Below are 72,089 nucleotides of genomic sequence, written 5' to 3' on the forward strand. Positions count from 1 at the left end.
ACTAGGCTTTCGAAGACCTTAGATGGGCAGGGCAGGATGGATATAGGTCTGTAACAGTTTGGGTCCAGGGTTTCTCCCCCTTTGAAGAAGGGGTTGACTGCGGCAGCTTTCCAATCCTTGGGGATCTCAGACGATATGAAAGAGATGTTGAACAGGCTGGTAATAGGGGTTGCGACAATGGCGGCGTATAGTTTCAGAAATAGAGGGTCCAGATTGTCAAGCCCAGCTGATTTGTACGGGTCCAGTTTTTGCAGCTCTTTCAGAACATCTACTATCTGGATTTGGGTAAAGGAGAAGCTGGGGTGGCTTGGGCGAGTAGCTGCGGGGGGGGGCGGAGCTGTTGGCCGAGGTTGGAGTAGCCAGGAGGAAGGCATGGCCAGATGTTGAGAAATGCTTGTTAAAGTTTTCGATAATCATGGATTTATCGGTGGTGACCGTGTTACCTAGCCTCGGTGCAGTGGGCAGCTGGGAGGGGGTGCTATTGTTCTCCATGGACTTTACAGTGTCCCAGAACTTTTTGGAGTTAGAGCTACAGGATGCAAATTTCTTCTTGAAGAAGCTGGCCTTTGCTTTCCTGACTGACTGCGTGTATTGGTTCCTGACTTCCCTGAACAGTTACATATCGCGGGGAATATTCGATGCAGTCCGCCACAGGATGTTTTTGTGCTGGTCGAGGGCAGTCAGGTCTGGAGTGAACCAAGGGCTATATCTGTTCTTAGTTCTGCATTTTTTGAACGGAGCATGATTATCTAAGATGGTGAGGAAGTTACTTTCAAAGAATGACCAGGCATCCTGGTATTGAAGCAACATCTCAAGACATCAGTCAGGAAGATAAAGCTTGGTTGCAAATGGGTCTTTCAAATGGACAATGACCCCAAGCATACTTCCAAAGTTTTGGCTTTGGACAACAAAGTCAAGGTATTGGAGTGGCCATCACAAAGCCCTGACCTCAATCCTATAGAACATTTGTGGGCAGAACTGAAAAAGCATGTGTGAGCAAGGAGGCCTACAAAACCTGATTCAGTTACACCAGCACTGCCAGGAGGAATGGGCCAAAATTCACCCAACTTATTGTGGGAAGCTTGTGGAAGGCTACCCGAAGTGTTTGACCCAAGTTAAACTATTTAAAGGCAATGCTACCAAATACTAATTGAGTGTATGTCAACTTCTGACCCACTGGGAATGTGATAAAATAAATAAAAGCTGAAATAAATCATTCTCTCTACTATTATTCTGACATTTCACATTCTTAAAATAAAGTGGTGATCCTAACTGACCTAAGACAGGGAATTTTTACTATGATTAAATGTCAGGGGAAAAAAAACTGAGTTTAAATGTATTTGGCTAAGGTGTATGTAAACTTCCGACTTCAACTGTACATATCCTAACCAGAAGCCATGGATTACAGGCAACATCCTCACTAAGCTAAAGGCTCGAAACTTGTAAGAAATCTCGCTAAGCCCTCCGATGAAGGACTAAGATCGAATCCTACTACACCAGATCTAATGCTCGTCGGATGTGGCAGGGCTTGCAAACTACAGTATCACAGATTACAAAGAGAAACCCAGCCACGAGCTGACCAGTTACACGAGCCCACCAGACAAGTTAAATTCCTTCTATGCTCGTTTTGAGGCAAGCAACACTAAAACATGCATGAGAGCACCAGGCGTTCTGAATGACTGTGATCACGCTCTTTGTACCTGATGGGAGTAAGACCTTTAAACAGGTTAACATTCACAAAGCCTCAGGGCCAGAAGGATTACCAGGATCCGTACTCAGAGCATTCACTGGCCAGCTGGCAAGTGTTTTCACTGACATTTTCAAACTCTACATGACCCAATCTGTAATACCTACATGTTTCAAGCAGAACACCATAATCCCTGTGCCCAGGAACACCAAGTTAACCTGCCTAAATGACTGCCCACCCATAGCATTCACATCTGTAGCCATGACATTCTTTGAAAGGTTGTTCATGTCTCACGTCAACATCATCATCCCAGAAACCCTGGACCAACTCCAATTCGCATGACACCCTAACAGATCCACAGACAATGCAATCTCTACTGCACTCCACACTGACCTTTCCCACCTGGGCGAAAGGAACACATGTGAGAATGCTGTTCATTGACTACAGCTCATCGTTCAACACCATAGTGCCCTCCAAGCTCATCACTAAGCTAAGGACTCTGGGACTGAACACCTCTCTCTGCTACTGGATCCTCGACTTCCTGACAGGCCGCCCCCAGGTGCTGAGGGTAGACAACAACACATCTGCCACGCTGATCCTCAACACCGGGTCCCCTCAGGGTTGCGTGCTTATTCCCCTCCTGTACTCCCTGTTCACCCACGACTGCATGGCTACACACAACTCCAACACCATCATTAAGGTTGCAGACGACACGGCAGTGGTAGGCCTGATCACCAATGACGATGAGACAGCCTATAGGGAGGAGGTCAGAGACCTGTCAGTGTGGTGTCAGGACAACAACCTCTCCTTCAACATGAGCAAGACAAAGGAGCTGATCGTGGACTACAGGAAAAGGAGGGCCAAAAACATCTCCATTCACATTGATGTGGCTGTAGTGGAGCTGGTTGAGAGCTTCAAGTTCCTTGGTGTCCACATCACTTGGGACATATCAGGGTCCAAACACACCAACACAGTCGTGAGGAGGGTACAAAAATGCCTTCTCCCCCTCAGGAGGCTGAAAAGATTTGGCATGGGACCTCAGATCCTCAAAAGGTTTTACAGCTGCACCATCGAGAGCATCCTGAGTGGTTGCAACACCGCTTGGTATGGCAACTGCTCAGCATCTGACATTAAGGCGCTAGAAAGGGTAGTACATACGTCCCAGTACATCACTGGGGCCGAGCTCCCTGCCATCGAAGACCTCTATACCAGGCGGTGTCGGAGGAAGGCCCTAAAAATGTTCAAAGACTCCATTCAACCCAAGTCATAGACTGTTCTCTCTGCTACTGCATGGCAAGTGGTACCAGAACGCAAAATGGATTCACATACACTATATTTGCAAACGTATGTGGACACCCCTTCAAATTAGTGCATTCGGCCATTTCAGCCACACCCGTTGCTGACAGGTGTACAGAATAGAGCGCACAGCCATGCAATCTCCATAGACAAACATTGGTAGTAGAATGTCTTTACTGAAGAGATCAGGGACTGTCAACATGGCACCATTATAGGATGCCACCTTTCCAACAAGTCAGTTCGTCAAATTTCTACCCTGCTAAAGCGGTCAACTGTAAGTGCTGTTATGGTGAAGTGGAAACGTTTAGGAGCAACAACTGCTCAGCTGTGAAGTGGTAGGCCACACAAGCTCACAGAACGGGACCACCGTGTGCTGAAGAGCGTAGCGTGTAAGAATTGCCTGTCCTCAGTTGCACTCACTGCCGAGTTCCAAACTACCTCTGGAAGCAACTTCAGCACAAGTAATGTTTGTCTGGCTTCATGAAATGGGTTTCCATGGCCGAGCAGCCGCACACAAGTCTAAGATCACCATGCGCAATGCCAAGCATCGCTGGAGTGGTGTAAAGCTCACAGCAATTGGACTCTGGAGCAGTTGAAATGTGTTCTCTGGAGTGATGAATCATGCTTCACCAACTGGCAGCCCGATGGACAAATTTGGGTTTGGCGGATACCAGGAAAACTCTACCTGCCCGAATGCCTCTAGTGCCAACTGTAAAGTTTGGTGGATGAGGATTAATGGTCTGGGATGCTTTTTGTGATTCGGGCTAGACCACTTAGTTCTAGTGAAGGAAATCTTAACTCTATAGCATACAATGACATTCTAGACAATTCTGTGCTTCTAACTTTGTGGCACCAAAGGTCATTTCCTGTTTCAGCATGACAATGCTCCCATGCACAAAGCGAGGTCCATACAGAAATGGTTTGCAAAGATTGTTGTGGAAGAACTTGACTGACCTCAACCCCATTGAAACCCTTTGAAAGGCCGTCATTGAAAATAAGAATTTGTTCTTAACTGACTTGCCTAGTTAAATAAAGGTAAAACAATATAAAACATATTTTATAAAATGAATTAGAACTTAGGCCTAATCGCCCAACATCAGTGCCCGACCTCACCAATACTCTTGTGGCTGAATGAAAGCAAGTCCCCGCAGCAATGTTCCAACATCTAGTTGAAAGCCTTCCCAGAAAAGTGGAGGCTCTTATAGCAGCAAATGGGGACAAACTCCATATTAATACCCATGAATTTGGAATGAGATGTTTGATGAGCAGGTGTCCACATACTTTCCACATACTGTATTATAGGTTTTATACTGAGAGAGAGAGAGAGTGCCAATCAAATCAAATAGATTGAAGATCTTACAACTAGACAAAAAGGAAATGTTAATTTAAGATTACAACATTGAAACACAGACACATTACAGATAGATTGTGTAATGTAGACACTGGGAGAAGCAGGTGGTAAGCAACATGGACCGATACAACATAGGAAAAGTGTCTAGATATGAACAACAGAAACAATACTGTCTGGGGAAAGAACCTAAGGGAGTGCCACATTATGGGGAGGTAATGAGTGAGGTAATGGAGTCCAGCCGTGCCTAATGATGAAGAGCAGGTGCGTGTAATGATGGATCCCAGGACCGGTGGTTAGTAAACCAGCAGGGGAGGGGCGGGAGTAGATGTGACACTTTGTGATATGTGATTAATCAACTTTGACACAGTTCATTTTGAATAATGGTTTAACAATCAAACACTTCACTTTAAAGAATCTACACTTCATCACTTAAAAATGTACAAATAACATAACTCATATGTAAAGATTAGACATCTTAGTCTAAACAACATTAGATAATTGAGTAGTTATTTCAGGTGAACAAAAAAAAATCATACCAGTGGTGGCCAACCTTGCTCCACTGATTCTTGATCTACTCGGTGAACAGACTTCTATTCTAGCCCAGGAATAGCACACTTGATTATCAACTCATTATATTTGATCAGTTGAATCAGCAGTGTTAATGCTGGGCTTAAACAGAACCCTGCACACCCAGCAGACCTCCAGCAGGGTTGGCCTGATCAAATTGTAATTAGTGTATACATTGTGTGATGTTGAACTGTATTTATACATTTGCTAACATAGGTAGCCCTACACATACAGTATAACCCATGACATATAAGATATTACAGGGTTCTTTTTTATTTGACTTTTGTTCAACAAGGCAAGTCAGTTAAGAACAAACTCTTATTTTCAATGATGGCTTAGGAACAGTGGGTTAACTGCCTTATTCAGAGGCAAAATTACAGGTTTTTACCTTGTCAGCTCATGGATTTGATCTTGCAACCTTTTCGTTACTAGTCCAACACTACCTGCCCCAAAGAATGTAAGTGAGGTGCTGCGCCACCTTGTGGACTGGCTGCCCTGCTAAGTAAAAAAAACATGTACAAATTGTACAAATACATTTATATATATACTGTATATAAACTCAGCAAAAAAAGAAACAACCCTTTTTCAGGACCCTGTCTTTCAAAGATAATTAACAAAAATCCAAATAACTTCACAGATCTTCATTGTAAAGGGTTTAAACATTGTTTCCCACCCATAAACAATTAATGAACATGCACCTGTGGAACGGTCGTTAAGACACTAACAGCATACAGATGGTATGCTGTAAGTTATGAAAACTTAGGACACTAAAGACGCCTTTCTACTGACTCTGAAAAACACCAAAATAAATATGCCCAGGGACCCTGCTCAAAGGGACCCTGGGTGGCAGGTAGCACAGCGGTTGGAGCATTGAACTAGTAACCGAACGGTTGCAAGATTGAATCCCCGAGCTGACAAGGTAGAAATCTGTCATTCTGCCCCTGAACATCACATCTGAACATCACACCTGCGGGACAGGTACAGGATGGCAACAACAACTGCCTGAGTTACACCAGGAATGCACAATCCCTCCATCAGTGCTCAGATTGTCCGCAATAGGCCGAGAGAGGCTGGACTGAGGGCTTGTAGGCCTGTTGTAAGGCAGGTCCTCACCAGACATCACCGGCCACAATGTCACCTATGGGCACGAACCCACCGTTGCTGGACTAGACAGGACTGGCAAAAAGTGTTCTTCACTTACGAGTTGTGGTTTTGGGGTGATGGTCAGATTCGCGTTTTTTTCGAAGGAATGAGCATTACACTGAGGCCTGTACACTGGGGCGGGATCGATTTGGAGGTGGAGGGTCCGTCATGGTCTGGGGCGGTGTGTCACAGCATCAACGGACTGAGCTTGTTGTCACTGCTAACGCTTTGAGCTACAGGGAAGACATCCTCCTTCCTCATGTGCTACCCTTTCTGCAGGCTCATCCTGACGTGACCCTTCCAGCATGACAATGCCACCAGCCATACTGCTCGTTCTGTGTGAATTCCTGCAAGACAGGAATGTCAGTGTTCTGCCATGGCCAGTGAAGAGCCTGGATCTCAATCCCATTGAGCACGTCTGGGACCTGTTGGATCGGAGGGTGAGGGCTAGGGCCATTCCCCCCAGAAATGTCCGGGTACTTGCAGGTGCCTTGGTGAAAGAGTGGGGTAACATCTCACAGCAAGAACTGGCCAATCTGGTGCAGTCCATGAGGAGGAGATGCACTGCAGTACTTAATTCAGCTGGTGGCCACACCAGATACTGACTGTTACTTTTGATTTTGACCCCCCTTTGTTCAGGGACACATTATTCCATTTCTGTTAGTCACATGTCTGTGGAACTTGTTCATTTTATGTCTCAGTTGTTGAATCTTGTTTTTTTAATTTTTATTTACAATGGTTGCATCAAGATACAGTAGCTAGCTAATAGCAAGTTAGCAAGCTGATTAGATTTACTTCATTTAGCTAAACAGTGTGTAAAGTTAGCTAGATATAGCTGTTGTTCTATGTTTTATTACATAGAAAAATGTTTTTTAACAATTGTGTTGTTTTTTTGTATTTACTTATTTGAATAGGTTCTCCCACTGCCTCCATGTTTTTGGGTGACTATTTTGACTTGACTATTTTTGGTGGTAGCATAGCACAGCCAGCATACATGTGGATGAATGGAGACAAGGAAAAAAGTATGTTAGTCACCGAAGCAGTTTAGGACGTGTTGTGACGTTTGACTTACCAGCGTAATCCACTTTCAATTTCAGTAAATATGAATCGCAGACTGTTGGCCACACATGATAACTTGAAAACTAGCACCTGAAACTAGCATAGGCAACAACTACCCGGACGCAAAACAGTGTCGCACATAACACACAGCACTCCTTCTACAGGTGTGTGGGGGGAGGGTTCGTGAAATGTAACATCCAATCCAAATGTCAACCGTTTTTCTAATACAACATTCTCCAGATCTCCAAGGGAGGCATGACAACGATGTGATTTTGGAGGTATGGCAACGCGAGACTAGTGAAACTGCCAAGTCCATTTGCGATATTATAACAACAAAGAAGTTTCTTCCAACTATGAACACAGTTTTTTTCCCTCAGACATCATTGCAATAGAACAGCAGACAAAAACAATAACAAAGGCGCTGGGTCAAACAGTGGCACTGTTCTCCCCTTTACGGATTTCAGCTTTAAGGCATCTAGAAGTGCAAGTGATATAACGGCAAATATTAATTGACACGCTGTAATATCAATTGTTAATTTTTGTCTTCCCAATTGGTTGTTTACAGTCGTGTACCATCACTGCAACTCCCGTACAGACTCAGGAGAGGCGCACTGCTTCTTGACACATTGCTCGCTTAACCCAGAAGGCAGTCGCACCAATGTGTCAGAGGAAACACTGTACACCTGGCGATCGTGTCAGAGTGCATTGCGCATTGTGCCCGGCCCGCCACAGGAGTTGCTAGTGCTTGACAAGAACATCCCTGCCGGCCAAACCCTCCCCTAACCCGGACGATGCAGGGCCAATTGTGCGCCGCCCCATGGGTCTCCCAGTCACGGCCGGGTGCGACAGGATCTCTAGTGGCACAGCTAGCACTGCAATGCAGTGCCTTAGACCACTGCGCCACTCAGGAGGCCCTGTAATATCAATTTGACCAATCCCATGTAAGATACAGTAAAATTCTGGGCAGCCCCTTTACATTATATGATCTATATGTACAGTACTTTCATTACAAACGTCAAGTTGAACTATATATTTGCTAGCCTGGGTGCCAGTGTGTTCCAGTGTGTTTCTCATGCCAAACATTGTTTAGCTTGACAATGACAATGGAGTAGCAAAAGCACAAACAGATCTGGGACCAGGCTATATATTTGCAGTTAAACCGACTAAACCTGTAGACAGAGCAGTAATGTTGTTGTTTAATGCCAAAATACTGAGGGTTAAAGGGTAAGTTCACTAATCTATTAGTGAGGACTAAAGGAATAGTCCACTGAAATGTCAAATTGTGTGATGACATTCCTGATCATTAGGGAGGATAAAATACATTAGAAGGATATTTTGCATGAGCAAATGGCAGTGAGTAGTGTGCAAATTAACCATAATATTTCAAATAGATGGGAAGGTTCATTATCCTATGTGAGTTTCAAATACTTCAACTCTGGACTGATCGCATGCATCAGCTGCCTCATGTATTATGCAGGGTGAAATAATATTCCCCTTATAATGCACATCTTTGCAGAAAAGTTTCTAATTTAATTGCAATGAGTTTTAGTTTTATTTATTTTTCAGATCTGTGCTCTTTCGTGCTACAAAAATGACGCACATTATCTTCAACCTGACAATTGTCAACTGAATTGCAAAACTTTATAATAGCATAAATTATTTATAGCATAAACTAAATAGTGTTCATACTACTACACATTATTATTTAATATTTGTAAACATAACATTATAACATTACAATTCATAAACTTGCATAACATTTATAATAATTTATTATGCGTTCATAAGAATTTGTGAACACGAATTAGCATTTATAATCGCTTCCCAGTATTCATTAATGTTATTATATATAGGTACCAATAATGTACTATTACTTGGGGATTTCTTGGATGGATGTTCGACCAGTAGTGCCTTTAGTTTTGATTCTTTAATTAACAATTTCACATCATGGCCTACCTTAAACCTCTACAGGATCGGTGGGTCCGCCGCGGGACGGTTGAGCTAATGCAGGCTAATGTGGTTAGCATGAGGTTGTAAGTAACAAGAACATTTCCCAGGACATACGGTAGATATATCTGATATTGGCAGAAAGCTTAAATTCTTGTTAATCTAACTGCAATGTCCAATTTACAGTAGCTATTACAGTGAAAGAATACCATGCTATTGTTTGAGGAGAGTGCACAGTTATGATCTTGAAAATTTATTCATAAACCAATTAGGCTCGTTTGGGCAGTCTTGATACAACATTTTGAGCAGAAATGCAATAGTTCATTGGATCAGTCTAACACTTTGCACTACAGTTCTAGTGGACTTCTAGTGGACAAAATCTAAATTGTAACTGGGCTGGCATAATACATTATGGCCTTTCTCATGCATTTCAAGGATAATGGTGCAAAAAGAAAAGAAAAAAATTATATGTATTATATATTTTACCAGATCTAATGTTTTATATTCACCAACATTAATTTAACATTTCAACATCCTTCAACGTGTTTCCTTTCAAATGGTATCAATAATATGTATATCTTTGCTTCAGGTCCTGAGCTACATGCAGTTAGAGTTGGGTATGTCATTTTGGTAGAAAACTGAAAAAAGGGGGCGAATCCTGAAGAGGTTTTAACATATACTTTCTGATCTCTTCTCTGTAGGTCATTGAAAGTCCCTTGATCACCATGCTTCACCATGTTGGACATTTTAGATGCATGGGGTAAAAAAGAAGAAGTGTCACAAACCATTATTTGCATTGTTTGTTTCTATGTTTTGTTTGGTCAGGGTGTGATATGAGTGGGCATTCTATGTTGCATGTCTAGTTAGTCTGTTTCTATGTGTTTTGGCCTGATATGGTTCTCAATCAGTGGCAGGTGTTTGTTGTTGTCTCTGATTGGGAAACATATTTAGGTAGCCTGTTTTGTATTGTGGTTTGTGGGATATTGTCTATGTTATGTTGCACGTTAGCACAGTGTTCATTAGCAGTCACGTTCGTTTGTTGTTTTGTTAGTTTGTTCAGTGTACTTCGCGTTTTTTCGGCATCCATTAAACTATGCATTCACACCACGCTGCACTTTGGTCTCCTCACTATGACGATCGTGACAGAATAACCCACTGGACCAAGCACCGTGGTAACGGCCAGCAGCAGCAGCGGCAAAGAACACAGGACTCATGGACATGGGAGGAGATTTCGGACAGCGAATGGCCCTGGGAACAGCCAGGGGAATATCGCCGCCCCAAAGCAGAGCTGGAGGCAGTGAAAGCAGAGAGGCGCCGGTATGAGAAGGCAGCACGGCAGCGTGGCTGGAAGCCCGAGAGGCAGCCCCAAAAATGTATTAGGGGCGGCACACGGGGAGTGTGGTGAAGCCAGGTAGGAGACCTGCGCCAACTTCCCGTGCTTACCGGAGAGAGAGAGGGACCGGGCAGGCACCGTGTTATTACTGTGGAGCGCACAGTCTCCCCAGTGCGTGTGCATAGCCCGGTGCGCTACATTCCAGCTCCTCGTATCGGCCGGGCTAGTGTGGGCATCGAGCCAGGTGCCATGAAGCCGGCCTTACGCATCTGGTCTCCAGTGCGTCTCCTCGGGCCGGCGTACATGGCACCAGCCTTACGCATGGTGTCCCCGGTTCGCCAGCACAGCCCAGTGCGGGCTATTCCACCTCGCCGCACTGGCCTGGCTACCGGGAGCATCCAACCAGGTAAGGTTGGGCAGGCTCGGTGCTCAAGAGCACCAGTGCGCCTGCACGGTCCGGTCTATCCAGTGCCACCTCCACGCACCAGCCCTCTGGTGGCAGCCTCCCCGCACCAGCCTGTCTCTCCGTCTCATCCCTACTGGTGCTCCCGCCTGTCCAGCACCGCCAGAGTCTCCCGTCTGTCCTGAGCCGCCAGAGTCTCCCGTCTGTCCTGAGCCGCCAGAGTCTCCCGTCTGTCCTGAGCCGCCAGAGTCTCCCGTCTGTCCTGAGCCGCCAGAGTCTCCCGTCTGTCCTGAGCCGTTAGAGCCGCCAGTCTGTCCTGAACCGCTAGAGCCGCCAGTCTGTCCTGAGCCGCTAGAGCCGCCAGTCTGTCCTGAGCCGTCAGTCAGCCAGGAGCTGCCAGAGCCATCGGTCAGCCAGGAGCTGCCAGAGCCGTCAGCCAGGAGCTGCCAGAGCCATCAGTCAGCCAGGACCTGCCAGAGCCGTCAGTCAGCCAGGACCTGCCAGAGCCGTCAGTCACCCAGGACCTGCCAGAGCCGTCAGTCACCCAGGACCTGCCAGAGCCGTCAGCCAGCCAGGACCTGCCAGAGCCGTCAGTCAGCCAGGAGCCGCCAGAGCCGTCTGTCAGCCAGGACCTGCCAGAGCCGCCGGCCAGTCAGGAACCGCCAGAGCCGTCTGTCAGCCAGGAGCCGCCAGAGCCGTCAGCCAGCCAGGAGCCGCAAGAGCCGTCGGCCAGCCAGGAGCCGCCAGAGCTGTCGGCCAGCCAGGAGCTGCCAGAGCCACCAGCCAGGAGCTGCCAGAGCTGTCAGCCATTCCAGAGCTGCTCCTCAGTCCAGAGGCGCTCCTCAGCCCAGTGGGGCCTTTAATTAGGGTCTTAGACCCAAGAACGGAGGGGAGGGTCGCCACTCTAAAGAGGCCCTTGAAGAGGGAAATGACTATGGTGGAGTGGGGTCCACGTCCCGCGCCAGAGCCGCCACCGCGGCCAGATGCCTACCCAGACCCTCCCCTATAGGTTTAGGTTTTGCGACCGGAGTCCGGAGACCTTAGAGGGGGGGTACTGTCACACTCTGACCATTATTTGTGTTGTTTGTTTCTGTGTTTTGTTTGGTCAGGGTGTGATATGAGTGGGCATTCTATGTTGCATGTCTAGTTAGTCTGTTTCTATGTGTTTTGCCTGATATGGTTCTCAATCAGTGGCAGGTGTTTGTCGTTGTCTCTGATTGGGAATCATATTTAGGTAGCCTTTTTTGTATTGTGGTTTGTGGGTTATGGTCTATGTTGTGTTGCACGTTAGCACAGTGTTCATTAGCAGTCATGTTGTTTTGTTAGTTTGTTCAGTGTACTTCGTGTTTTTTCGTCATCCATTAAACTATGCATTCACACCACGCTGCGCTTTGGTCTCCTCACTACGACGATCGTGACAAGAAGCTTGATACACGGTGGATATCCATGGTCTCCTGACACTTATTAATGCATGACCTCTTACATCACAACATCCTTATAAATAACAACAAAACCCCAAGTCCTTTATAAGGCAGACATGAATCTGGGATGTTTGGTCAAATGTAAGTTACACAGAAGGTAAGTGAACACAATATTTTACATGCTGATGCTTTGATGCTTCATTGCAATGCCAGTGAATGTTTGCTTTAGTAGAGCAATACGTTCTGAAGAGTAGGGCAGTACTTTCTCACTATAGGGATTTGTCAGTTAAGTTCAGTTTTTTAATTATCATGATGTAATGGTTGACGCATTATTTACTATGTATTTGCTATATATCGTTTTTACAAAATTAAAGCAATTTAGGAACAGTAAAAGGTGAGTATGTGGATTAGCATAACATCGTACGGATTTGTTGTTTGTTGTAGAATAGCTACTTTTACTTAACATGGCATAGTTGGTGTGGCAATTATTTCCAGATCTGATACTTATCTAACATTTTCAAGAATCAAAAAGACACTGAATCAGTTTAATTAAGACAGTTTACAGAATCTTCCTAGTTTTATTGCTTTTTTGGCTAGCTGTGGCCTCACATTTAACAAAGGACTGCTAAAAATCAAGGCTTCTTCTTGTGTCATTTAAGGGAAAGATACTATATATATTTTTTTTAAATGTTACTTTTACCAGATGAGAACAGTTACACTTATTTACAATGACAACCAAAAATGTTGACTTACTGTAGACAAAAATGTTTGGCTGCAATTTGTTTGAAATGTGCTCCAATTTCTCCATTAAGAAAATGAACTCTACAGCCAGCCTGTTGGACATGAACTTCACATCCCAGATGTCAGTTGGAGGTGGTGGCTATCCTAAAGACAGCTTTAGCACCGCCTTGACCAAGAACATTGTGGCCATTCTGGTGTGGCTGGCCCTAAGTTTTATCAACGGAAGTATGGTCCACACCTTCCTCAAGCATAACTTTTTCTATGAGGACCCGCGCTACATCATGTTCATCTATATGGTCATAAATGACGCCCTGCAGCTCACCCTGGTCACGGCACTGTACGTGGTCAGCTACATTTTCTTCAAGATCCATGCTTCCGTGTGCTGCCTGCTGGTGATGACTGCCGTTTTGACCACACGCTCCACCCCTCTCATATTAGCCGGTATGGCCGTGGAGCGCTACCTGTCTATCTGTTTCCCCTTACACTATGGGCACACATGCACGGTGTCACGCACCATTGCCCTCATCGTGGTCATCCTGTTCTTAACGGTGGCCGTGCCTCTCACTGACCTCCTGGTCACACTCATCAAGGAGCCCCTGGGCTTCTTTCGCACCTCCATCTTCTGCGATCACTCCTTCATCTTCCGGGACCGCTCCATCTACTACAAGAACGCTGTGTTTGACAGCATCTATTTTTCCTTTGTGACGCTCACGCTGCTCTACACTTATTGTAAGATCATGCTAACGGCACATGCTGCCTCCACGGACCTGGTGTCCATAAAGAGGGCAAGGAATACAGTGCTACTCCACGGGGTGCAGCTGCTGCTGTGCATGCTGGCTTTTGTAGTCCCCTCTCTGCAAGCAGCCCTCATCGCTCTCTTCCCACAGTTTGTCCTGGAGATCCGTTACATCTTTTTCCTGCTGGTCTACATCATCCCACGATTCCTCAGCCCCATGATCTACGGTTTCAGGGACGAGAAGTTCCGCAAATACTGGGCAAGGTACCTGACGTGTCGTAGGAACAATATATCTAGATTGTGGCCAGCTATGAAAGTGAATCTCAAGTTCAGGTGATAGGAACATTTTGCTTGAATTCTGGGAAAATAGGTAGAATATGAAGTATGGCATGTGATGGGTGAAAAATGTGGCGGTCCTTGTCAGTGACATACGGTTGTAGTCGGAAGTTTACATACACTTAGGTTGGAGTCATTAAAACACGTTTTTCAACCACTCCACACATTTCTTGTTAACAAACTATAGTTTTGGCAAGTTGGTTAGGACATCTACTTTGTGCATGACACAAGTAATTTTTAAACAATTGTTTACAGAGAAAGTATTTAACTTATAATTCACTGTATCACAATTCCAGTGGGTCAGAAGTTTACATACACTAAGTTGACTGTGCCTTTAAACAGCTTGGAAAATTCCAGAAAATTATATCATGACTTTAGAAGCTTCTGATAGGCTAATTGATATAATTTGAGTCAATTGGAGGTGTACCTGTGGATGTATTTCAAGGTCTACCTTCAAACTCATTGCCTCTTTGCTTGACATCATGGGAAAATCAGCCAAGACCTGAGAAAAAAATTGTAGACCTCCACAAGTCTGGTTCATCCTTGGGAGCAATTTCCAAACACCTGAAGGTACCACATTCATCTGTACAAACAATAGTACGCAAGTATAAACACCATGGCACTACGCAGTCATCATTACCGCTCAGGAAGGAGTCGCGTTCTGTCTCCTAGAGCAAAGGACCTTGTGAAGATCTTGTGAAGATGCTGGAGGAAACAGGTACAAACGTATCTATATCCACAGTAAAACGAGTCCTATATCGACATAACCTGAAAGGCCGATCAGCAAGGAAGATGCCACTGCTCCAAAACCGCCATAAAAAAGACAGACTATGGTTTACAACTGCACATGGGGACAAAGATCACACTTTTTGGAGAAATGTACACTGGTCTGATGAAACAAAAATGGAACTGTTTGGCCATAATGACCATCGTTATGTTTGGAAGAAAAAGGGGGAGGCTTGTAAAGCCAAAGAACAACATCCCAACCATGAAGCACGGAGGTGGCAGCATCATGTTGTGGGGGTGATTTGCTGCAGGAGGGACTGGTGCACTTCACAAAATAGATGGCATCACGAGGGCGGAAAATTACGTGGATATTTTGAAGCAACATCTCAAAACATCAGTCAGGAAGATAAACCTTGGTCGCAAATGGGTCTTCCAAATGGACAATGACCCCAAGCATAATTCCAGTGGTGGCTAAATGGCTTAAGGACAACAAAGTCAAGGTATTGGAATGGCCATCACAAAGCCCTGACCTCAAACCTATAGAACATTTGTGGGCAGAACTGAAAAAGTGTGTGCGAGCAAGGAGGCCTATAAACCTGACTCAGCTACACCAGCTCTGTCAGGAGGAATGGGCCAAAATTCACCCAACTTGTTGTGGGAAGCTTTGGGAAGGCTACCCGAAACCCTTGACCCAAGTTAAACCATTTAAAGGCAATGCTACCAAATACTAATTGAGTGTATGTAAACTTGTGACCTACTGAGAATGTGATGAAAGGAATAAAATATTAAATAAATCATTCTCTCTACTATTATTCTGACATTTCACATTCTTAAAATAAAGTGGTGATCTTAACTGACTTAAGACAGGGAATTTTTACCAGGATTAAATATGGCTACGGTGTATGTAAACTTCCTACTTCAACTGTATATGCCCCACTTGACAACACTGAATATTATGTTGTAAATTGTCATTATGTTTTTATACTGTAACATAATGCTGTTTGCTAGAAAAACACGTTCAATGACTCAATGACTCATTCCTACAGGGTGTAAATCAAATAAGAACTGTGTGTGTGTGTGTGTGTGTGTGTGTGTGTGTGTGTGTGTGTGTGTGTGTGTGTGTGTGTGTGTGTGTGTGTGTGTGTGTGTGTGTGTGCGTGCGTGCGTGCGTGCGTGCGTGCGTGTGTGTGTGTACGTGCGTGCGTGTAACCACTCAAATTCATAGACGGACCTATAGATCCAACGAAATCGGCATGATAACCGGAAGGAGTAAAAGGCATAAGAGACATTTCCTTGCATTCCAGTGGACATATCAACTACCCCTGGATTCTTGAGAATGTTTACATTCTGCCCAACCCCGGTTCCCGGAGAGCTACCTTTTTGTAGATTTTCGCTTCAACCCAAATCTAGCACACCTTATTCTAATAATTTAATTGGTTGATAAACTGAATAGAACAGGTTTGGGCAGCCCTGGTGTAGTACAACTGTGTTACCCTACCATAACCTAAAATGTAAGTTTACTACAACATTCTTTATGTTTTCATTGTCATTGAGTCTTTATTAATAAACCATGTAAAGCTTTGAAATATAATGCTAATCCTTTACCATTGTTTGTACAGATCCAGTTAATCAAATTTGGTTCAATACCATGGAACAGTGTCACGGAACAATGTAATGTCATTCATCCATAAAGAAATAAAACCACTGCATTCCTTCCTAGTGACAACAAGCCACTATTAAAGGCAGCTTACTGTGATCAGGGCTGCAGGTCTTTTTGTTTCTTCATGTACAGTTTACTAACAACCAGGACCTACTAATTTATGTGATGCCTGTATAACAAATCAGATTAAATCACACAAGCATTAACATTTTATATTTTTTTAAAGGGTCAGATAATTCTATCATTATATTACTGCTAAGTAATTAACCTGTTTTTATCATCCCCTTTCCAGTCTTTAGGGTTTGCCTTTTGGTGTATGATATCATACATAAAGTAACTCTGTATATAAAGTAGCACTCTCTGTCTCATCTGTGTTATTCCAGGACAGTGAAAGAAAAGAGTTCTCTGTTTTTCAAGAACAAAGTAAATGCTCTTCAGAACAGACTTTTCTGTGTTGTAGAAGCTACACTTAGGTCTTATCAATGCACAATGTTATGCAATATTACATAGTTAATGTGATTTGATGACATTGCTAAAAAAGTGTTAGAAAGATATATAAACGCTGCACCGATGCTTAATGCCAAATTATTAAGGATTAAAAGGAAAGTTCACAAAAATGTCAAATTGTATGACACTTTCCAGCCATGTATTTAAACTATTGAAATGAACAACAGCCGAGTGGATCACTTAAATGACTCTTTCATCAAAAACTTCATAACATCTGCCCTGTAGGCATAATCATCAACTACATTAATGTAACTTTCGTGTTTAATGTAACTTTCGTGTGTACTTTCTTCAAAAGTCATATATTCTACAGGGTTCCTGGGGTAAATTCTATACATTCTCTGATTTGGGAGCTAAATGAATGAACAAGCTGTTTCGATTCCCAATGTCCACCAAAAAGTGCCGTTCAAAAAGAGCTGTTTGTTCGGATACGACCCATCACTACCCTACCGTATTAATCTTGTTCGAAATTTACAGTAGGGAGATGGCAGGGGGATGAATTTCTTGTTCAGAACGTGTGGTTGATCCTCAGGTATTTACATTCCCATTTCAGTTATCCTTTCCTTGTATGGTTCCCCAACCCCATGGAAAGTTTGCCCACTAATTGAGCAAGCAATTTCAACTATTTTGTACTGATGGGTATAAAAGGAAAAGGGGATACCTAGTCAGTTGTACAACTGAAATATGTTTTCTGCATTTAAGCAAACCCCTCTGAATCAGAAGGCTGCCTTAAACAACCTCCACATCTTCAGCACCTAGGGAACAGAGGGTTAACTGCCTTGCTCAGGAGCAGAACAACAGAGGTTTACCTTGTCAACTCAGGGATACGATCCAGCAACCTTTCGGTTACTGGCACAACGCTCTAACCACTAGGGTACCTCACTGCACATTAGGAAATACAACTTTATACTCTATGTGCTCATTAATATATTTGCATTCCACTGCACAACCTCCCACACACTTAAATCTGTCTTGTGCACCAAACATGATGGAAGAATACCTCTAGACACAATTTCCTAAAGAGTATTTCATTTTTTATGTAACACTTTACAACAACGTTTCATACGGCATTCTAATAGTGCTTATAGTGCTTTATGAGTGCAGTTAGATGCATTATAATGCATTATGGATAGCTCATAAGGCGTTATACATGCGATTATAATGCATTATGTAAAGGGTACTCATCGGAAGTGTTACCAATATTTCAAATAAGTTTAATACTATCATGCCAAGTCTTCTAAGCTGTCTATCCTCATTCATCCCGGTCATCTACAAGACACTGCTAGGCAAAGTCCCGCCTTATCTCTGCTCGCTGGTCACCATAGCTGCACCCACCCGTAGCACGCGCTCCAGCAGGTATATCTCACTTGTCACCCCTAATGCCAATTCCTCCTTTGGCCGCCTCGCCTTCCAGTTCTCTGCTGCCAATGACTGGAACGAACTACAAAAATCTGTGAAACTGGAAACACTTATCTCCCTCACTAGCTTTAAGCACCAGCTGTCAGAGCAGCTCACAGATCACTGCACCTGTACATAGCCCATCTATAAATAGCCCAAACAACTACCTCTTCCCCTACTGTATTTATTTATTTATTTATTTAGCTCCTTTGCACCCCAGTATTTCTACTTTGCACACTCATCTACTGTCAAATCTACCATTCCAGTGTTTTAATTCCTATATTGTATTTACTTCGCAACCATGGCCTATTTAATTGCCTTTACCTCCCTTATCTCACCTCATTTGCTCACATTGTATATAGACTTATTTTTCTACTGTATTATTGACTGTATGTTTGTTTTACTCCATGTGTAACTCTGTGTTGTTATATGTGTCGAACTGCTTTGCTTTATCTTAGCCAGGTCGCAGTTGTAAATGAGAACTTGTTCTCAACTTGCCTACCTGGTTAAATATATGTGATATGTGATATATATGTGATATATATATATATATATTTAAATTCAATTCCCCAGCCCTATCCCTCAGTTTACCAAGCAAAGGGGCGCATTGGGCTGTTGAAAAGACTGACTTTGGCTGTAATGATCATGCACCATCCCCTCCCGCTCTACTGACTCCTCACTCCCCAATCGATTACATCATCTCACTTAGATGTGTCAAAATGCATCTATATAAACCAGTAGCTTCGCCTCACAAATTTACTGGCTAGTCAGACAGGCATTGTGTGGTAAGTTTTACAGCCTTTCTCATCATGTGGACGCTGATTACAGATGGAGACTAGGGATTCAAAAATCTTACTTGCAACTCTCCGAAACAACATAGGCCCATAGGCCAACGGATTACTTCTTAACAATTTTAAATGGAATTATCACGAATCATTCCAATTGATGAAATATGAGATGAGATGACAGCAATGATAATAATTATAATTTCTTAGTGAGTACATTAGATGAATGTGTGTTGTGCAGGTTTTAGTTGTAACCTGATAATTAATGTGACTAACCAGGTTTCCATCCAACCTTTTTATTCGAGTAAAGTCTGATAAAATTTCAAGACAGGCCTGATGGAAACATCAAATTTGTCGGTAAACTTTCCAAATGTCGACAAAACAAAATCAGTTAGATAAAGTGGGATCTTTTTGTGTCTGTAAAATAAATTATGTGAGAAATTACAATGGAAATGCCATCATGAGCAAATACTGATATAATAACCATTATATCAAAGTAATCTTGGAGTCACGAGATATAGTGTGGTACTTCCACTACCACGCGGGAAAGAACGCAGTTTATTAGGCTACAGATGAAATACATTTTATGATGAACTCCACAAGGTGGTGAAAGTGCATACAGTGATTAATGCACCTTTGCAATAATTTGAGGGTCTTATTCTGGATACATGATGATCAATGCTTGGCTGCCTTAATAATCTTTGTCCATAATAATCTAATCATGTAGGCTATCCTACCCTCACTGTATATGCCAGCTCCTGGCTAGTGCGTATGTGCCAAGACCAGAGTGGGTACATCGCAAAACATGGGAACAAAACCATCAGTAGAGTTGAAAATGTGATGGAAACTTGTGTTCTTTATTTTTATGTGCACTACGTCACCACAAACAGCCTTTTATCCGCAACAGGTGCATTTGATGGAAATCTGTCACCAACTGGATGGAAACCTAGCTACTGACAAGAATATTACAACAACTTTTCTCCTATTAGTGTTACAATGACTTGATGACAAGCAGAAACTCAAAATGACATGTACACTATAATTCCGCACTAATACCATACTTTAAGCTAGCTAGGTGTGTTAATTTGTAGTCATAGCCAGCTCAGTCCCAAGAAAAACAGTAAGGCTCATTGTTACCTTTTTCATTGTACAGTATATCAAGTTTAAGCTATCCCTGTAATCATATCTCTGCTTATGGGGATTGTCTGAAACTCTGAATAATATTTGTTTTTCTTTGTCAGGTACTGTCTAAGTACTTCTTGAATAATCAACGAGTAATGAACTTCACCAAAGGCCGAAATCAATTCAACATTGCTTTCATGAACAACTGAATGATGAACAACAGCAGAGCAATGGATAACTTCAATGACGCTTTCATTAAAAACTTCACAACAATTGCCCTGGGTGTAATCATCAACTACATCAATGGAACCTTTGTGTATATTTTCTTCAAGAATCATATCTTCTACAGTGACCCGAGGTATATTCTATACATTCACCTGGTGATCAACGACATGATTATGCTGTCTTTTGCAGTGATGCTACAGGTTATAACATATGCGCTTCCATATGGCCTGAATATGTTTGTTTGCTGTATGATGCTTGTAATCACAAGCACAACCAACAGAAACAGTCCATTGAACTTAGCAGGCATGGCCATAGAGCGCTACATTGCTGTCTGTAAGCCCCTGCATCATATTCAGATCTGTACAGTGCGTAGGACCTACATCCTCATCTGCCTCGTCTGGAGTGTGGCAGTCATCCCTGCACTCAGTGACATCATCATTGTGCTAGCTACTAAACCATTCACAATTTTTTCCACAGGCGTTCTATGTTATAACAATGCTGTTTATGGTTCCCCATATCATGAGGCTACATCCACGGCGGTCCATATTGTTAACCTGTCATTTGTATTTCTGACATTGTTCGTAACTTATTTTAAGGTCCTTTTTGCTGCAAAAGCTGCCATAACAGACCCAGCGTCGGCTCGAAAGGCTCGTAACACAATATTGTTACATGGGGTTCAGCTTCTGTTCTGCATGCTGGGGTATATCACGCCCCTAACCAATATGATTCTCTTGTCTCTCTTCCCAAATAAGCGAACAACCATTCTGTTCTCAAATTTCCTTTTCACCAATGTTTTGCCACGTCTCTTAAGCCCAGTGATTTACGGTTTAAGAGATCAGAAATTTGCCAAGTATATGAGAGTTTACTATTCATGCAAACAATATGATATCCAAATAAAGCCCACTGAAGTTCAAGTGAATTCAAAAAAGCGGTAGGGTAAATTGTAACCTGTTCATAATCATATAATTTGCATCAGAATGGGCTGGATGTGTCAACTGTGTATTGTGTTGATCTGCACAGGACCTGCATCGCCCTCATCTGGGGTCATCACTGGACCCACTGATATCATCACTCTGCTTGCAACCATAAAAATATAATCTAATTATAATTCTGTGCTTGCACCTTGGTCTTTGTGAGCACTAATTACTAACTAGTCTCCTCTGTTATTTTCTGTTACATACTCAATATTGTAGCGACCTTAGCCCAACACCTAGCGACCTCATCAAGGGGTTTGGATCTCTTGGCGGAAGGTGTTGGGTTGACAGTTGCTGGACCTGAGTTTGAGTCCCAGTTGGGGCTACCACCTGAATTCGCTACAATATTGAAATGACAATGGTAGAACACCTTGCAACCTCTCAAGAAGTTTGAGCATCTTGGTGTAATCTGACAACCCTCTGAATTAACGAATGCCCAGAGTGCACTCTGAGTGTACTCTGGCATTCCAGATTGAATTTATGAACACACCCCTAAAGCGTTAGTGACTGTAACTGTGCTGCTGGCAATAGTTGAATTACCTTTTTTGCAGACATTTACTGACACCGGTCATATTCAGCGGGTGTTGCTCATTTGTAAATTCATCAGTTATTCTGCGCTCTGACACACTCAGACCAGAGTGCTCTGAAATCGGAGTAGATAACCAGAGTGAACACACCTAATATCTTGGAAATTAAGCCTGATGTTAAATACTCATTCTTATATTCAGCACAGTACAATGTCTGGAGTTTCATATTCATGTGGAACATGATACAGTATAGAGTTTATGTATACAGAAAACACTTGTTGCTACATTGCAATTATTTTAGAAATCAGAGCGCACTCAAATGACTTGCCGGGTCTTAAGATGCTCTCATTTGATAATAATTCTGGGAACATATCTATCTTGACATATATTGCATTGTACAGATTGTACCTGCAGTATAAATACCATATTTAGGCAGATAAGGCTGTTGGACACCAGATGGTGGTATTGTCAAACGAAAAGCAACAGTGCCAAATTCCATTGCACAAGGGCCACTATACAGTATACAGCATGTCCAGTTTCCTGGACCCAGATACATTTTACTCATGAAATAAAAACATGGTCAATAGAAAACCTCCAATGAATGTGCTTTTCAGCCCAGGAATAGGCTAAATCTGGGTCCAGATAACTATACCTATAGTATAGTATCGTAATACAACTTATTTACAAGCACTTCGTTACACCCGCAATAACATCTGCTAAACACGTGTATGTGAACAATGCATTTGATTTGAATTGATTTTTAATTAAGTTGCTCTTATACCTGTCCGGTAAGGGTGTAATCACTTTAGTAACAACATAGTAATAGCATGTTGTTATATAATACTTTATTAATTGCATTTTAATTGGATCAATATTTACAAATGAGTCTGTATGTAAATGGGACACACGTTGAAAGCATGCACACAGATCTGCAGACACTGTGGCCCTCAAGGACAGGGGTGTGTTTGACACCCCTCTATGCTGTGCTATTGTCAGTTACATTCCATCATCAAGACATAGTAGTGTTGCTATTAAATGTTGATCATTCACAAATGAGTCATTGTAAGGATTACTGGATTGCTGCATTGCCAGCGTCAAGACATTCCCCACAACAACAACGTTGATTCAACTGGTGTGTGCCTAGTCTTACCACAGCATGTTGGCAAGAACATTGCATTAGATAACCTACTAATTACCAACAAATAGAATTCTTGTTTATGGTCACTGGGCTTGTAATAGACTATAAAATCTTTCACACAATTTAGCTTGAATTATTATAGGAATTTCAAATAATTAAGTATATTCCTTGATGATATAAATAGGCCTAGGCCTACAATGGGGTACCTTATCATTACCCAAACAATAATTTGAAATGGTTTAAAAAAGTAATATCGCTCAACTTGCTCTCATGGAAAATCACTCATTGAGAACTAAAGATGTATTAAATCAAGTATAGGGCATACTTGCATGTGAAAATGAAATGTATAAACATTTGTTGTACATGTTGGGGGTCCACTTTTTGATGGTAGACTATGCACACATTAATAAGTATAGCTTTAATGTTCTAAAGAAATGTGTTTAAATCTTGAAGATTGTTATTTATAATTGTATGTTCACAAAAATATAATTTGATAACATTCAATACAAACAATGTTCGAAGTTTGAGTTATAAGTGCAGCAGGACCAAATAAAATGATAGAAATAGACTATTCTAGTTGTGCATGACATCATCCTCAGCAGGAGCTAACACGTTTATTTATTTTTCACATCAAGTCTGTCTCACTGACAATTGTAACTCTTACCTTAACCGAAATTTAAAACGGTTAAGGTAAGGGTTAAGGTTCAGGTTAGATAACGGTTATGGTTAGGGTAGAGGTTAAGGTTAAGGTTAGGGTTCACGGTAGGGACGTTCCAAGGATCCAGGATTGCACTACCATACCTCAAGACAGGCGCGAGGAGGCTGATGTATCCTTGGAGAGAGATGTGCAGTTACTCGTCGCGAGATAACATCCACACGGAAAGTACCGTGAAATGCAGATGAACCTTTATGTGTGACGATGGTATGCAATCACAAGCGTAAGAGAAGATGAGATACAGTACGAGTGCTGTTACAGTAACAATAGCTTTGCTGAAGTGGAGAAAGTGCTGAATTTAGTTATGCCGATGCCTATCAAAAGAACAAAAACTTCATAGTATTGTTAGTAGACCTAAAGCATGAGTTAAGACTGAAATGTATAAAGATTCAGCCAGTGACAGCCTCTCAAACTTAACATGGGATAGAGACTATATTCAGTTATTTCGGGACAAAACAGAAAAGAAGAACAAAATAATCTTGAGGTGAGTTTGTCATTTTTCTGTTTTGTTTTAACTTTAACATCTTTCTATTAGTCTCGTAGCATATTTTTTGTACAAATATCGAATGAGTCCTGTTGACAGGTCTGCATGCTCTTCATATTGGTTTGTAATTAGTGTAGGGGGGAAGTGTCTAAAATAAAAGTTATTTGATAGTTTATATTCAAATGCCACCAACAGAATGCTTTTTAGCATATGACATTATTTTGGATTTTATAAGGCAACAAATTACATTACCTATGATTAACCTACTTCAGATTGTCTATGAATCTCTGTCTGTAAACTGACATTTCAAGTGCAGTGATTTTAAACTGAGAGCCGTCTTCCAAATTTTACATCAACTATTTTTATATGCACCTTTCAATCCCCACAAGAGCCGCACTTGTCATTTAATCAGTGAAGTCGCATCTTAAGAGAGCACATGAATTGCATAGACCATGCGTGTGTCAAGTTTGGACAAAGATCGCATTTGTGTTTGGCTTAATTAAAATCAAAATGGTCTTGAAACAACAATATGTGTGTAACTTTCCAAGTGTATAGCCTGAATAAAAGCTGTAAGGGTGCACCAACATGGTTTAAATCAATCTTAGATTAGACCTTAATCAGAGATGTTTTCCACCACTTAATTTTAAACCTGGATTAGTTCATCTGAGGTTAAATCTTTGAACTATGATTAGTTACGTCTGTCATGATTTCATAGCAATATGTTCTCATTCTAATTCTAGGGAAACTGGTCACTTTGCCAGGTTGTACTTCAAGCTAAAAGATACAACTAAGGGCACTTTTTGGTCAAATTAGTTATTTGGCTAGGTGACTTTTACAAATAATGTAGCCACAGGAGCTAAAATGGATAATCACACCCAAAATACAGCACATACACTGACATTTGATCAACTTAAACCTAGTCCAGTGGCAGTTTAGCATTAATCCCTAATCTAATTTTAAATTTGGTTTTAAAACAGAGCAAAAATATTCCATTTGATCTTGGTTTAAAGTCTAAATTGAAATTAAAATCAAATACAATTTTATTTGGCTCATGCTTCGCAAACAACAGGTGTAGATTAATAACCTCTCTGGGATAGGGGGACGCAAAATGTCCCACTTGGCCAATTGCCAGGGAAAATGCAGAGCGCCAGATTCAAATAAAGTTCTATAAAATTCAAACGGTCATTAAACCACACATGCAAGATAGAAAATTAAAGCTACACTCGTTGTGAATCCGGTCAGCATGTCAGATTTCAAAAAGGCTTTTCGGCGAAAGCATAAGAAGCTATTATCTGATGATAGCACAGCAGTAAACAAAGAGAGAAATAATATTTCAACCCTGCAGGAATAAAATATAAATCATGCCTTACCTTTGACCAGCTTCCTTTGTTGGCATTCTAATATGTCCCAAAAACATCACAAATGGTCCTTTTGTTCGATTAATTCCGTCCATATATATCCAAAATGTCCATTTATTTGGCGCGTTTGATCCAGAAAAAAACAGCTTCCAATATGCGCAAAGTCACTACAAAATATCTCAAAAGTTACCTGTAAACTATGCCAAAACATTTCAAAATACTTTTGTAATACAACTTTAGGTATTTGTAAACGTTAATCGATCAAATTGAAGACGGGTGGATTCACAACGAGTGTAATTTTAATTGAGTATCTTTACATGTGTGATTTATGAAAGTTTGATTTTTATATAATTTTTAAAAAATTTGCCGTGCTGCATTTTCCCAGTTTTTGCCCAAGTGGGACGCAACTTTCCATAAGAAGTTTTAATAAATTAGCAAAACCCTGTTTTTGCTTTGTTATTATGGGTGTATTGTGTGTAACGTAACATGGGGTCTGAATACTTTCCAAATGTACAGTACATATAACTAGAAATAAAGTGACTAGGCAACAGGATAGATAACAAACAGTAGCAGCAGCGTATGCGATGAGTCAAAAGAAGTTAGTGCAAAAAGGTTCAATGTAGACAGTCCGGGTAGCTGTTTGGTTAACTATTTAACGAACCACTAAGCAGTCTTATGGCTTGGGAGTAGAAGCTGTTCAGGGTCCTGTTGGTTCCAAACTTGGTGCATCGGTACCGCAGAGAGAACTGTCAATGACTTGGGTGGCTGGAGTCTTTGACATTTTCAGGGGCCTGGTATAGAGGTCCTGGATGGCAGGGATCTCTGCCCCAGTGATGTACTGGGCCGTACGCACTACCCTCTGTATCGCCGTGCGTTCGGATATCAAGCAGTTGCTACACCAAGCGGTGATGCAGCCAGTCAAGATGGTCTCAATGGTGCAGCTGTAGAACTTTTTGTGGATCAAGGCCCATGACAAATCTTTTCAGCCACCTGAGGGGGAAGAAGTGTTGTCGTACCCTCTTCACAACGGTGATGATGTGTGTGGACCATGATAGATCCTTAGTGATGTGGACACTGAGAAACTTGAAGCTCTCGACCCGCTCCACTACATCCCCGTCGATGAAAATGGGGGGCGTGCTCGGCCCTCCGTTTCCTGTAGTCCACAATCAGTTCCTTTGTTTTGTTGAAATTGAAGGAGAGGTTGTTGTCCAGCACCACACTCCTCCCTATAGGCTGTCTCATCATCATCGGTAATCAGGCCTACCAACATCATGTCGTCAGCAAACTCAATGATGGTGTTGGAATTATAAAATTCCCCTAAAAGTACATTTTAAGCTCAAATAATGCAACAAAATCATTTTTTTACTATAAAAATTATGTTTCCCTGCTGGACAAGGATTATCCCGAATTTCAAGAATTTGCTGCTATTTATTTAACACATGTTCTCGTGGTCTCCCGCGCCTTGCTTGGGTGTGTGCTACGCCAGTGGTATAGTCCCATGGTCCTTAGCTTAGTGATGAGCTTGGAGGGCACTATGGTGTTGAACGCTGAGCTGGAGTCAATGAACAGAATACTCACATACAGTGGTTCCTCCTTTAAAAGTTGTGTCATACTGTGGCACACCCTGTGTGCTGCTGCAGCATTCTATGGCACGTCATTTAATTCTCAGCCATTTCTTCTGTTAACTGCAAGTTATTGCTAGTTTGACCACCAGAGGGGATCTTTGAGAAGCAATTTGATAGTATTCCATTTTGGCATTACCAGAGAATTTAAAACCTTTTTTGTAGTAACATAGTATATGGGATTGATTTTAAGATATTTGGCTTAATTAATTGGATTAATATTATGCTGTTTCCCGTTCAGAGAAAAATGGTCAGTTTGTAAATTCAGACCGTTTTGCTCTCGGAGCGCACACTGGACATTCTGGACGATGAGTAGGGTTGATTTGAGCATTCTGGCCTTACAACGGCAGTCAAGCACCCAAGCTAACGTTGGCTAGCAACTTCCAGACAGAAATGAGACAACTCTGACCATTTTACTCGCCCTAGCAGAGCTGGTAAGGCAGTTTTCGTGTTAACCAGAGCGTGGGTGACTCTAAATGTGCTGCTGGAAACAATTTAATTAAGTTTCTTTTCCATTTACTGACATATTCAACGGGTGTTGAGGCTCGTGAAGTAATTATTCTGCGCTCTGGTACACTCAAACAAGAGTGCCGTGTAAATAGTAGGCTGGACACATTACATTATGATAAAAACTAGGTCATTGCATCCGCCTTGGAGCCCAGTTTCATAATATGACCATATTTCCGAGCTGCTTGCCGTCGTTTTGAAGTAATCGCAAAAAAAACAGGCCTTATTTTTGTGCATTTTTCACCCTGCCAGCTCCTATTAGTTCTATTGAGCACAGTAGCACCAACTCGCATTCCGAACATTCTATTTCCAGCTTATTGTTCAATGTCATAATGCCTGCTTCGCTATTGTTGCGAATGAGACCTGCTCATGTTGTTTTATACACTGCTCAAAAAATAAAGGGAACACTTAAACAACACAATGTAACTCCAAGTCAATCACACTTCTGTGAAATCAAACTGTCCACTTAGGAAGCAACACTGATTGACAATACATTTCACATGCTGTTGTGCAAATGGAATAGACAACAGGTGGAAATTATTGGCAATTAGCAAGACACCCCCAATAAAGGAGTGGTTCTGCAGGTGGTGACCACAGACCACTTACTTCCTGGCTGATGTTTTGGTCACTTTTGAATGCTGGCGGTGCTTTCACTCTAGTGGTAGCATGAGACGGAGTCTACAACCAACACAAGTGGCTCAGGTAGTGCAGCTCATCCAGGATGGCACATCAATGCGAGCTGTGGCAAGAGGGTTTCCTGTGTCAGTCAGCGTAGTGTCCAGCAGCAGGACCGCTACCTCCGCCTTTGTGCAAGGAGGAGCACTGCCAAATCCCTGCAAAATGACCTCCAGCAGGCCACAAATGTGCATGTGTCTGCTCAAACGGTCAGAAACAGACTCCATGAGGGTGGTATAAGGGCCCGACGTCCACAGGTGAGGGTTGTGCTTTACAGCCCAACACCGTGCAGGACGTTTGGCATTTGCCAGAGAACACCAAGATTGGCAAATTTGTGAAGAGCCCTGTGCTCTTCACAGATGAAAGCAGGTTCACACTGAGCACATGTGACAGACGTGACAGAGTCTGGAGACGCCGTGGAGAGCGTTCTGCTGCCTACTCCAAATCCAGAACTCCATGGGTTGATACATTTTATTTCCATTGATAATTTTTGTGATTTTGTTGTCAGCACATTCAACTATGTAAAGAAAAAAGTATTTAATAAGAATATTTCATTCATTCAGATCTAGGATGTGTTATTTTAGTGTTCCCTTTATTTTTTTGAGCAGTGTAGTTAAAATGTAAACAACAAAATGTAAACAACAAAAATAATATTGGAACTCTGCAGTCTTCCCATTGTTTCCTATGGGGAAATATAGGCATGTCTGTCTATTTCGCCAAATATATTGCAATGTGTATATTTCGATTGTTTCAAGTTGGGTGTAACCGGTGTAAAATGGCTCGTTGGTTAGAGGGGTGCGCGCTAACAGCGGTTTAAATGGTGACATCACTCGCTCTGAGACCTGGAAGTAGTTGTTCCCCTTGCTCTGTAAGGGTTGGGCTTTTGTGGAGTGATGGGTAACGAAGCTTCAAGGGTGGCTGTTGTCTGTGTGCAGAGGGTCCCTGGTTCAAGCCCAGGTAGGGGGGCAAGGAGAGGGACAGAAGAAAAACTGTTACACGGGCACCATTTTAATCAGGAGAATCTCCTCTTTGTAATTATGTAAGTCTGGGCAGCGAGCTCGTTTGACCAGAAATAGAAGTTTTTATTTTTTCCCTACTTTTTCATTAAGCAGACATAAGCACAGTTGACACCATCAAGGTGCGGATGTTTACTTCCTGTGCAAGTAGTTGTTTTCCAGTTTCGTCCGACGAACAGATTGTAGTGGTAAAATAAAAAGGGATACATTTTTTATGGAATTCCAGTCAAAATAGGCTCTGCGAATGTTCGATTCCATTAATTTGCTATGGGCTTGCGCTAGTGTTCCAGTTTAGCCAAAGTTCTGAAGCCATTTTTCAGCCTTGGGTTAATTTTGACTCGTTCTATTGAGCGAATTTACGAAAGCACCCGAATGTCCATTGAGGAGGCACAACGACTATATCATTTAGCTAAGCTAAGAATGCCGAGAATAATCAAGTCAATAAACGTTGGGTTTTTAGATAGCCTATAGTTAATATACTGGCAAGTTTGATGTATAACTGCTAACGTTAGGTAGCTAGCTAACATACCGGTACATACTGCTGTAATGATATGCTATGTGGATCGTAAGGACAGCGTAGCTAACAAATTGTCAGCCAACATAACGTGTAAGGTAACTTATTTGAAAAGTCATTGCTTTATTACATTGAGTAGCAAGCTACCCCTTGGTCGTTAGGGCAAATCTGGTCTGTGATAACAGTGAGGTGGGTTTCACACCTAGCTCGGCTATTAGACTATTCTTTAGTAAAGGTTGAATAGTCTATTGTTCAGATATTAGCCCTCCTCCCCAACTTGCAACAAAGTGCTGTTCCCATCTCATTCCTTTCCCTCTTCCACGCATCATCATTCTGCTCCTGAGTGTCTCGCTTGTGGACATGCTGGCAGGATATGGCAGCATCTTCGGTTGTGCTTCAAGAATTCTGAATACATAGCACTTTTGTATGAAGGTGTGGTTATTCACAGGCAAATTGTTATATGCCATGGAGGTACATTTGTGTCTTTTTGTCAAGAGCAAAACCTTTTTTATTTTCAATCAAAAATATTTATTCTGAAAGCAACTTTTTTCCAACACAAAGGAAGTCAAAGCAGACACCTACGAAGATGGCATCTCAGGTAAGCAGCACTGGGCTGTATTGAGGTATCCTAAAAATGACATTTGCTGTTTTAGATTGAACAGTCATATCTCAGTTATTGTTTTCATATCTATAAAAAATAAGCTGTTTTCTTTACTTTCAGAGAGCGAGCTGACCAAGGGGTAGAAAATGTAGATCATGGCAGATGTTCATTGTCTGGGGAACAGGCAGTGGAAGCTTTATTGCTGGCAAAGTGTCCATAACCAGAGGTAATTCAACTGTTCTGTGTTATTTTTCTCCATCTCTGCCTGTCTTGTTGTATATGGAACCTGTCTCACATGCATTCCTTAAAAAAAACTTAAGATGTCAGCTGCTAATTTTCAGATTTACACCACATAAACACAGCCATTTTCACTGGACTATCTGTTGTGCCAAGTCATGATTTCCCTGGGAGTTAGCCTTGCAATAACCAAGTGGTGAGACACATAGCACTCTATATGTAAATGCTTCAGGTACACTCCGATAGGTGTCTGCGTCACCTACAGTATCTTCTATTGACATTATCATCTATTGTTTGTCCTCATGTGTCTGTTTTTCAGCATAAACTATTCTGTAGCCACCAGGTGAGACCACACACACACAATAACAGTCTCTCTTCCTTCACTTCATCCCTATCCCCCTTCTCCCTAAATCCTCTAGGTTATATCAGCTGTTTTGGTGAACCCCTCCCGCATCTGAACTGGCTGACACAGAGGGCACAGCATGATCATAGGTGAGATGTCACTTGGTCAGGTAAACAGGAGTATTATTAAAGAGATGCTTTACATTGAAATACAGACAGAGATGTAGTAGTCCCAGAGTAAATATCCAAGGTCAGTTTTGCATTTCACCTCCTGATTTAAGATGACTGACCGTGTTAGAATAAAAAGAACAAGGCTTAATCATGCTCTCTCATCTGCAGGTATGTTTTGATGTGAGAGAGGAATCCAGTCCCGTAATCACCACCTCACCCACTCTTAATTAAGATAACCTTTGGGCCAACTGGGGCCCCAAGGCTCCTTAGGAGACACCACAATTGTGATGAACTAAGAGAATATTAGGGTAGCACTGTAATTCATGAATCATATGCTGTCTGCCTCTGTTCTTACCTCTTTCCCTTTCTGTCTTCTACACCTCTCGCCCCACCTCGTCTTTCTTCCTCATTATATAATGCACACCATATGTGCATTGAAATACAGATTGAACTTGTATTTATAATATTACAATTATCATAATTATAATGCATTTATGTATTTATAACACCTGGATAATGAACTTCTTTCAATAAAGCGTTTCACATTCTCCACTGGTTGAAATTAAGTATCTCATTGAAATACTATCCTGTGTCCTCAGATTAATGCAGGTGAAGGGAGTTAGATATGCATAGTTTTTTTCTGTATCCTGTATATGAATTACAAATCAATCATGCTTCTAGTCTATTGCATAGTTACAATATGTAATCATTGATGACCCAGAAGCGGGAGTGGTAAACACTGTTGAAGTGTATTATTGTAATACATACAGTGTGGCAAAAAAGTATTTAGTCAGCCACCAATTGTGCAAGTTCTCCCACTTAGAAAGATGAGAGAGGCCTGTAATTTTCATAATATGTACACTTCAACTATTATGACAGACAAAATGAGAAGAAAAAATCCAGAATATCTCATTGTAGGATTTTTTATGAATTTATTTGCAAATTATGGTGGAAAATAAGTATTTGGTCAATTACAAACAAGCAAGATTTCTGGCTCTCACAGACCTGTAACTTCTTCTTTAAGAGGCTCCTCTGTGTCCTCCATTCGTTACCTGTATTAATGGCACCTGTTTGAACTTGTTATCAGTATAAAAGACACCTGTCCACAACCTCAAACAGTCACACTCCAAACTCCACTATGGCTGTCAAAGGACACCAGAAACAAAATTGTAGACCTGCACCAGGCTGGGAAGACGGAATCTGCAATAGGTAAGCAGCTTGGTTTGAAGAAATCAACTGTGGGAGCAATTATTAGGAAATGGCCACTGATAATCTCCCTCGATCTGGGGCTTCACGGAAGATCTCACTCAAATCCCAGAACCACACGGGGGGACCTAGTGAATGACCTGCAGAGAGCTGTGACCAAAGTAACAAAGCCTACCATCAGTAACACACAACGCCGCCAGGGACTCAAATCCTGCAGTGCCAGACGTGTCCCCCTGCTTAAGCCAGTACATGTCCAGGCCCATCTGAAGTTTGCTAGAGAGCATTTGGATGATCCAGAAGAAGATTGGGAGAATGTCATATGGTCAGATGAAACCAAAATCTAACTTTTTGGTAAAAACTCAACTCGTCATGTTTGGAGGACAAAGAATGCTGAGTTGCATCCAAAGAACACCATACCTACTGTGAATCATGGGGGTGGAAACATCATGCTTTGGGGCTGTTTTTCTGCAAAGGGACCAGGGCGACTGATCCGTGTAAAGGAAAGAATGAATGGGGCCATGTATTGAGAGATTTTGAGTGAAAAGCTCCTTCCATCAGCAAGGGCATTGAAGATGTAAGGGAATACCCCCCTGAAATGAACAAAAATGAAAGGCAAATCATTGGCGTTGGACAAACCATATACACAATGTCCAATACCACCCAATTCGGCGTTGATTCATGCAAAGTGTATTGCAAATGCCATATGGCAGATGCCAGTTGTAACACTTCAAAAATCCAACAGGTGGCGATTGCGCTCCACCTTGGTTTTTCATATTGGAAATGTAACTCAAGTCAACATCCAAAAGCAAAATTTTGAAAAAATGATTTTTTTTGTCAAAAACTTATCACCCATTAAAAAAGTGCTTTCTGGACCGTTTTTTGAAATTCTTTCGATTTTTTTGTCAATTACACATGTGTAAGAAATGTATGAATATACTTTTGTCAATTTTATTATCATAATTTTTTTTTTTTTTTGTGCGCATAAGGCATATGTTTTGTCCATTTGCAATATGATTTCATAGGAAGTCAAAAGTCAAAAATGTGAAATTTTAAAAAAAAATTTCACACACCCTAAAAAAGTGCTTTCTGGACCGTTTTTGAAAAATTTTGTGTCAATTCACATCATATAAGAACTGTATCAATATGCTTTTTAAATATTTTATTTATCATATTTTTTTTTAACTTGTGCATAAGGAATATGATTTGTCCATTTGCAATATGATTTCATAGGAAGTCAAAAGTCAAAGTCAAAAGTCACTTTTTTTGGGGCCAAATGCCATAAGAAATTTGACATGCTCAAAAATCCTGCAGAAATGCAAAATTGACTGGCCTGATGAACTCGGGATGGCCGGGCAGTGATAGTTGTTCCTTTCCATCACTCGTTGTGTTGATTTCATCATGTCCATTTGGTGATGTTTTTTTCACTATAGAATCATATTGCAAATGCACGTGCATTTGCAATATGTTTCAATGGGCATTTACCATCACGAATTTGGCATGCTCAAAAATCCTGCAGAAATGCAAAATTGACTGTCCAGATGAACTCGGGATGGCCGGGCAGTGATAGTTGTTCCTTTCCATCACTCGTTGTGTTGATTTCATCATGTCCATTTGGTGATGTTTTTTCACTATAGAATCATATTGCAAATGCACGTAACCATTTGCAAGTGGAAGGAATACCTATGTGAGAATGCTGTTCATCGACTACAGCTCGGCATTCAACACCATAGTACCCTCCAAGCTCGTCATCAAGCTCGAGACCCTGGGTCTGCCCCTGCAACTGGGTACTGGACTTCCTGACGGGCCGCCCCCAGGTGGTGAAGGCAACAACAAGGCCCGCTGATCCTCAACACTGGGGCCCTGCGTTCTGAGCCCTCTCCTGTACTCCCTGTTCACCCAGGATGCGTGGCAGTGATACGCCTCCTTTCCATCACTCAAGTTGTGCGGATTTCATCATGTCCATTTGGTATGCTTTTTTTCACTGTTGAATCAGACGGCAAATGCAGGCATTGAGGGCCCTCGGAGTGTGGTGTCAAAAAATAACCTCACACTCAACGTCCATTTGGAGAACTTTTTGCAACAGTCACTGTGCATTTGCACATCGATGGTTCAGTAGTGGGAGGGTACCAAGTTTTAATTTCCTCATGCATCAAAAATCCTGCAGGAAGCAATTGACTGGCCTGATGAACTCAGGATGGCCGGGCAGTGATAGTTGTTCCTTTCCATCACTCGTTGTGTTGATTTCATCTGTCCATTTGGTGATGTTTTGTCACATCATTTGCAAATGCGTGATGAGCATCCTGTTTTGGCTGTAACCGCCTGGTAAACTGCTTGCCCTCAAATGCATTTACCAGAGACTAGTGAGGTTGTCCATGCCCGCTATGGGGCAAACTACCTGCCCTATCCAGGACACCTACATTTTTGGATGATTTAAAATAGCCACCTGGTAACCCAAAAATAAAAATATGGTTGTAAATGCATTTACCCCGCTATCATTCTGATAGTAATGCATCAAAGCTGGGAACACAGGATGGCCGGGCAGTGATCAGTTGTTCCTTTCCATCACTAACATTGTGTTGATTTCATCATGTCCATTTGGTGATGTTTTTTCACACTTGAATCATATTGCAAATGCACGTGCATTTGTAAATGTGCAACTGTAACCTCAAAATAAACAAAAAAAATATGGTTGTACATTATTCATGCATTTATGCATACGTATACTCTATATCCATGACTGCATCCTGGAGTACATGTATCACTAGCCACTTTAACTATGCCACTTTGTTTACATACTCATCTCATATGTATATACTGGCAATATCAGGCACTGGTAACCCAAAAATAAAAATATTCAAAATGCATTTATGTACATATTCTTATTAATGCCACTATGGGAACACAGGATGGTATAAGGCAGTAGTTTTGATGTTGTTCCTTTCCATTGTTGTGTTGATTTCATCATGTCCATTTGGTGATGTTTTTTCACTATTGAATCATATTGCAAATCTGCATTGTTGTGCAACATGGTAACCCCAAAAAAATATTTGATTTGATTTATGTCCATTTGTTTATGTTTTCACTTACTCATTTGCAAATCACTGTGCATTTGCAATATGGTTCAATGGGCAGGTACCATCACGAATTTGGCATGCTAAAAATCCTGCAGGAAATGCAAAATTGACTGGCCAGATGAACTCGGGATGGCCGGGCAGTGATAGTTGTTCCTTTCCATCACTCGTTGTGTTGATTTCATCATGTCCATTTGGTGATGTTTTTTCACTATAGAATCATATTGCAAATGCACGTGCATTGTTGTGCAACTGGTAACCCAAAAATAAAAATATGGTTGTAAATGCATTTACCGGGACTCCTATTGTCCATGCCCGCTATGGGAGTTTTACTACGGCCCTCTATCCATGGGGGCCGTCCTGAGTGCTTTATGGACTGTTTAAAATAGGCACTGGTAACCCAAAAATAAAAATATGGTTGTAAAATGCATTTACCGGTAATTCTGATAAAATGCCCCTGGTGGGAACACAGGATGGCCGGGCAGTGATAGTTGTTCCTTTCCATCACTCGTTGTGTTGATTTCATCATGTCCATTTGGTGATGTTTTTTCACTATTGAATCATATTGCAAATGCACGTGCATTGTTGTGCAACTGGTAACCAAAAATAAAAATATGGTTGATTAAATGCATTTACCGGGACTCCATTTGTCCATTATGTTTTCTTACTTTATCCAAAGTCACTGATGGATGCATTTTGTGCAACTGGTGATTGAAAATAGGCACCTGGTAACCCAAAAATAAAAATATGGTTGTAAAATGCATTTTCCGGTCATTCTGATATTAATGCCCGCTATGGGAACACAGGATGGCCGGGCAGTGATAGTTGTTCCTTTCCATCACTCGTTGTGTTGATTTCATCATGTCCATTTGGTGATGTTTTTTCACTGTTGAATCATATTGCAAGTGCACGTGCATTGTTGTGCAACTGGTAACCCAAAAATAAAAATATGGTGATTTCATTATGTCCATTTGTTTATGTTTTCTTACTTTTGCAAAGTCACTGTGCATTTGCAATATGGTTCAATGGGCAGGTACCATCACAAATTTGTCATGCTATAAAAATCCTGCAGGAATGTGAAATTGATTGGCCCGATGAACTCGGGATGGCTGGGCAGTGATTCTGGTTCATCTCAATCGCTCGTTAGGGTTGATTTCAGAATGTCACTTTGGTGATGGTACCTCACTGTTTAAACATATTGCAAATGGACAAGAGTCACCAGCAAGTCACCGTCCATTAGTCAATTAGATATCATTCTGACACCAAACTGATACAAACTGACACCAAACCCACTTTTTCCAACTCATTTAGTAGCCAACTATCACATACTTCAGAGCTGGCCCAAAATTCACAACGCCTTCGGTTCAAACCATAAAAAAACATAAAACACGTAGTTACGTTCTAGCTGCGGGTCCATTTCTTATGTTATGTGTAGGCCTAGCTGAGGCGACCCCGAATCCCAAGTTTCGGCTCGATCGGTCATTTGGTGTCCGAGCAAAACCCTAATTGGTGCTGAAAATCCACTTTTTTCCATGACTTGCTACGGGGTCCTTGAATGAGCTATCGGACAGAAACGTTGGGGTCCGTCTCTATGGGCCGAGACAGTCGCAATGCACCTAGTCTTGTGTCTCTGAGACTTTTCTAAATGTCGTCATTTTCGTAATGGTCAAAATGAATTGAAGTCATTGCAAATGTACGAGGCTGTTTCTCGGTCCGAGAACCTTCTAGAGCCACGTAACTCACCACGCACTATCGACCGGAGGTCTAGAACAGGATTCTAAAGTTTGGAACTCTAGGTCTGACGGTTCTTTTTAGCTCGAACAAAGCTAACTATTGCAGTCACTGTCTGTCTTTACGCACCCCAATACGTCCCTCCATCCAAGTTGTGTTTTAGTGTGATTTATTTTTCCTTTGAAATTTTATGGGAAAAATGACTGATTTACAGTTCATGGGGGTTGCCTAATCACATATATGAAGTTTTGGAAAGATCTGACTTTTTTAACCCCTCGAAACAGCCCCTGAGACACCAATTATGGCACTTCCGGTTGGCACAGGAAGCTATAAGTCAACACATATCATCATTGGGGTATGCTTTTACAGAATCCTGAGTTTTAAGTCCTTACGTTAAGAACTGACTGATTTAAACAGGGTTGAATGCACTATGTCTATCAAACTGCAGGCAGGGTATGGATATACACTTTTAGGGGGATTTGAACCACTTCCGGTTGGTCCAGGAAGCTTAGAATCAACACAGGTAGACCTCATAGTGGCCTGATGGACTGTTACCGAAGACAGGTTCATACGGCATTCATAACCCACATAGGCCTGAGGTTGAATTTAGGGGTGCAGGCAATGTATTCCTATGGGGAGAGAAGACAATGCAAACTGTTTGATGTAAAGACCTTCTTTTAACTGTTAAGGGTTAATGCCACACGGTCAAGGTTAGGCTTGCACGGATCGGGAGGACCTTAGGAACATTCCTGTGGTTGAATTGTCCTTCTAAACCTAACGGTTCTGCCGCTGTCACCCAAAAGCAAATGACATTGTGGGGCAGGCTTCATTTTGGGCCTACTTTTCTCACGGTCGCTGCGCTCAGACCGAGCGAGCTACGGTCAAGCGGGATATCTCGTTGAACTCGGCACGGCCTAGGGATTATGGTAATGCCATTGCCTGCTCTCTGTGTCTTTAAGCACCGCACTTTGTCACTCCATCCTTGCTGTGTGTGTGTGAGAGCTTTTCTTTGACATCTGTTGGGAGAAATGACTGACTTACAGTTTATGGGGGTTGCCTAATCACACATATGAAGTTTTGAAAAGATATGACCTTTTTAACCCTTGGAAACTGCCACTATGACACCATTTAAGGCACTTCGGTTGGCACAGGAAGCTATAAATAAACTCATATCCTGATTGGGGTATGCCTTTACAGAATCCTGAGTTTTAAGTCTTTACGTTAAGAACTGAGTTATTTACGGAGGGTTTAGTGAGTGTGTGTTATTTCAGAAAATCATAGAAAATCACAGAAATCTCACAGAGCTCCGCAGCACACTTTAAAAAGATTCGTATGAACACCCTGCAACTGGATCTGTAACCGTTGAAAAAAAATACACCTATCTTTGAACATCACCAATCTGTCATTGTACGATTTCTCTTAAATGACGATAGATAAATGGCTGGTTCTTTTTTTATTGCCCCCTGGAGGCTCCTTGACTTTGACGTGAAGTGGAAAAATAATTTCTCTATTTTCATTTTGGACCTTTATAAAAAAATGGCCATAACTCAAAAACCGTTGAGGCCTAGACGCCATCTTGTTCGGGGCCAACTGCCAATTATGCCAAACCTACGCTCACCGAGATTCGGATTTGAAATATTTTCCGTTTTCGAGATAAGGCCCCGTCGTGATTCGTGATGTTTTGTCCAATAGCAATATGATTGCTTATGCCCTCTTGTGGGATTTTCCGGGACAGCGGAAAAATGACCAAAATTTGATTATTTTATCAAACGGAAACCGAATGTCCGACAAAGTTCATTTGATGACTTCCCGGTAGGTCCGGCCCTGCCGCTCGGCCCGACGCCGTCCGCGAATTTTACAAACGTTTTCGGATGTCTAGTAAGGGACCGTACATTTGCAACATGGACTTTCTCACTAACTATACACGACATGTCAAAATGTTCCCTTAAGGTATAAAATGTGGCTGGGTCTTTCAGCATGACAATGATCCCAAACACACCGCCCGGGCAACGAAGGAGTGGCTTCGTAAGAAGCATTTCAAGGTCCTGGAGTGGCCTAGCCAGTCTCCAGATCTCAACCCCATAGAAAATCTTTGGAGGGAGTTGAAAGTCCGTGTTGCCCAGCAACAGCCCCAAAACATCACTGCTCTAGAGGAGATCTGCATGGAGGAATGGGCCAAAATACCAGCAACAGTGTGTGAAAACCTTGTGAAGACTTACAGAAAACGTTTGACCTCTGTCATTGCCAACAAAGGGTATATAACAAAGTATTGAGATAAACTTTTGTTATCAGGCCTCTCTCATCTTTTTAAGTGGGAGAACTTGCACAATTGGTGGCTGACTAAATACTATTTTGCCCCACTGTACATGCAGACACAGCATCATTCAAATAATGGAGTTTGATATGACTGAAAAAGAACGTCTCAGAGATTCATACCTGAACCACACCTTTATTGCCATGATCAGTGTATATATTCAATGTACAGGCTACAATGTGGGAATCTCATGCGTGGAAATAACTACAGTACATTTATATATAGGACTTGCACCCTTGGCACAATAAAGTTATTATATTCTACTCTATCCATAGGCTTCATTAATGCCATTCAGACTTTAAGTTGATACAAGAGCTAACTAATGTTAGCTAGTCAGATAACTTGCAAAATAGCGATTTTCGTAAATTAACTTCATGACAAAAAAAATAAAGTTAATTTACTAACATATTCCTCTCAATTGTAAATTTTTTGCTTGACTCATTATGACGTTATAACAACTTACATCTGGTTCCACCATGATGTTTTGTCAGCCATCTTTGTTGAAGAACGCCACAAGGCAAGGGTGGCTCGCGTCAACATTTGTCATTGGAACCACTCGATATGATTGGTCATATAAAAACATTGGGACTCAAATGCATAATGAGTTCACTAACTCCCCCTTGTGGTGGTCTGGAGCAATGAAGCCGTGACGCTGGGTACCTCTAAGTCCCGTGGCGCAAGCTCGCAACTTTTAAAGGAGGAACCACTGTAGGTGTTCCTCTTGTCCACATAGGAGAGGGCAGTGTGGAGTGTAATAGAGATTGTGTCATCTGTGGATCTGTTGGGGCGGTATGCGAATTGGAGTGGGTCTGGGATGATGGTGTTGATGTGAGTCATGACCAGCCTTTCAAAGGAATTCATGGTTACAGATGTGAGTGCTGTGGGTGTAACGGATGTGAAACGGCTAGCTAGTTAGCGGTGGTGTGCACCAAATAGCGTTTCAATCAGTGACGTCACTTGCTCTGAGACCGTGAAGTAATGGTTCCCCTTGCACTGCAAGGGCCGTGGCTTTTGTGGAGCGATGGGTAACGATGCTTTGTGGGTGACTGTTGTTGATGTGTGCAGAGGGTCCCTGGTTCGGGTATGGGAGAGGGGATGGTCTAAAGTTATATTGATGCTGTTGACCTGGATCACTGGTTGCTGCGGAAAAGGAGGAGGTCAAAAGGGGGGTGAGTGTAACGGATGTGAAACGGCTAGCTAGTTAGCAGTGGTGCGCGCTAAATAGCATTTCAATCGGTGACGTCACTTGCTCTGAGACCTTGAAGTAGTGGTTCCCCTTGCTCTGCAAGGGCCGTGGCTTTTGTGGAGCGATGGGTAACGATGCTTCATGGGTGACCGTTGTTGATGAGGGTCCCTGGTTCGCGCCCTGGTATGGGCAAGGGGACGGTTTAAAGTTATACTGTTACAATGGGCGACAATCATTTAGACATGTTTCATTGGCGTTCTTGGGCACAGGGACTAAGGTGGTCTGTTTGTAGATATTACAGACTGGGTCAGGGAGAGGTTGAAAAAGTCAGTGAATAAACTTAGTTTAGTAAAAAATATTTTATTTATTTAAAGTTTATATTTTATTTATTTAAAGTATTTAAAGAAGGTTTAAAGTTTGGTTTAACAAGATGAATAGATCAACCTTGATTTAAACCACTTTAAGATTTAATCCATGTTGGTGCAACTCACCCCTAATCTTCTCAGGTTTAGCAGCTGAGCCAATTCAACTGAATAAAACAGCACTTTAGTAGCACAGTGGTTGGAGCGTTGGACTAGTAACCGAGCGTTGGACTAGTAACCGAAAGGTTGCAAGATCAAATCACCATGGTAAAAATATGTTGTTCTGCCCCTGAACATGGCAATTAACCTACTGTTCCAAGGCTGTAATTGAAAATGTTCTTAACTGACTTGCCTAGTTAAATAAAGAGTATATGGATGGAACTAGCTGGTTTTTCACCAATAATTTTTGTCATCTAAAGCCTGAATTCAGTGTTGAAATAAACTATTTTGTACAGCTATTGTCTTTAGGACTTCATGCTGGTATATCTTGTGGAATAAGCCCCTTGACTTTTTCCAGGCTTTGTTGTGTTATAGCCTGAATTACAGCCTGAATTCAAAAAAGTACCTATGTACACACAATACCCCATAATGACAAAGTGAAAACATGTTTTTAGAAATGTTTGCAAATGTTGTGAAAATGAAATACAGCAATATCTCATTTACATACAGTAAGTATTCACACCCCTGAGTTAAAACATGTTAGAAGCACCTTTGGCAGTGATTATAGCTGTGAGTCTTTCTACAAGAGCTTTGCACACCTGGATTGTACAATATTTGCCCATTATTCTATTCAATATTCTTCAAGCTCTGTCAAGCTCTTGTTGTTGATCATTTCTAGACAGCCATTTTCAAGTATTGCCATAGCTTTTCAAGCCGATTTAAGTCTAAACTGTAACTAGGCCACTCAGGAACATTCAATGTCATCTTCATAAGCAACTCCAGTGTATAAGCAAGGGCCAGTTTGGATTTGGCATCAAATCAATCAAATCACTTTTTTTTCTACTTTTGTGCTTGTGCATAAATCAGTACAATGGACAGCCACATGATATTTAGCAATTTTGACTTGGCTAAATCATTTTTGGTATCTTTAAGTTTGTTTCCACTGTATGAGACTAATCATATATAGCCTAGTTGATTTGATTATTTTTAAGTTGAAATGGTGCCAGAATTAGCGGAGGCAGTGCCCCTGTTGTGACTTGCTGTAACTCTCAGTGATTCTAAATCAGTAGTTGTTTATTAAACTGTCGGAAACATTAACTTGCTTTAACTTGTAGGGCATGTAACTGTTTGTTACATGCAATATTTGTTTTGTTAACTGTTTGTTACATGCAATATTTGTTTTGTGGACTTCACCGGACCGATGTTGCTCTCCGGTTTTGAAGTTAAACAAATGTATGTGTGGTTGAATTTATTCCACCACTGCGTGACTGTTGTCTTTTTGTTGTTTCGGCCTTATTTTATGTCATGGTGGCGTATGAAGAAATAGGTTACAGAGCCAACAACGCAATTATCACAACATAGGTTGTAAAATTGATTTTCTTCCTGGCTAAGCTTCCCCAAGTCTAGGTCCAAAATGCTTCTTAACAGCTTTTACCCCCACGCCATAAGACTGCTGAACAGCTAATCAGATGGCTACCCAGACTATTTGCATTGTTCACCCCCCCCTTTTTTTTACGCTGCTGGTACTCACTATTTATTATCTATTATCTATGCATAGTCACTTTACCCCTACCTACATGTACATATTACCTCAATTACCTCAACTAACCTGTACCCCAGCACATTGACTCCGTACCGGTACCCCTGTATATAGCCTCATTATTGTTATTTTATTGTTGCTGTTTCATTTTTTACTTTTTTATTTAGTCAATATTTTTCTTTACTCTTATTTGTCTTAAAACTGCATTGTTGTTTAAGTTATTGTAAGCATTTTGTCACCTTTATTTAACCAGGTAGGCTAGTTGAGAACAAGTTCTCATTTGCAACTGCGACCAGGCCAAGATAAAGCAAAGCAGTTTGACACAAACAACAACACAGAGCTACACATGGAATGAACAGACATACAATCAATAATACAATAGAAAAATCTATATACAGCATGTGCAAATGAGGTAGGATAAGAGAGGTAAGGCAATAAATAGGCCCTGGTGGCAATTCATAGGCCCTGGTGGCATAATTACAAAATAGCAATTGAACACTGGAATGGTAGGATGTGCAGAAGATTAATGTGCAAGTTGAGATACTGCGGTGCAAAGGAGCAAGATAAATAAATAAATAAATACAGTATGGGGATGAGGTAGAGGTAGATTGGATGGGCTATTTAGAGATGAGCTATGTACAGGTGCAGTGATCTGTGAGCTGCTCTGACAGCTGGTTCTTAAAGCTAGTGAGGGAGGTCAGAGTCTCCAGCTTCAGAGATTTTTGCAGTTCGTTCCAGTCATTGGCAGCAGAGAACTGGAAGGAGAGGCGGCCAAAGGAAGAATTGGCTTTGGGGGTGACCAGTGAGATATACCTGCAGGAGTGCGTGCTACGGGTGGATGCTGCTATGGTTACCAGTGAGCTGAGATAAGGCGGAGCTTTACCTAGCAGAGGCTTGTAGATGACCTGGAGCCAGTGGGTTTGGCAACTAGAATGAAGCGAGGGCCAGCCAACGAGATCATACAGGTCGCAGTGGTGGGTAGTATATGGGGCTTTGGTGACAAAACGGATGGCACTGTGATAGACTGCATCCAATTTGTTGAGTAGGGTATTGGAGGCTATTTTGTAAATGACATCGCCGAAGTCGAGGATCGGTAGGATGGTCAGTTTTACGATTGTATGTTTGGCAGCATGAGTGAAGAATGCTTTGTTGCGAAATAGGAAGCCGATTCTAGATTTAAATTTGGATTGGAGATGTTTAATGTGAGACTGGAAGGAGAGTTTACAGTCTAACCAGACACCTAGGTATTTGTAGTTGTCCACATATTCTAAGTCAGAGCCGTCCAGAGTAGTGATGCTGGACGGGCGGGCAGGTGCGGGCAGCGATTGGTTGAAGAGCATGCATTTAGTTTTACTTGTATTTAAGAGCAGTTGGAGGCCAAGGAAGGAGAGTTGTATGGCATTGAAGCTCATCTGGAGGTTAGTTAACACAGTGTCCAACAAAGGGCCAGAAGTATACATAATGGTGTCGTCTGCGTAGAGGTGGATCAAATAATCACCAGCAGTGAGAGCGACATCATTGATGTATACAGAGAAGAGAGTCGGCCCGAGAATTTAACCCTGTGGCACCCCCATAGAGACTGCCAGAGGTACGGACAACAGGCCCTCTGATTTGACATACTGAACTCTATCGGAGAAGTAGTTGGTGATCCAAGCGAGGCAATCATTTGAGAAACCAAGCCTGTTGAGTCTGCCAATAAGAATGGTGTGATTGACAGAGTCGAAAGCCTTAGCCAGGTCAATTTTTGTCTTAGTTGTCACCCAAATGTCTGTCACTGCCCTTTTAACCATTTAAAAGCACAGCAAAGTTCAATTGGGAATATAATGTCAAATATTTTGTTAATTTATACAACAGATGAATGTGTTATCACTGTGGCCTAATGATCTGGATTGCATTTGAGATTACAGTAAATTAGAAGTACAAGGTGCAAGTGATCAATGCCATTCGAGATTCTGCACAGATTATTACAGCAATTGTGAAGATCTCCACAGACCTGTAACGACCGTCGCATGCTATTTGATTACACAAATCTAATGATAATCTCCAAGTCTGAGCCCACCTTCCACATTGAGGGGCTTAGCCCAGGTATTAGCCGAGGAATAGACAATGAATTTAACAAATCAATAGCCTCTGTGATCCAGTCCATCGACCCATCACAGTTTCCCTTTTACCTACCATCAAGACCAGCTCCAACCATCCAGACATGGGATATAGTGACTTCAGAAAGTATTCACACCCCTGGACTTTTTCAAAATGTTGTTGTGTTACAGCGTGAATTTAAAATGAATTAAATTGAGACTTTGCGTCACTGGCCTACTCACAATACCCCATAATGTCTATGTGGAATTATGTTTTTAAACATTCTTACAAGCCTAAATAAGTTCAGGACTAAAAATGTGCTTAACAAGTCACATAATTAGTTGCATGGACTCTGTGTGCAATAATTGTGTTTAACATGATTTTTGAATGACTACCTCATCTCAGTACAATTATCTGTAATGTCCCTTGGAAATGTAACTAAAGCGAGAGCACCTGACTCTGCCATATGGACACATTGATACTCCCGAGTGGCGCAGTGGTCTAAGACACTGCATCTCAGCACAAGCGGTGTTACTGCAGTATGTGGTTTGAATCCAGGCTGCATCACATCCGACCATGATTGGGAGTTCCATAGGGTGGTGCACAATTGGCCCAGCGTTGTCCGGGTTTGACCAGGGTAGGCCGTCATTGTAAATAAGAATTTGTTCTTAACTGCCTTGCAGTTTAAATAAAATACAAATACATTGGCGGCTAAAGAAATGACCGCATACAACTCAGAGAAAGCCTATAGACCATTGCAGGAATAGGCCTTGTCAACTAAGCAAAATACAATATAACCAAAATACATAGGCCTAAAGCGGACGAATAAAAACAGGAGAAAATATCCTGATGAAAATGCTGGTTCTTTCAATCACATTTATCTATCTAGTCTGCCTCTCTATTTGTCTTGACTTGATTCTATTGAAGTACAAAATTGAATCAAATCATCAACTGGGTGCTGCCTGAATTGGCTGTCAATAGCGAACTTGCAACATTGTATCAACTAGCCTATTCTGGGACCTGTGCCAGTGAGCTCAGGACAGACAGCTGTTTTTTATGACATTTCCACTGGATATATGGGATCATCATATCACGATATTTCGCTCTTTCACATCAAGGCTTGGTGATTATTAAAAATTCGCAATGGATGTAAATAAATATACGTATATGTTGTTGACTTATTGTGTGAGGTGAAGAAAAAATGACACTTTCCTACATTAATATGTTTCTCACAAGTGTAGCAGGTTGTGAACTTTATAAACAACCTTTCCACTCTGAGAATGAGAATGTTAAATTACTGTTATTAATTCATTCATTAACCAAAATGAATGTAATCAAATGATTAATGGTACATTTACTAGGTCTACTGGTGACATACAGTACCAGTTAAAAGTTTGGACACACCTACTCATTCAAGGATTTTTCTTTATTTTTTTACTCTTTTCTACATTCAAAATTCCAAGAATGTGCAAAGCTGTCATCAAGGCAAAGGGTGGCTACTTTGAAGAATCTAAAACACCGTTGAAGTCGGAAGTTTACATACACTAAGTTGACTGTGCCTTTAAACAGCTTGGAAAATTCCAGAAAATGATGTCATGACTTTTGAGGCTTCTGATAGGCTAATTGACTGTTTGAGGCAATTGGAGGTGTACCTGTGGATGTATTTCAAGGCCTACCTTCAAACTCAGTGCCTCTTTGCTTGACATCATTGGAAAATTAAAAGAAATCAGCCAAAGACCTCAGAAAAAAACTTGTGGACCTCCACAAGTCTGGTTCATCCTTGGGAGCAATTTCGAAACGCCTGAAGGTGCCATGTTGATCTGTACAAACTATAGTACGCAAGTATAAACACGTAGTAGCCGTCATACCGCTCAGGAAGGCGTTCTGTCTCTTAGAGCTGAACATACTTTGATGAGAAAAGTGCAAATCAATCCCAGAACAACTGCAAAGAACCTTGTGAAGATGCTGGAGGACACAGGTACACAAGTATCACAAAATAGATGGCATCATGAGGAGGGGAAATTATATGGATATATTGAAGCAATATCTCAAAGCATCAGTCAGGAAGTTCAAGCTTGGTCGAAAATGGGTCTTCCAAATGGACAATGACCCCAAACATACTTCCAAAGTTGTGGAAAAATGGCTTTAAGGACAACAAAGTCAAGGTATTGGAGTGGCCATCACAAAGCCCTGACCTCAATCCCATAGAAAATTTGTGAGCAGAACTGAAAAAGCGTGTGTGAGCAAGGAGGCCTGCAAACCTGACTCAGTAACATCAGCTCTGTCAGGAGGAATGGGCCAGAATTCACCCAACTTATTGTGGGAAGCTTGTGGAAGGCTACCCAAAACGTTTGACCCAAGTTAAACAATTTAAAGGCAATGCACCTTTAAAGTACTAACTGAGTGTATTTAAAGTTTCTGACCTACTGGGAATGTGATGAAAGAAATAAAAGCTCAATTAAATCATTCTCTCTACTATTATTCCGACATTTCACATTTTAAAATAAAGTGGCGATCCTAACTGACCTAAGACAGGGAATTTTTACTAGGATTAAATGTCAGGAATTGTGAAAAACTGAATTTAAATGTATTTCTATGAGGTGTATGTAAACTTCTGACTTGAACTGTATATTCTGATTTGTTTAATACTTTATTGGTTACTACTAATACTACTACCAATACTTTCTTGGTTTAATACTTTCTTGGTTACTTTCTTGGTTACTATACCATATGTGTTATTCCATAGTTTTGATGTCTTCACTATTATTCTACAATGTAGAAAATAGTAAAAAATTAAGAAAAACCCTTGAATGAGTAGGCGTGTCCAAACTTCTGACTGGTACTGTATGTATTGGAGATTATTTTTTTTTTAAACAATCAAAGGGCAAACAATTCACATATGAAATAATGAATGCGCAAGAATTGGCAGGAGACCGCTGAGCACATTCTGGAGAGCTGAGTGCATGCATTCTGGAAACAGAGGTTTGCCAGACACCCCTCTATTCCTTCTTGTTGCAACATTTTAAATTACACTCAAGACATTATCTTCACACATATTTTATGCTTTTCATTGACAGCTACAACTCAATTAGCTAAAAATATGTTTTCACTTTGTCATTATGGGGTATTTTGTGTAGATTGGAGAGTAAAATTCAGGCTGTAACACAACAAAATGTGTAATAAGTCCAGGAGTATGAATATTTTCTGAAGGCACTGTATGAATGAGAAGTTGGTTAAGGTAAAATAAAAAAATAAAAAGCAACAAGCCCAGACGGATTACCTGGCAGGCTCATTAAAGAGTTTGCTTACGAGCTAAGTGGACCCATGGCCGTTATCCTAAACACTTCCCTCGATCAAAGTGTGGTCGCAAAGGAGTGGAAAGCTTGCTAATGTGGTGCGCCTCCCCAAGACAAATCCACCCAGTGTTATCAAAATCAGACCGATCTCCCTTACCTTCTTTCTATGCAATGCAGCCGAGAGCTTCATCTCCCAGTGGGCGGTAGGATACATCCTTCCCCAAATCGATGACCATAAATTTGGCTGGATCAAGGGTCATTCCACCACCCACTGCCTCTTGGACCTTACCAACGAGCTGTACAAGCACTCCGATAAGCCTGGCTTCATCTGTTCACTGGTCACCACTGACTTTAGCTAGGCCTTTTAAAGAGTCTGCCAAAATGTGTCCATCACAAGACTCCTAGACATGGGGCATCGAACATCACTAGTCAGGTGGATCACTGATTTCCTATCTAACAGGCACCAGGCAGTGAAGTACCTTGGCTCCATGTCGGACAGTGTCATGTGGCCTCCCCCGGGGAATATTGCTTGGACCCCTGATATTCATTGCATATATCAACATTGAGGCAAGCAACGCAGCAGTGGAAGTTTATGGATGACCTTAACTTAGTAGAGGTGCAACCCCAAACTGCACCCTCTTCAATTCAACAAGATATGTCCGACCTGGAGTCATAGTCCAGAGACACGATTCTCCACCCGTAGAAATGCAAACTACTTCACACCTACCACCACTGCACATCAATAACTCAGAGCTCCTGAGAGTTGAAGCCATAAAAATCCTAGGCATCCTCATCCAGGCAGACCTCCGTTGGACAGTACAGGTGGATGTGATTTTCAAGAAGGCCAGGCAATGCCGAAATATACTGTAGCTCCGTCCCACAGGAGGACATGGTGATGATGTACACCAGATACATACAGCCAATGACAGAATATGCGCCGCAAGTGTGGCACTCTGGTTTAACCAGCAAACAGCGGGACAGGATTGAGGGCGGTGCGCATCATACACTCTTTAAAAAAAAGTGCTTTCTAGAACCTAAAAGGGTTCTTCCTTAGCACTGACAGTTATTTATTATTTAACTCGGCAAGCCAGCTAAGGACAAATTCTTATTCACAATGACAGCCTAGGAACAGTGGGTTAACTGCCTTGCTCAGGGGCAAAACGACAGATTTTTACCTTGTCAGCTCAGGGATTTGATCTAGCAACCTTTGTGGTTACTGGCCCAACACTCTAACCACTAGGCTACTTGCAGTCCAAGAAGATATGTATGTTAAAGTTTTTATAGTTTTTATTGCGTTGATGATTTTCTTGTGCAAAGTGTATGTGTGAATTGTGTCAAATAATTCCGTATCGGCTGCCATCGATACTGTACTTTGTAATGTCGAATTTGAAATAAACCATTCTATAAGAACACATTTATAGCTACAGTAATCTCAAATTTTGCAATGGATGTGTTACTCATTTTAATGTTACATTAGTTTGTTAGATAGACTTAGCTTTAGACTATTTATTGTATTTCAAAAGTAAAATTGAATTGTTTTAAGTATGGTTACATTTTAATTTATCTGTCTCTGTTAATGACTTAAATAGCAACAGTGAATCTATTTAGCTTTTAAGTGATCACTCAACAGTCAATCTCATAATAGCACTTTGGTAATAATCAGTGACAAATATCAAAGCTAAACAGGGTTCGGCTTGTTTAAAACCCTGGATGGGCAACCAAAGGGTAGCTGTAGATAGATCAATTCTCATGTAAGAGGTGCTGTCCAGCCTTATAGTTTTTTTTCTGATAGTGGAAAGAAAGTTGAAGATCTGACATTGTTTTAAAGGCAGAAATTGAACATATTTTTATAGAAGGTGTGTCTATGTTTAAATTTGATTACCATGATGACAATCCTGTCAGTGGTTGGATTTTCACCCTCAAAACAACAGTTGATAACTTTTTTCAAATTCAATGTATTTTTCATGTAGATTCCTTGTCAATTTTACACATTGACAAATTACATTGAAACAATGTCGATTCAACCAGTTATTTCCCAGTGGGATGCTCGATATGAGAATTATTTGAACCAGATTCTTCTGGTCTTTGGGCAAAATATTATCATTATGTTATTGAAATGGCATTATCGTAATGTTCTGCCACAAACCTCATGTTTTAGTATTGTCTTTGTTATGTAGGTGTTGAAATGTAATTACAAACCTTTCATAGTCACCACTCTAGTGAACAGATATTTTATTGGTAGATGTCAATGTTGTTGATAGTTTAGCCTTCTATTATTTATGGTGAATCTTCTTAATTACCTTTTATCTTTTAGTGAGGGGGCAACATGGTAAAAGAGAGTCTCCGAGCCTGGGTCCAGGACGCTGAGGATATCCTGGTGCACATCAATGTTGGAGGCCTGAAGCGCAGCCTGTTCTCGAGCACTCTAAGTAATTTCCCCGATACACGTCTGGGACGCCTGCTGGCCTGCGAGTCCGAGGAGGCCATATTGCAAGTTTGCGACGATTACGATGCTCAACAAAAGGAGTTTTACTTTGACCGCAACCCGGGACTCTTCCCTTACGTGCTACAATTCTACCAGACCGGCAAACTCCACATCATGGAGGAACTGTGCATCTTCTCTTTCTGCCAGGAAATTGAATACTGGGGAATCAATGAGTTCTTCCTGGACAGCTGCTGTAGCTACCGTTACCACGATCGTAAACTAGAAAGCCGCCACAAGAGCTGGGATGAGGAGAGTGATGTTAGCAGTGTGGACACTTCTGTGGATGAGATCTCAGACCTGAACAAGGACATCCAGCACTTCCAGGAAATGCGCTGTGGAAACGCCCGCAAGTACCTGTGGCTGACTCTGGAGAACCCGGGCTACTCCATTCCCAGTAAGCTTTTCAGCTTTCTCTCTATAGCTGTGGTTCTGACCTCCATATCCATCATGTGCATTAACAGCCTTCCAGAGTACCAGCACTTTGACGAGGATGGCAAACAAGTGGAGGAGCCGACCCTGCAAGCGCTGGAGTTCTTCTGCATCTGCTGGTTCACCTTTGAGGTAGTGACGCGGATGCTTTTGGCGCCCAACAGGAGAAAGTTCTTCCGCCACCCACTTAACATAATCGACATTGTGTCGGTGTTGCCCATCTATATCACGCTGCCTATTGACCTGGCGTTGGGCAGTGAATCAGAGCTGGGGAACCTGGGCAAATTGGTGCAGGTGTTCCGCCTCATGAGGATATTCAGGGTTCTGAAGCTGGCCAGACATTCAACAGGCCTCAGGTCTTTGGGAGCAACGCTAAGGGTGAGCCATACCACTACAACTACACTACCCCATTATATGTGAAAGTATCATATCACATCTATCATACATTTTCATACAGAACATGACGTTATAATTGTCATAAGAGTCATTCTGTGTTGATAGTGTCAAATTCATAATCACATCGTATCTTTATAAGCAGTTTATCCTACGGTGAAATTTAGCGACTGAAATGTAGCACTCATGCTGTCAATTACATCTGTTTGAGCTGTCTGTTCAGTTTTTTTAGGCCTATTTTGTATCACAAATTGCATAATTCAAACTAGAAACTGAACAGGGGTAATCTTGGAAGGCACTGCCTTTATCTCTGATCCATTTGGAGAAGTGTATTACAGGGCATTCAATTCCCAAATCATTCACCACCCAATCCTCACCTGTATTGTCTTACAAAATAAAGTCATAATCTAATATAACATGCAAATGATCACAAATAGAAGAATTTCTGAATTTAATGGAATTTATATCACATACCCACTCTGGCATAATGTGTTTATCTGCCACTGTGTGTCTCTGTAGCACAGTTACAGGGAGGTGGGCATCCTGCTGCTGTACCTGGGCGTGGGTGTGTGCGTGTTCTCTGGCTTTGCCTATACTGCAGAGTATGAGGAGGACGTGGGGCTGGATACCATTCCTGCCTGCTGGTGGTGGGGCACCGTCAGCATGACCACCGTGGGCTACGGCGATGTGGTGCCCGTCACGGTGGCCGGCAAGCTGGCGGCCAGTGGCTGCATCCTGGGTGGGACCCTGGTGGTGGCCCTGCCCATCACTATCATCTTCAACAAGTTCTCTCACTTCTACCGCAAGCAGAAGGCCCTGGAAGCCTCGGTGAGAAACAGCAACAAAAAGAAGGTCAAAGTGTGCAGTGACAATGTGAAGGAGGAAGAGGATGGGGATGGGGGTTTGGATAGGGATAGCCAGTGTCTGGAGGAGCTGGATGAGGATGAAGATGATGGAGGAGTGGTAAATTATAGCTATGTTGATCATCCACCGCTGCCTATGGAGAGGTCCAGCCCGTTGGCGAGGAGGAAAGAGTTCTTCAACTCTGAGTGCTTCACCATAAACACAGGACAGATGACAGAAGAATTATTACAGGGAAAGTAAACACAGTATATACATGAACTGAAATGAATTATAAGCACCCCATGTTCTCTGTTCTGTTTGGTGTTACCATAAGGTATTGATTCAGCACTGTGCTGTCTCTGGGTTTGAAGGAACTCTTCCTGAATCCAAAATTGTGACACTGTCAATGGGAGCTAATGCCATTGTAATGAAGCTAATATCAAGCCTTCACTAGTTCCTATGGTGTCTTCTGCTTGCCTTGTACAGAACATAGATTAATTTTGATATGCTCCATCAACACCCCATTCTGAAGTTGTGCAGTGTTCTGTTACTGTATACTTTTAATCACAACTCAATACCAAATTATACCAATGTATTCCTTGTTGGAATGCCTACTTCTTCTTCATATTTGTGAGGGTCTCCTATTACAAAATAGAAAAGAAGGTACACAGAAGCATTGTTAGTGCCCACAGCCACTTAGGAAGTTAGCTGTACATGTATGATTGACAAAAGCAGCTATATTGCAACACTGCGCTACGATTTCAGACTGTAGACTGTTGAATGAAGCATATCAGGACAGTCTCATGCCAGTGTTTCCTCGAGCTTGACAAATGTCTTTCTTTACTTTCCATCTTCTCTTATAGTGCTTCGCTTCCATCAGCCCTCCATCCACTCCATGAATCCTAAAACTTAGCCCCATATGTATGTACAGTAACTCCTCCACTGTGCATCAATGCTAACAGGGAGCAAGGCTGTGTGCTTGATGAGTGGAGAATATACCTATGGTATTGTATACACTTAAACTGTGGCAATGCATGTGTAGGTCCACAGTACTGATGGGTGGGTTTCTTTCCTTTGCAAAGCAATACAGTTGAAATCCTAGCCTAGGTCTATATTCTACCCTATAGGTTGGAACTTGGAAGAGTTAAGCAGTTGTGCACTGACATCACCTAACTGACAGTAGCCAGTGCTGCATTTAGATGAAAGAGGAAAATTATACAAATAAATTGTCTTGCTCAAAACAAATGAATGTATGACACAGCAAACACTTATTATAACATGCAGCTTTAGACAATCCTAACAATTTCCCCTTTTTTAGAGAATGCATACAGTATTGCCACAGCTAGAGCAAGTTTTGAGTGTATAAAGTGTGTAAAAATGTCTGGACACTGCATGTTCTCAAAATCAACATTGTGGGAGGCATTCTCCGCAAGGTCGGCAGAACGCAGATGTTTCCAGGGATCAGGCGTCTTTTTACGCCTGTTATGTTAGGTAAGGTGGGAAGTAATGGCCCTGCTGTACGGTTGAGTGTTGCAATCCACATACAGTGCTGTACCTCCACTAATGCTTTTAGACTGGCCTGCTGGAATACCCATCTTTCCGGAAAGTTTGTCCTGTGTCGGAATCCATTAAATGTAACACAAGCTTAGCTCCTGGAACATTAAGGGAATCATTCACCTGATTGAAAACAGATCCTTCCCCCACAGCAACCTTGTCGACTCTACTTAAAGACCAACATCTTGTAAGGCAAAGTAGTAGTCTACAGTACTTGTCATTTTGTTTTGCATTATTTTCAATCATTTTGGCAACTATAATTTACCATGTTAAATTTCTATCTTATGATAAGGTAATACTTTGAGACATGGCCGGTGACTCTGCTGGAAATATTCATCAATCATTTTGTGAACTTGACTCCTCATCCAAATTTCTTGCACAACAATGTACCATAGGACACTATTTGTTGCGTATGTTAATCAATGTCATGCTTCAAGTGTGGCTGCTTCTCCCAGCAGTCAAAATTGGGCACATGACATAATTTTCTTGTTTGGTTGAGAAGATGTCAAAATGACAGAAACATTAACTTGCTTGACCATGCTGAATTTATTCTACCACTGTGACTTCTTATTGTCTCGGCCTTTAGGCCTATACTGTATATCACGGTCACAAGGCATATGAATTAACAGGTTATAGAGCAAACAACGCAATTATCACAACACATAGGTTGCTGCCAGACAGTCCTAAGTAAATTATTGCTTGAGAAATTGCTCTTTTTAAGAAGCTATTTTTGTTTCTTTTGGACCATTTTAATTGAAAACAATCACAGTAAGGTACTTCATTTAATTGAAATGATTTGATATTGAGATAAAACCATATGTATTTTTTCTGGTTGCTGAAATGACTTTAACAAAACTTCCTTTTTAAACGAATATACAACATTTCCTGTTGCTTTTCATCTTCTACTGCTCTTACACCCTTCACATGCTATCCATATTTTCTAGTTGTTTACTTGAACTGTTACACAGAGCTTTGTTCATGAAACCAAATTGAGATGTTTCATTGTGGCCACTTGATATGATTTGCTGTTCATGGTGCAATGCTAGTCATCTATGAGTGGTCATAAGAAAGTGAAGATACTGAAAGCTTTGAAAGTCAATGCATTTCAAATGAATAAATGCAATATAAAACCTGCTGTTGAGCATTGCTTATAAAGGTCAAAATAGTTTTGTACGTAGTTATGTAACTGCAAAAGCATATTAGGAGTAACTTCTACAAACACAGACACAGGCTGAAATAGACACCAACGCTCCAGACAGCTTGAAGGAGACAAGGCTCAAATTCAGAGTGGCCCTATTAAAAATGCATCCCTGCTATTTTGGCAAATAAAACACAGGACGAAATGACAGGAAATAAAGGATAGGAAACAACCTTCACCTAAGTTTATGAAGGATTTTAGGATTCTATTTAAGTACCAGTATTTTTCTCTTAACAAGAAAATGAAATTGGTAGTGTGTACATAAAACCTAAATCAATATTATCAATATATGACATCCCAAACACTCATAAAAGTACACTGGTTCCAACATTTATTTCACCTTTATTTAACCAGGTAGGCAAGTTGAGAACAAGTTCTCATTTACAATTGCGACCTGGCCAAGATAAAGCAAAGCAGTTCGACACATACAGCAACACAGAGTTACACATGGAGTAAAACAAACATACAGTCAATAATACAGTAGAAAAATAAGTCTATGTACAATATGAGCAAGTGAGGTGAGATAAGGGAGGTAAAGGCAAAAAAAGGCCATGGTGGCAAAGTAAATTCAATATAGCAAGTATAAACACTTGAATGGCTGATTTGCAGTGGAAGAATGTGCAAAGTAGAGATAGAAATAATGGGGTGCAAAGGAGTAAAATAAATAAATACAGTAGGGAAAGAGGTAGTTGTTTGGGCTAAACTATAGATGGGCTATGTACAGGTGCAGTAATCGGTGAGCTGCTCTGACAGCTGGTGCTTAAAGCTAGTGAGGGAGATAAGTTTTTCCAGTTTCAGAGATTTTTGTAGTTCGTTCCAATCATTGGCAGCAGAGAACTGGAAGGAGAGGCGGCCAAAGGAAGAATTGGTTTTGGGGGTGACCAGAGAGATATACCTGCTGGAGCGCGTGCTACAGGTGGGTGCTGCTATGGTGACCAGCGAGCTGAGATAAGGGGGGACTTTACCTAGCGGGGTCTTGTAGATGACCTGGAGCCAGTGTGTTTGGCGACGAGTATGAAGCGAGGGCCAGCCAACGAGATCATACAGGTCGCAGTGGTGGGTAGTATATGAGGCTTTGGTGACAAAACGGATGGCACTGTGATAAACTGCATCCAATTTATTGAGCAGGGTATTGGAGGCTATTTTGTAAATGACATCGCCGAAGTCGAGGATTGATGGTCAGATTGATGGTCAGTTTTACAAGGGTATGTTTGGCAGCATGAGTGAAGGATGCTTTGTTGCGAAATAGGAAGCCAATTCTAGATTTAACTTTGGATTGGAGATGTTTGATGTGAGTCTGGAAGGAGAGTTTACAGTCTAACCAGACACCTAGGTATTTGTAGTTGTCCACATATTCTAAGTCAGAGCCATCCAGAGTAGTGATGTTGGACAGGTGGGCAGGTGCAGGCAGCGATCGGTTGAAGAGCATGCATTTAGTTTTACTTGTATTTAAGAGCAATTCGAGGCCACGGAAGGAGAGTTGTATGGCATTGAAGCTCACCTGGAGGGTTGTTAACACAGTGTCCAAAGAAGGGCCAGAAGTATACAGAATGGTGTCGTCTGCGTAGAGGTGGATCAGAGACTCACCAGCAGCAAGAGCGACATCATTGATGTATACAGAGAAGACAGTCGGTCCAAGAATTGAACCCTGTGGCACCCCCATAGAGACTGCCAGAGGCCCGGACAACAGACCTTCCGATTTGACACCCTGAACTCTATCAGAGAAGTAGTTGGTGAACCAGGCGAGCCAATCATTTGAGAAACAATACGCAAATCAAACACTAATATTTAACACATGCATGACTTCCACTGTATGATTTAAAGCATGAACATTTCAAAACAATTTTCTTGGAATGAATACTAAATTTAAGGACCCGTGGAGACTTTAGAGTACGCACCAGTTCTTAATTCATATTACAGTGCTGAAATGCTTTCCAGAGATTACAACCTCAAAGAATGCGTTTCAATATAAGAGACAAAAACATAGCCTGCCTATAGAACGTTACTCACAAAGAAATGGCTGTAACAATGTGATAAATCTCAAATAAACATAATCATAATAACATAATAGCAGAGTAGGTTTAGACTGAGTGATATTTTAAAGGTTTGAAGAGTTATAGCGGTGTGAAAAAGTATTTGCCCCCGCTGATTTCTCTATTTTGACACGGAAAGTTTTTAGATCTTCAACCAAAACCTAATATTAGATAAAGGGAACCTAAGCAAACAAATAACACAACATTCTGATGGTTATTTCATTTATTTGATAAACAAAGTTATGCAACACCCAACGCCCCTGTGTGAAAAAGTAATTGCCCCATTACAATCAATAACTGGTTTTGCCACCTTTAGCTGCAATGACTCCAACCTAATTTGAAACTTTCTGTAGTTGTTTATCAGTCTCTCACATCACAGTGGAGGAATTTTTCATTCAGAAATGCTTTAACTCAGAGACATTTTAGAGTTTTTGAGCATGAACTGCTCATTTCAGGTCCTGCCACAACATCTCAAATAGGGTTTAGGTCTGAACTTTGACTAGGCCATTCCAAAACTTTAAATGTGTTGCTTTTCAGACATTCTGTTCTAAACTTGCTTGTGTGTTTTGGATCATTGTTTTGCTGCATGACCCAGCTGTGCTCCAGCTTTTGAATGGATGGCCTGACATTCTCGCTCAGAATTATTGGATACAGGCGAAGAATAGTGCCGGAGGGGATAGCTGCCGTTTTACGGTCTCCTAACAAACTGCTATTTTGTTCATTTTTCTGCATTGTTTCTAACTTATTTCTTTACTTATTTTGTACATAATGTTGCTGCTACCGTCTCTTATGACCGAAAAGAGCTTCTGGACAACAGAACAGCAATTACACACCTCGAACTGGACCCACATTTTTTTGTTGACAAGTCCGATGCAAAGGATATACTGCTTTCTGAGAACAAGCCCCGTCATTTGCGTGAAGAAAAAACGGAGAAAAGGGGGCAGAGGTCGGCCTGCCTTCTGAGAATTCGTAGACGAGTGAGTAAACCTCCACTGTCATCAGTTCTATTGACCAACGTGCAATCATTGGAAAATAAAATGAAATCCTACAACGGCCTCAGACAAACCATCAAATAGGCAAAGCGTCAATACAGGATTAAGATTTAATCCTACTACACCGGCTCCAACGCTCGTCGGATGTGGCATGGCTTGAAAACCATTACGAACTTCAAAGGGGAAAAAGCCGCAGGGATCCGGGGATCCGAGCCTACCAGACGACCTAAATGCCTTTTATGCTCGCTTCTAGGCAAGCAACACTGAAGCATGCATGAGAGCACCAGCTGTTCCAGACGACTCTGTGACCACGCTCTACGTAGCCGATGTGAGCAAGACCTTTAAACAGATCAACATTCACAAAGCCGTTGGGCCAGATGGATTACCAGGATGTGTACTCAAAGCATGCGCGGACAAACTGGCAAGTGTCTTCATTGACATTTCAACCTCTCCCTGACCGAGTCTGTAATACCTACATGTTTCAAGCAGACCACCATAGTCCCTGTGCCCAAGGAAGCGAAGGTAACTTGCCTAAATTATTACCACCCTGTAGCACTCAAGTCGGTAGGCATGAAGTGCTTTGAAAGGCTGGTCATGGCTCACATCCACACCATCATCCTGGAAGCCCTAGACCCACTCCAATTCGCATACCGCCCCAACAGATCTGCAAGTGACGCAATCTCAATCGTAACACACACTGCCCTTTCCCACCTGGACAAAAGGAACACCTATGTGAGAATGCCGTTCATTCTCTCTGTATTTAGTGTGGTATACAGCTTATCATGAGATACTCTACCTCAGGCAAGCAAAACCTCGAGAATTCCTTAGATATTGTGCACCAGCTGTTGTTTACAAATAAACATAGTCCACCACTTACCAGACGCTGCTGTTCTATCCTGCCGATACAGCGTATAACCAGCCAGCTGTATGTTGATAATGTCGTCGTTCAGTCACGACTCCGTGAAGCATAAGATATTACAGTTTTTAATGTCCCGTTGGTAGTTTAATCTTACCTCGTAGGTCGTCAATTTTTTTTGTTGCAATGATTGCATGTTAGCTAGTAGAAAGGAAAGCAGTGGGGGTTTATTCGATCCCCTATGAATTCTCAGAAGGCAGCCCGACTTCCGTCCTCTTTTCCCCTGTCTTCTCTTACGCAAATGACAGGGATTTGGGCCTGTTCCCAGAAAGCAGGATGGCCTTCATGTCAGGCTCGTCGGACTCGTTAAAACCTCTCCGGGATAGGCGGGACGCTTGTGTCCCACCTGGCCAAAAGCCAAGGAAAATGCAGAGCGCCAAATTCAAAAAAATTACTATAAAAATCTTACTTTCATTAAATAACACATGCAAGACAGCAAATTAAAGCTACACTTGTTGTGAATCCAGCCAACATGTCAGATTTCAAAAAGGCTTTTCGGCAAAAGCATAAGATGCTATTATCTGATGATAGTACAACAGTAAACAATGAGAGAGTAGCATATTTCAACCCTAAAGGCGCGACACAAAACGCAGAAAAAAATATAATTCATGCCTTACCTTTGACAAACTTCTTTTGTTGGCACTCTAATATGTCCCATAAACATCACAAATGGTCCTTTTGTTCAATTAATTCCATCTATATATATCCAAAATGTCCATTTATTTGGCGTGTTTGATCCAAAAAAACACCGCTTCCAAATTAAGCTAACGTCACTACAAAATATCTCAAAAGTTACCTGAAACTTTGCCAAAACATTTCAAACTACTTTTTTAATACAACTTTAGGTATTTTTAAATGTTAATAAGACGGGATGATCTGTGTTCAGTACAGGAGGAATACAAACTGACGTTACTTTTCTGGTCACGCGCCTCGATCAAAAAGTACACATGAAGTGACTCTCATTCTGAGCTGTGCTACTTCTTCATTACACAAAGGAAAAACCTCAACCAATTTTGTACAGACTGGTGACATCCAGTGGAAGCGGTAGGAACTGCAGGAAAGTCGATTAGAAATCAGGATTCCCCATGAAAACCCATTGAAAAGAGAGTGACCTCAAATTTTTTTTATCTGAATGGTTTGTCATCGGGGTTTCGCCTGCTAAATAAGTTCTGTTATACTCACAGACATGATTCAAACATTTTTTGAAACTTCAGAGTGTTTTCTATCCAAATCTATTAATAATATGCATATCTTATATTCTGGGGATGAGTCGCAGGCAGTTGAATTTGGGCACACTATTCATCCAAAAATGAAAATGCTGCCCATTATCCCGAAGAAGTTAAAGGAAAAAAAGCTTATTTCAGTTCATGGTGAGTAATCGTTGTTCTGATGTCCAGAAGTTGGTCATAAAAGACAGTAGCAACAACATTATGTACAGAATAAGTTAAAAAAAAAAAGTTACAAACAACGCAAATAAATAAACAAAAAAAGGAGCATGTAAAACGTCAGCCATCTTCTCCGGCGCCATGATATGCCATAATGGTTCCTTCTATTATTAAGGCAAGTCGTCCAGGTCATGGGGCAGCAAAGCATCCCCAAACCATCGCACTACCACCACCATGCTTGACCATTGGTATGAGGTTGTTTCTGTGAAATGCAGTGTTTGGTTTTTGCCAGACATAACGGGACCCTTGTCTTCCAAAAAGTTCCACGTTTGACTCATCTGTCCATAGAAGATTCTTCCAAGAGTCTTGACGATCATCCAGGTGCTTCCAGGTACTTTTTTGCAAACTTGAGTCTACTTTTTGGACGGCATGGATCTTGTTATGTCTGGTATGGCATGGGTCCCACAATGTGATATATCTCACATAAACATAATCAGATAAATAGAGCAGGGTTAGGTTGGGTCATATATTAAAGGTTTGAGGACTTATACATATACAGTAATGAAATAATTTGAATTCATTAAAAAACAATTGACATAGATCATTATTCCAATTATAATAATAATCTATGTAATAATACGTTTGTGCTCCCGAGTGGCGCAGCAGCGATCTAAGGCACTGCTTCTCAGTGCAAGAGGCGTCAGTACAGTCCCTGGTCCGAATCCAGGCTGTATCACATCCGGCTGTGATTGGGAGTCCCATAGGGTGGCGCACAATTGGTTGGGGTTTGGCTGAGGTAGGCCGTCATTGTAAATATGAATTTGTTCTTAACTGACTTGTCTAGTTAAATAAAGGTCACATTTTTTGTTTAAGTTGGCAGGATAAGGCAATATTTGCTTTTTGTTGGAACAAGTAATATTTTCAGAGAACTCAATTGTGCTTTTTGGTCATCAAACTGGGTTATTTAGATGAATTTCTTAATTAATGTCCTTATATGGCGGACCATTCTTGATACACATGGGAAACTGTTGGGCATTGTCGTGTCTGGACTATCATTAAATGTGAAGACTGTATGTTATATTATATTATATACTCTCTAGATTGAATTATTACGTGATTAAACTAATCATGTAAACATGAATTAACTAGGAAGTCGGGGCACCACGGGAAAATGCTTAGAGTTACAGTTATAATTTCTTAAATATAACTCTTCAGAAATGTTCATATCTGATCGTTTAGTCTTATATTAATGAATTATTATTATTACCTCATCAGTTCTGATTACTGAATGTCGCAAACCCTTGCATAGCTGCACGAACCCTAGTTTACATAATGAATCAGCAATATACAAATTGGCTTAATTATTTATTTACTAATTAACTAATCACAGAAATACATAACAAACAAACAGTAGATATTGATTACTAACAATGAAAGAAAAGTCCCTAGTGGGCTAAGCTGATATGACGGCTTGGTAGACAAAGGAAAGGGGTGTTGGTATTTTCGTTCTAGATTTATGTAATTTCGAAATGCAGACTAGTAATTATATACGTCTAAGATTTGCTCTTATTCTGTTGTGATTGATAGTCTCAGAGTTTAACTTCTCTAGGGTAGGGGGCAGCATTCGGGAATTTTGGATGAAAAGCATGCCCTATTTAAACGGCCTGCTTTTCGGGCCCAGAAGATATGATATGCATATAACTGGTAGATTTGGATAGAAAACACGCTAAAGTTTCCAAAGCTGTTAAAATAGTGTCTGAGTATAACAGAACTGATTTGGCAGGCGAAAACCTGAGAAAAATCCATTCAGGAAGTATTTTGTTTTTGTAGTTTTCTATTCAATGCCATTACCGTATCCATTGACTTTGGACTCAATTTGCAGTTCCTATGCCTTCCACTAGAAGTCAACAGTCTTTAGAAATTGTTTCAGGCTTGTATTCTTATAAATGAGAGTGTTTTCTATCTAAATCTACAAATTGTATGCATATCCTAGATTCTGGGCCTGAGTAACAGGTTAGTTTACTTTGGGCACGCTTTTCATCCAGAGGTGAAATAGTGCCCCCTACCCTAGTGAGGTTAACCATTTCCAGCCGTGCAGCCAAAACTACAGCTGTATGGCCTCCGATGGCCTATAGAATTGTAACCATTCCAAAGTGGGAACTCCGTCCCAGCATTCTCTGACTTAATGTATATTTTGTAGGATGGTGTTTTATACTCTGTGGAAGAACAGGCAGTTCTATGACGCCTAATGTGATGTCTGGGCTCACAGGGGTGTGGCCACTGACTAGTTAGTCTTTATATCAAAATCCGCACTCTCATTTAGAAGGTTAACATCACATCACATCTTTTCACAAATAGTTTCATGTTTAATCAAATACGTTTCACAATATTTAGATGTAAACCTGACAGCTGGGAAATGTACACTTTAAGAGATACAGTTGTGTGTTTCCTATCCCTCACGAGACCATTAAATTAAACACACTAGTCATAACTGTCCCTTAAGTGTCCAGGGACCATTCCCACATTCTCAAAAGTAGAAATATTGTTTAATTCTCCCATTTTGGAGATTAGGAGTTTGGCCAAATCTCTCTTTGTTCTCTCTCCCTCAATACTTCAAGTCCAAAGGGGAGTGGGTCCCAGGAATGTCTGACCTGTCGTTAAGTCATAAAACTGTGGAGAGAGAGAGGGGGGGTGCCGATGATACTCCCCCAAGGACAGTCATGACAGAGTGAAAAAACCAGCTTTGCCTGTGGCCCAGTATGTGCACACGAGTGTGTGTCTACACTGTGTGTGTATGTCACACTATATTTTTCAGAAGGGAAAGCTATTTGTCCAAAAAGACTTTGTCGCTAATCAGGCGTATCATTCTCCATCACACACACGCTTGCACCCAGCAGCGTTGCAATTCTTGACACAAACCGGTGTGCCTGGCACCTACTACCAAACCCTGTTCAAAGGCACTTAAATATTTTGTCTTGCCCATTCACTCTCTGAATGGCACACATACACAATTCATGTCTCAATTGTCTCAAGGCTTAAAAATCTTTCTGTAACCTGTTTCCTCACCTTCATCTACACTGATTGAAGTGGATTTAACAGGTGACATCAATAAGGGATCATAGCTTTCACTTTGGGTTCCCATGGTCAGTCTATGTCATGGAAGAAGCAGGTGTTCCTAATGTTTTGTGCACTAAGTGTATATTGACCTGCTGAAAGGTGAATTTGTCTACCAGTATCTGTTGGAAAGCAGAGTGAAACAGATTTTCTCTAGGACATTGCCTGTGCTTAGCTCTATTTCGTTTATTTTTGATCCCCCCCCAAAAAGTCCTAGCCGATGACAAGCATACCCATAACATGAAGATAACATGAACATGCAGCCACCACCATCCTCTATGATGTGTTGAGTTGGATTTGTCCCAATCATAACGCTTTGTATTCAGGTCACAAAATGTATTTCTTTGCCACATTTCTTTGCAGTTTTACTTTAGTGCCTTATTGCAAACAGGATGCATGTACTTTAATATTTTTACTCTGTAAAGGCTTCCTTCTTTTCACTCTGTCATTTATGTTAGTATTGTGGAGTAACTCAAATGTTGTTGATCCATTCCCATTTGTCTCCTATCACAGCCATTAAACTCTGTAACTGTTTTAAAGTCACCATTGGCATGGTGAAATCCCTGAGTGGTTTTGTTCCTCTGTATCTTTGTAATCACTGGGTGTATTGATACACCATCCAGAGTGTAATTAAGAACTTCACCATGCTCAAAGGCATATTAAATGTCTGCTTCTTTCAATTTTACCCAACTACCAATAGGTGACCTTCTTTGCGAGGCATTGGATAACCTCCTTGGTCTCTGTGCTTGAATTTGTGCTTGAAATTCACTGCTCGACTGAGGGACCTTACAGATGATTGTATATGTGGGGTACAGATATGAGGTAGTCATTAAAAAATAGGGTTAAACACTATTATTGCACACAGTGAGTCCATGCAACTTATTATGTGACTTGTTAAGCACAATTTTACTCCTGAACTTATTTAGACTTGCCTTCGCAAAGAGGTTGAATAGTTATTGACTCAAGACATTTCAGCTATAAATTTTTTATAATGTGTAAACGTAAAAAAAAAAACATAATTCCACTTTGACATTATGGGATATTGTGTGTAAAACAGTGACAAAAAAATCTACATTTTATGCATTTTCAATTTAGGCTGTAATACAACAAAATGTTGAAAAAGTCAAGGGTTGTGAATACTTATAAAGGCAATGTATAACAAATAACTGTCACTTATGTATACCAAAAATGTGAATGTAAAAAAAATAAGTACAAGCTGCTCTATGGATGTTGACGATGAGTTAGGAACAAAAACTGAGAAGTAACTGTACAGTGAATAACAACAAACAAATTGCACCGTAGTTTCCCTTACATTTTTCAAACATATTTTAACCGATTATGCATTGTACCTTTTTGTCCATTTTCTAATATAATAATTCAGGACCAAATCCCAGATATGTGCATGCAATTTGACGTTTTGTTGAAATCAGCTAATCATGTATCTGAAGTTAGAATTTGTCCGTTAGTGAGGCACAAAAGTACATTTAACGAAGACTGAGGTACTATTTCTTTAATGACATTTTAATGAAATTAAGGTTCTACTGGGTCATATAAAATTATACAGTGTATGGTATAAAAGTGATCTCCAATTTCCAATGCCACACAGTTGTTTTAGGAGTACCAACAGTGTAAGATAATAAAATTGTACCACATGAGTGAAAAAATAGGTAGCGCTGGCAGATCTCCTTGCTCCATCTGGGGGTCCAGGGAGGCCAGCTCCTCCACGCTCCATGTTCGCATAAAAGGGGTCCCCTTTATTACTGCATGCTATTTACCCTGAAATTTGACACTGGTTCAAGCATAGCATGGAATGTTCACGCAAAGTCATCAATTACATTAAGTTTGTACTTGAGCTGAAAGATGTTTAAGAATCCCAGGTTCAAGCCATGCACAAACACCACCAATACAATTACAAAAAAAAACATTTAGATCCTTACAAAATCCTCAAATACAGGCTCTCGGTAACAATTGATAAGAGATTGACAAGATGGGTGAGCATTAAGGCTCACACACATTGCACCGAATGTGGATGTAGCGTCCGTCTGCCATCTGACTGACAATATTTTCACGATTCCACATGTAAAATCAGTGCGCACTCGCATCGCAAATTAAAGCCAGCACTCAAATCAAATCAAATGTTATTTGTCACATACTTCTGAAAAACAACAGGTGTGGACTAACATTGAAATGCTTACTTACAGGCCCTTCCCAACAATGCAGAGAGAAAGAAAATTGAGAAAGTGGCGCTAAGTGCTCTCGGCCAGCAAATGCTATTGGTGTGTGTGAGCCTTTATAGTGGTTAGGTTATATGACAGATTAGGATCTCATGTCTGGCTATGTTTCCCCTTGGGATTCCCCCTGAGCTTTTACGAGCAATCTAAAGCTAATTATATCCCCCACCACCACCTCCACTAATCAATAGAGTAAAAATAACAGTGGTGTCTTCATCAAAGGCAGAGAGCCTTGAGAAGCCGACAGACTCATCGTAGAGCACAGTGGGTAATATAGATCAAATGGCCAGGTTATTAATTGAGATATGGACACACCTTTGGCTCATCCATACAGGCATGGACGACTGTGTGTTCAATGTGAGATACACCCAACAAAGAATGGTAAAGAACCATGGGACAATAACCCAATGGCTATGTGTAACTGATGAGGTTCATTTTTGGATTTGAGACGCCTAGAGTTTTATAAATGGGGTGGCCAGGGGGTGGCCAAAACAACTTCAGGGGAGAGAGAGGAGAGAGAAAGAGAGGAGCATGACAGAAAATTTGTGTGTAACCCTAACCTGGCATCTAAGGAGCATGAATGAATCCAATGATTGCTGATTAGAGGTAGAAGTGATAATTCACTTCACCCAGAGTTCTTCAATGTGGCAGATAGTGTGGTCCAGAAGGGTTACTTCACTAGAATTCTTTAACATACTATGAATAGTCAGTGTCTCTATCTCGGAACCGCAGCTGAATTTCTTTCTTTCTCACACACACACACACACACTGTACTTACATACATGGAGAGTCTTGGGTCACTCTGTTTTCATGAATATATAATCTGGTCTATAAGTGTTGAACATCCAAAATATTTTCAGAAAATAAAGCTCAAGCACCAAGGAGCATTTGGATAGCATTTGTGTGTTACATAAATTGCATAGTTTATTTACAAAAAAGTACATTTTCAAAAAAAGAAACATCCCCTTTTCAGGACCCTGTCTTTCAAAGATAATTCGTAAAAATCCTAAATCCATTGTAAAGGGTTTAAACACTGTTTCCCATGCTTGTTCAATGAACCATAAACAATTAATGAACATGCACCTGTGGAACGGTCATTAAGACAATAACAGCTTGCAGGCGGTAGGCAATTAAGGTCACAATTATGAAAATTTAGGACACTAAAGAGGCCTTTCTACTGACTCTGAAAAACACCAAAAGAAAGATGCCCAGGGTCCCTGCTCATCTGTGTGAACGTGCCTTAGGCATGCTGCAAGGAGGCATGAGGACTGCAGATGTGGCCAGGTCAATAAATGGCAATGTCTGTACTGTGAGACGCCTAAGACAGCGCTACAGCGAGACTTGACGGACAGCTGATTGTCCTCACAGTGGCAGACCACGTGTAACAGCACCTGCACAGGATCGGTGCATCCGAACATCACACCTGCAGGACAGGTGCAGGATGGCAACAACAACTGCCCAAGTTACACCAGGAACGCACAATCCCTCCATCAGTGCTCAGACTGTCCACAATAGGCTGAGAGAGAATGTACTGAGGGCTTGTAGGCCTGTTGTATCGCTGGTCCTCACCAGACATCACCGGCAACGGTGTTGCCTATGGGCACAAACCCACCGTCCCAGGACCAGACAGGACTGGCAAAAAGTGCTCTTCACTGACGAGTCGCGGTTTTGTCTCACCAGAGGTGATGGTCAGATTCACGTTTATCGTTGAAGGAATGAGCGTTGCACGCTGGAGCAGGATCGAGGCCTGTACTCTGGAGCAGGATCGATTTGGAGGTGGAGGGTTCATCATGGTCTGGGGTGGTGTGTCACAGCATCATCGGACTAAGCTTGTTGTCATTGCAGGCAATCTCAATGCTGTGCATTACAGGGAAGACATCCTCCTCCCTCATGTGGTACCCTTCCTACAGGCTCATCCTGACATGACCCTCCAGCCGCTCTGCTCATCCTGTGTGTGATTTCCTGCAAGACCGGAATGTCCGTGTTCTGCCATGGCCAGCGAAGAACCCGGATCTCAATCCCATTGAGCACATCTGGGACCTGTTGGATTGGAGGGTGAGGGATAGGGCCATTCCCCCCAGAAATGTCCAGGAACTTGCAGGTGCCTTGGTGGAAGATTGGGGTAACAAGAACTGGCAAATCTGGTGCAGTCCATGAGGAGGAGATGCACTGCAGTACTTAATGCAGCTGGTGGCCACACCAGATACTGACTGTTACTTTTGATTTGGACCCCCCCTTTGTTCAAGGACACATTATTTCATTTCTGTTAGTCACATGTCTGTGGAACTTGTTCAGTTTATGTCTCAGTTGTTGAATCTTGTTATATTCATACAAATATTTACACATGTTAGGTTTGCTGAAAATAAATGCAGTTGACAGTGAGAGAACTTTCTTTTTTGCTGAGTTTATTTATGCTCATATATATTATGTTAACTAATAGCAAAGACATTTTGGAATTGGCCTAATCAAGACCTAATTAAATCTGTGACATGATACCCTTTGGATTTATCATTTTAGAATGTCAGTGTACTAGCTAGTACACAGTGCAGGTTTTAATCATGATCAGAGGGACCGCCTAAGTGCCAAATTATCCTAGGTAGATTTAAAACAGCATAATTCTGCAGTTCTGGTGAGAGCTGGCAAAATGTTTCACAAACTCATTCATGTTGAGGGAGCGTGCCCTCCTTGACTCAACACTGAGAATTCCAAGGTGACTTAACCTGTCATCAACTATTGTTGTCCTAAAGGTGGGTTTTAATCAGTTTTAATGCTGAGAAGCTTCTCTTCTGTAACAACAGAAATCTTACAGGAGAGCAAAAAAGTGAACTGCCTCAGGCACTGATTTTACAGCATTGACAAGAACCAAATTCCAAAAATGTGCATTTCAGTGCACACAAAATGCAAATATGTTTTTAATCCGTGCAGACACACCAGAATGCTTTCCGCTATACACCGTCATAGCCTTGCCCCACAAGAGTATTTCTGTAGTCCAGACCATGTTTTGCAAGGCGATCAATTATAATTTTTGTGAGACCTGCTGCATCTAAGACTGAAAGTGTAAAAAGCTTTCGTGGATGGCCCCGTTGTAATAGTACCTCACAACTAAAGACATTTGTTCTATTTTCTTTAAATCTTTGGTTTCATCTGCAATTATACTAAAAACTTCACTTTCTTATTATTACTTCACTTTCTCTTATTATTTCACTTTGTACCATCTCAGCTAAGCCCTCAAGAACTTCATTCTGGATTTGGTGGCTTTTGTACTTAGCATTGCCAAATGCATTCATCCTTTTCTCTCATCTAAGATTGTCAAAAAATTACCCTTGTTGTGAGAGTCATCAGACTCTTGATGACCTCTCTGCGCTATATTATGAGTGGCAGTTAATTAATAGGAGCACATCTGCAATTGTTTTAATGTAAGTACAGTTTCCTCCACTTTTTTTTCTTCTGGTCCTCAATGAGTTGCTGTCAATAGCCCTCTTATGCTGATTCCAAGCATACATAACATTGATATGATGCTCTGCCATCGAATGAAGCTTAAACCCAGAATCTTTAAATAGCGCCGTTTTCCAGTTACAAAAACCTGACAGGCAGATTCAGGTGTATTGGGCAGAGAAAAATGCCTACAGGCGAAACAATAAGTCGAATCTTGATTTACAGAATATTCAAACCATGATTTGTCCTTATACCAGGAGCTGTTGAAAGCCACTTTCCTAGTACCATGCTGAGTTCTGGGAAATGTTTTCAAACACAGCTGTACAGGACCCTCTTCTCTGGATCTTGAAATGTCTGAAATACACGTTAAATAATGTGTCATACCTCTATGGAAATGTATAATTAAGGGATCCACAAGATTAGACACTAACAGCTGCTAACTAAAATGTGTAGTTTAATGTATAGGCCTGGCCTACCATTAGGTCCTTTTGGAACAGAAGTCTGATTTCTCTCCCTTTTTTTTGACCCTATTGACCCTATGCACAAATAAGACCGTCTATGGTTACATATAAGCATCCAATTACCCACATTTTAGTTAAATCTCAATCTTAATTACAAATCCCCATTATCATAACTGTACCTTAAACTGTAACTGTAAATTATCATAACTGTACCAGCTTTTACCCCCAAGCCATAAGACTCCTGAACAGGTAATCAAATGGCTACCAGCCTAAATGACTAGTTAGATCATGGCTAGCCATACTCTGCAGTAAGTAACTTAGCTAGCTACAATTTTTTACACCTTTACGACAACAAACAGGGTATCTGAGGATTGCGGTAATCTTTTGAGTAACGTTAACAGATTGATAATAACAATTGTTCGTTTTGAGTTCAAGTACAAAAATCTAACTGAGTTAATGGATTTGAAATAGCTGAATGTTAACTTGCTGAACACCGACAGCTGTTGCCTTTTTTTTTTACCTTTATTTTACTAGGCAAGTCAGTTAAGAACAAATTCTTATTTTCTAGAATGGTCCATGTGTCCTCAGATCCTCAAAAGGTTCTACAGCTGCAACATCGAGAGCATTGACTGATGTCAATTAGCATCAATTAGTACGGCAACTTCTCAGCCTCCAACCGCAAGGCACTACAGAGGGTAGTGCATACCGCTCAGTACATCACTGGGGCTAAGCTGCCTGACATCCAGGACCTCTACACCACGTGGTGTCAGAGGAAGGCCCTAAAAATGGTCAAAGACTCCTCCCAGTCATAGACTGTTCTCTATACTATCGCATGGCAAGAAGCACCAGAGTGCCAAGTCTAGGACCAAAAGGCTTCTCAACAGCTTTTACCCCCAAGCCATAAGACTCCTGAACAGGTAATCAAATGGCTACCCGGAATATTTGCACTGCCCCCCCCCCTTTAACTATACATCCGTGTACATACTACCTCAATTAGCCCGACTAACCATTGCCTGTATATAGTCTCGCTACTGTTACTATTCACTGTCTTTTTACGGTTGTTTTTATCTATTGTTCACCTAATACCTATTTTTTCTTAAAGATTGCACTGTTGGTTAGGGCCTGTAAGTAAGCATTTCACTGTAAGGTATCACACCTGTTGTATCCGGTGCACGTGACATACTTTGATTTGAGATGTAAACACAATGTTAGGCTAAATTGGGAACCGATCTCTCTTATCTGATTAACTGGCTGCTAATGGAGCCAAAGGTCTAACACAGCGACTCAATGTCATAAAAGTTGTTCCGGAAACCTAAACCGATGCTAAACCTTAAAATTTACTTCAAATATGATACTTTCGCCAGTCGCAAAAAGAGCTCATGGAGCTGTGGAAATATTCTCTCTTCTGTATGTTCTTCTTATTCTTATACTTCTGTATCTCACAACCAACGTTAATATTCTCTCTTCCTCATCCTCGATTTGAAAAATGCGCCGCCGAACGTCAAAATAAATGCATCTTTCAACAAGGAATTAGATGTCAATTAGCATCAAACTGCCAGTAGCGAATTAAATGTCCAGTGCCACCCTGGACACCCCTCTGCTAGAACGTCCTTTAAGTGTTTGCTCCGACCCCAAAACAGACCTTCTAGTGAGTTCCAAAGTCAGGTGAAAGACATGGAGAGTGGAGGATGATGGGAACTAGCCTAACAAATGGGACGAATAGAGGCTATTCTCTATGCTATGTAGTGATAGTATATGCTATTATTTCTAAACCTAATGGCTGGGTGTGCAGCAAATCACCACTGAAAAATGCCTTCTTCCCCTGTCAATGTTAGACAGACCCTCTATATGAGAAGTTATCTACCGTGCCTTGCGAAAGTATTCGGCCCCCTTGAACTTTGCGACCTTTTGCCACATTTCAGGCTTCAAACATAAAGATATAAAACTGTATTTTTTTGTGAAGAATCAACATGAAGTGGAACGACATTTATTGGATATTTCAAACTTTTTTAACAAATCAAAAACTGAAAAATTGGGCTTGCAAAATTACTCAGCCCCCTTAAGTTAATACTTTGTAGCGCCACCTTTTGCTGCGATTACAGCTGTAAGTCGCTTGGGGTATGTCTCTATCAGTTTTGCACATCGAGAGACTGACATTTTTTCCCATTCCTCCTTGCAAAACAGCTCGAGCTCAGTGAGGTTGGATGGAGAGCATTTGTGAACAGCAGTTTTCAGTTCTTTCCACAGATTCTCGATTGGATTCAGGTCTGGACTTTGACTTGGCCATTCTAACACCTGGATATGTTTATTTTTGAACCATTCCATTGTAGATTTTGCTTTATGTTTTGGATCATT

The 72,089-nt window shown here is 41.3% G+C and overlaps 2 protein-coding genes, 1 long non-coding RNA gene and 1 pseudogene across 3 annotated transcripts; all 4 read left to right on the forward strand.

Annotated features, from left to right (window-relative positions):
* Nucleotides 1-13,127: 13,127 nt before the first annotated feature.
* On the forward strand, nucleotides 13,128-14,021 carry LOC112255225 (odorant receptor 131-2-like). The gene has a single exon (XM_024428265.1). The coding sequence runs from the start codon at nucleotides 13,176-13,178 to the stop codon at nucleotides 14,019-14,021; it is 846 nt and encodes a 281-aa protein (XP_024284033.1). The 5' UTR covers nucleotides 13,128-13,175.
* A 6,391-nt stretch (nucleotides 14,022-20,412) lies between these two features.
* LOC112255438 lies at nucleotides 20,413-21,422 on the forward strand (annotated as a pseudogene).
* An 8,768-nt stretch (nucleotides 21,423-30,190) lies between these two features.
* LOC121846840 lies at nucleotides 30,191-31,292 on the forward strand. The gene is made up of 3 exons (XR_006083831.1): nucleotides 30,191-30,568; nucleotides 30,692-30,797; nucleotides 31,228-31,292. It is a non-coding gene; the product is annotated as an uncharacterized LOC121846840 (long non-coding RNA).
* Nucleotides 31,293-50,591: 19,299 nt separating this feature from the next.
* si:dkey-43k4.5 (potassium voltage-gated channel subfamily S member 2) lies at nucleotides 50,592-52,676 on the forward strand. Its single transcript, XM_024428266.1, has 2 exons — nucleotides 50,592-51,557; nucleotides 52,092-52,676. Exons 1-2 carry the CDS (start codon nucleotides 50,592-50,594, stop codon nucleotides 52,674-52,676), a joined length of 1,551 nt encoding a protein of 516 aa, XP_024284034.1.
* The last annotated feature ends 19,413 nt before the right edge of the window (nucleotides 52,677-72,089 follow it).

This window comes from Oncorhynchus tshawytscha, linkage group LG07, assembly GCF_018296145.1.
Source record: "Oncorhynchus tshawytscha isolate Ot180627B linkage group LG07, Otsh_v2.0, whole genome shotgun sequence".
Taxonomy (NCBI): domain Eukaryota; kingdom Metazoa; phylum Chordata; class Actinopteri; order Salmoniformes; family Salmonidae; genus Oncorhynchus; species Oncorhynchus tshawytscha.

What these genes read in the sequence shown, in the direction of transcription:
- LOC112255225 (XM_024428265.1), top strand. Translation starts at nt 13,176, where the DNA reads ATGGTCCACACCTTCCTCAAGCATAACTTTTTCTATGAGGACCCGCGC.
- si:dkey-43k4.5 (XM_024428266.1), top strand. Translation starts at nt 50,592, where the DNA reads ATGGTAAAAGAGAGTCTCCGAGCCTGGGTCCAGGACGCTGAGGATATC. An exon ending in CTTTGGGAGCAACGCTAAGG is followed by an intron (nt 51,558 to 52,091) that starts GTGAGCCATACC and finishes GTGTCTCTGTAG; the next exon opens with CACAGTTACAGGGAGGTGGG.